We start from the raw sequence: 59,558 nt of genomic DNA, 5'->3' as shown, positions 1-59,558 counted from the left end.
CCTCTGGCATCAGAAATACATTGGGTTCTTAACCATGTACTGTACTTGGAGGCAAGGATAGATCTTGTTTCAGTGAGGGATCTTCGACATCACATGTACATCAATCCCCCACAAAGTACTTGAATATAGCCTATGATTGACTTTACTTCTAACAATCTTAAAATGATGATAATGAGCAAAACATGTCATTTAATCAGCTGTCCTCCTGGAGTAACAAGAATTTCTGCATTCTCAGTTGATGGATGGATGGAAGGAAGGAAGGAAGGAAGGAAGGAAGGAAGGAAGGAAGGAAGGAAGGAAGGAAGGAAGGAAGGAAGGAAGGAAGTTAGTTTAGACATCTGTCAAAACTCACTCTAGTTTTGTACAAGTGTTTTGTACAGGTACATTCAAAGCAAGCCCAACAATCAGCTAATATAATATGATAGTTGGTTTCCTTTGGATACAGCTTTAGCACTATTCCACAAAAACACTAAACTGTTCAAAAGGAACTTGCCTTTTAGTTTACAAATATAAGGAAGGCATCTTCCCCCCACCCCCACAAAAAAACCTTCACTGTGCACTTCCTCCACAGTACATATGGCGGGTGGGTGGGAGAACTCAGTTTGAAAGAATCAGACTCTCCTACTCCCAAAAGTAGAATGGGTCTGGAAGACTATGCCCAGGGACTGGAGGGGAGGAACTATGTGACAAAAAGCACAACAGATTGTATGCATACCAAAAAATAATGCTTCAATTCCAGTACAGCTAAGAACAACTTTGGTTTGGGGCAGGTGAGGAAAGGTTGATTGAAGCTTTTTAAAACTATTTTTATTAATAATATTATTTTGTTATTATTTTTTCCATAAGTAAAAAAAAAATCTAATAAAGAAAATAGAGAAGAAAGAGATCAATCACTAAATTCATAAATCATCATTTCACTTTTTTCTTCTTTAAGCAAAAAGTCCATAAAAGGTTTTCAGTTTTTTGAAAATGTGAGAGATGGATAAAATGTGTTATTATTGACAAAGAAATAGTAGCTTGAGCATGCTAAGAGTGCAGCTGTGTGAGAGAGAAGGAAGTAGTGTTAAGTGTTATGGTTATCAAATAGTGGCAGATGGAGAGGAAGTTGTCTCCTTGTGTGGGACAATGTAAATAAAAATTATTTAACCTGGGGCAGTCTTTATCAGTATAATGCAATTAGCTGAAACCTTGAGCAAATTACCATAGACTTGCAATGGATGAGGTGGGAGGGGCCAGGAAGAAATCATAGAGCGGCCGGAAAGACTGTACACCCTGAGTACCTTAGCCAATGGGGAAAAGGGGAGGGACTTGCGATCGGGAAGGTGTATAATTAGGCCGGAGTGTGTATGTGGGTGTGGCTTCTTATTTGCAGCGAAGCCCACCGGCCTTTGCAAACGCTTCCAATAAAACTTTACTTCTGACGAACCCAGAGAGAGATTTGTGGTGCTTGTTTTGCACAAAAATGCACTTACCGTTTTCTCCCTGACCAAACAGGCCAGTTTTGCCATTTCCGCCAGATCTGACGTTTTCACAATCCATTCCTCCATTGTGGGAATTTCAGTGCTCTGTAAAAATCTCTTGCTTTTTGTGCAGAGTTCAGCCTGTAACTCTGTTGATTAAGGGTCAGAATTATTCCTTCCAGTTTCTCCTGATGGTATTCTCTTTTGTTTCAGTTCGTCACAACCTTATATTCCTTTTTTTTTTGTAATATTCAGATTGGTATCTCTTTCAACAATATTACATCTATGTCGTTGATCTGTAATTTATTATTAAAATTTAATAATAGGTTAACTGAAGCTAGATAATGTTAAAAGTTATTAGCATGAATATCTAAAGACTTTGAGCAACAAGTGCTCTGAAGATATTTCCCAAGGCATATCATTACTCAATAGGCCAGAAGGGTGGGTGGCATAAAGGGGTTTTCATTTAGCATGTTGTGTGAACCAAGTCAGAGAAGGAAAGAGTTCAGAAGAGATCAGAAAATGAACTCAAGAAAGCAAGGTTGCCCTACAGAGGTTTAGAACTTTTCCAACAGGTAAAAACCTTGCTCTCTAGAGAACAAGAGACCTGTTGTACTCAGACGCCATTGAACAAACCTCCTTACTTAAGGGCTTGTGCACAAAGCTCCCGTGGAGTCTCAGACAGATGACACAAGGTGAAAGTCAGATCACCCAGGCCAGTTGTTGCCAGGACCTGCCCAAGTGTTCAGAAATGTTGTATTCTTCTCGAAAAGGAACTTCCAACTTGGGCAACACAAAGTCAACCTACAGAGTCCTCCAGAGAAAGGAGGGGAAATTTCCTCCTACATTTGCAGATGCTCTTCATGAGCTCCTTCCCCCAAATAAAAGCGCAAGGAGAGGATTTCTTTGTTGTCAATCTATTAAATTGCCTTTTGGAGAACTCCATTGACTCTCGAGACTAACCATCCTTCCTCCTGGTTTTTTTACATATATCAGCTGATCAACGGAAGCTAATGAGGCATTGAAGATGTTCCTTAACTTTCCTTAAATGTTCTTTGGAACTGACTTTTTTCAGGGGACCAGATTTGGTTCCCTAACAGCTGTAGAGAGCAAGATTCCAAAGAAGGAAAGACCAGTCCTAGGTGGCAATGCTTGTCTCCTGACACCAGCTGTGTTTGCACAACCCTGACCCAGCCCCTGTGGTTAGTTTAGGGTTCAGGGTTCAGGTAAATGCAGAAAACTGGGTTAACTGAATAAACTATGGTCCAGTTACCCACTGGTAAGTATTCCAGGTGAGGGCAGCTGTCACCTGTTCTCCTGCACTGAAGCAGGAGGGAGAAATGTCTCCCAGGGCTGTCTGAGGGACAAAGAAAGACAGAGGAGAACCTCTGTCTATCCCTACACACTTTTATTCCAAAGTAACAATATAGGCAATGGGGAGGAGCAATAAGCTCTGCTGACTGTTATTTAACTATCTTGGGATTGTGCAGACTCTAAATTTCTACAGACTAAGGGAAGGCAGAGAGGTATTTTGCTCATCTCTTTTTTGTGATGTTTGATCCAAATTGCCCTGCATGATAATCCCACAGGGAAGGCAACAGCAGCTGAGCTGGATTTCATCCTTACCGTAAATGTCTTGATATACCTTTAAGAGTTGCTTGGAAAAGAAAATTACGCCTCGTATTTTTTTGTCTTGTCACTGAAGCTTCAGAATGATGATACTGTGGAAGGAAAATGAATTGCAAGCTGAGGTGCTCTCTCACTGGCAAATTTCAAAGATCCACAGAGCAAGAGAGGATGGGGCTAAAACCAGAACCCAAAGTCCTATTAAATAATTAACCCAGAAAAAGGGCTGTTCCCATTAACACCTCTGCACATATTACAAGGGAGGTGACCTCTCATGGTTGGGATCATAACAACGCTTATGGGCTGTTTTAGGCTGATGTGGGTGTGTCCCCTCCTGTCCAGTCCCTGGTCAGCCTTTTTCTGTACCCAATCTGCAGAAAAGTTGCTACACAGTTGCTGTACTTGTGGTCTATGAGAACTGCCAATAGCACTAGATTATTCTGCTGGCAGTATTGTAAGGAATTGAATCCTTGTTTGATGGCCCAGTATTTATAGCCACACAACATCCAGTTCAGAATGCATGGACACTTGAGAATAAATTTCACTGAACATGTATTATGAATTCTCCCATTTATAGTTCTTTTATTCCTTGTAACACATAGTGAATTTGACTGGGTTTGTTTTATCCATGGTCTGCTGAACAAACCACAACTGCTGGGTTTGCAAATCACACTAAGCCAAAACCAAAGCATTTCTTAGTTCAGTGTATGAGTCCACTTACAATGTCTCGTAACAAAAATGTGTGTACTTCAGTCTATCTAGCATACTGACTTGTTGAATTCAGAGTAGCTGCTATTTTGGGTTAATAGAAACAGAACCTGTAACCTGCAATAAATCTTGGTGACAAATTCTGTTCCTGGCTGCAGAACGCCCTGATTTGGGGATTTGCACAACACGGCAGAACTGCTATTGACAAGGTATGTTATGTGGATTAAGAAATTATGGGGTGTGAACCCAGTCTGAGTATGTCGTATCCCACCTCTGAATTCTCTCCGAGGGGAGGAAGTGGCTACTTGGTTTAGGTAAGGAAATGGATTATACAGTTCCACTGGAAGGAGCCAGGGCAGCCGAGCATTGCATGCGCTATAAATGAGGCCAGCGGGAGGGCCCGGCACTTGGTTGCCACCTGAGAGAAGTCTTGAGTGGTTGCTGTGAACGATGGGGAATCATCTAAGAATATGGGCTTTGTTGCTTTTAATCACTGGTGTTGCTACTCAGAGTGCCTCAGGTAAATACAGAGAAATACAACTTGGAGAAATGGAAAGGGAAGGTGGAAGGATTAATTGGCAGCTCTTTAACTAGCTGTTTTGGTTGTTTGTTTTTGGTGTGCACAAAGCCCACAGAGTCACAGCCTTAAATGTTCTCGTGTTACAAGATGTTTCCTGTTGTTAAAGATCTATTTTGGAAATTATTATTTCTGTGACAACAGCCAATTAGACAAATTATTTTGATTAATAAATGCAAATGAAGGCAGGTGTGTGCAGAGCTCCTACAGGAGACATTAGCTCTGTTCACCCAACATACTTGATCAGATCAGTTGCAAATCTAATGACTGCATTTGTATAATGTACCATTGGGGAAAAACCTCATGAGCACCACAGCTCCCTCTCCCTTCTCAGCTGTTTTTACAGGGAGATTAATCCCGGTTTGTTTGCCTACTCAGTCAAGACCACAAATCCAATACTTGGTGTCCAAACAGTTTATTTGTAAGGGTATGGAGAGCCTGGTCAGTCACACAGGGGCACATTAGCAATGCCCCCAAAGCAAAAAAAACCCTCCCGCTGCAAAATACAGGCTATACCTGCTTTACGAGAACAGATTGCACAAAATCAGCTGCTTTTTTCAACCCTGCTTTGCTTCTTAGAAGCTAACTATGATGTGCAGCCTCACTCTGTTAATTTTTGCATCGATATATTGTGTGCATCTGGAAAACAGGGTAATTCAGTAATCAAACCAAATTAAAGGAGTTGTATGAATTCAGCCAATGTATCAGTTTGAGGGCACCTCTGGAGCAATGCACGCAAGGTAAATTTACAGAATTCCCTGGACCGCAAACTACTAATTGCCTTTTAGTTTTGCATATTGTGATTAGCTCAGGGTTGACAATTGGGTCATTGAATAAGTCATGGTTTAGGTAACCATGGGAAATCAGCATGACGTGTGAAGAGAGCCACTAAATGGCTCAATGGGACTGTAAAGTGCTCTAAAGAGCTTGGTGCCTTAGATGTAGCTAAGAGCTTGATCATAATTTTCTGCCTGTGCAGTTCCTTCATCTGAAGTGGCTGCTTCCATGCAGGTTCCTAAATGTAGGACAAGCTTTGAATATGTAATTGCTTCAGTTACTTGTTGGTTTTACTTACAGAAGGAATGGGGGATGATTCAGAAACTCTGACTTTTGAGCAGAGACTTAAAAAAATAAGGATGGTTTTAGAACAATGCTCTTCTGAAGGCAGTAGACTTGACATAGGGGCTTCAGGCCAGCCACACTGCTCTCTCCTCCCAGAGTCTGCCCTCACTCCCTAATCCCCCAACATCTACCATCTCAGCTGGCTAGTTGCTCTGCCAAATGTAAGGCCAGCTCTGAAGCCAGTTGTTGAGGACCAACCAGAAAAGAGGCCCTTATGTCTTGCTCCTGGCCTCTTGGAGGCATCTTGTACCATGTGGACAATGGTATCCTCAACTGATTGGAGCACTGATTTGACCCCCTGGATCCTCCATTTCTTCTCAGGAGCATAATGGTGCCATTCATGAAAACCCCTGCATATTCCCGGTTGTGGAGAAGTATGCTGATTTCAAAGGTTGCTCTAGCCTGACCCATTCTTATATTTTCTGCAGTTTCGGTGTCATGTGGAAGCTCGCATCTAGTGATCACTGTGCCTGTGGATCTCTTTGGGACTGGCGTGGTAGTTAATGCCAATGAACTGATTCTGGGATCTGGCTGTACAGTGACAGCTGTACATTCAGATATTCTCCTGCTGGAGTACCCTCTCTTTGCTTGTGGGGCCACCAGAGAAGTAAGGAAGCACTGCATTTGGAATTTTATGGATAGTTTTAATTAAATAGGCTTCTACAGCAACACTACTTGAGAAGGCAAGTGCCCTTCTGGATAATAGCAGTAGAACGTCAGAACCACTACATCTGTATTTTGTTAGTGAGCTAAACAGAATGAATTCAGTGCAAGGTACAATCAAGATGTTCCTCTGGAGGTCTAGCCTGAACATTCTTCCTTGTAGTTTTAACCTCCTCGTTATGGTCCTGCCATAAGTCCACTCCCTCTTCTATGCAACAATCTTAAGGTATTTGAAGACTACTCTCACATCCCCCCTCAGTCATTTCCTTTATAGGCGAGTCATACCCAGAGCCTTTAATTATACCTCATAGGGCTTGGTTTCCAGACCATCTCACCATCTTGGTCATACTTTTCTGAAGTTGCTTCAAGGTGTCATTTTTGAATGGAACCCAGAACACTGTATTCCAAGTGGAGTCTGTCCAGGGCATAGGAGAATGGAATGATGGCTTTCCCATGATCTGAATCCATGGGAAATTGTGTCCTGAAAGTTATTCAGCAACAATTGTTGGATCTGTTCTACAGGTTCAGATACCAGTATTGGGATGGTATCAGTAATAAACAGTGCTTATAAACTTACAAGCATACCACAATGTATACATTTCTCCAAAGAGTTTTCATTTAGTTTTATTTATGGCCAAAAACTCAGATAGCAAACTACAAATATAATCTAAAATTTGGCATTAGATAAAACAGTTTAAGATATAAAATAATTAAGAAATAGTACATAAAACATGTAAAACTCCAGCTTCTTGATGTGTTACTAAATACCTTGTTTTTATAGCGATAGTTTAGAAATTGGTTGTTGCTGCTACAATTTAAGGATTTTTATCTGTGTTTAAAATTTTAATATATTCAGAAATATATTTTCCTGGTCTTGATTTTGAAATTGGCTGTATAATATCCTGCCAAAAACTCTTGTAAAATTCACAATACAATAAAATATGATCCACCATTTCAAGGTCAATACCACTCAATTGACTGGTTGATTATGTGCCATGAAAACAGTGTCAACTCTTATCAACCAGATAGACAGATTTTCTCCATAATGATCTGTCCCTAATCTGGTCCTTCAGGTCTTCCAATGTTGCCCCCGTCACCACTATAACTGAGTCCATCCACATCGCTGTTGGTTGTGCTCTTCTCTTTCCTACTACCTTTCTCACTCAGCATTAGAGCCTTTTCAGCATCAGAGAGCTAGGTCTATGCATAATGCGTCTAAAGTAGGATAATTTGAGCCTGGTCATTTGTGTCTCCAATGAGAACTCTGAATTGATTTGTGCAATGATCCATGCTTGTTTTCTAGGCTATCCACAGTATTCTCAGGAGTCTTCTTCAATACCAATGTTCAAAAGTGCCAATACTCTTTCTATCCTGCTTCTTCAAAGTCCAGCTTTCTCTTCCATAGAGTGTCACAGGGAATACCATTCTGGTCTTTGTAGTATAGGCACATCAGGATATCTGAATATTTTTTCCAAGGCCTTCATGGCTGCTCTACCAAGTGCTAATCTGCAGCGTACTTCTTGACTGCTTGTTCCTTTACCATTATGGTGGATCCCAAAAGGCAGAAGCTATCTGCCACTTCAGGATCTTCATTATCAATTCTAAGGCTGGTGTTGTACCTGCTGCCATTAGTTTGGTCTTCTTTATATTTCATTTTAGTCCCATTTTTTCACTATGCTCCTTGACCTTGCAGATCCTTTGCTTTTTCGGCTATTAGAACAATGTCATCAGCATAGCGCAGCTTCTTGATGTGTCTTCCTCCACTTTTAAAACCATGCTCATCCTCTTCCAATCCAGCTTCTCTTAATATATATTCAACATATAGGTTGAATAAATAAGGGAAGAATATATGACCTCATCTCACTCCTTTGCCAACCTGGAGCCAGTCTGTTTCGCCATGTTCTGTCCCTACTGGGGCTTCCTGAGTATCGGCCATATCAGACTGACACATGTGAGCCCTCTTCTCCGAACTCTGTTCAGTCTTCTCTGCCACCTGCTGCTGCTGTCTCCTTAAGGAGCTGTGCTATGCTGGGAGCTCTGTCGGAATTGCACAATGGTGCTAGACTGCTCAGCTGGGAGGACAGGAAGAGCTTGAACTCTGTGGCCTGGTTGGTGCAAGGCTGGAATGGCAGAACAGTGGACTGATGTACCAGGCTGAAATGGCAGGAGCAACACTCCCACCCCCATATGCACACTGTCTCCCAAGCAGAGAGTGGAGGAATTCAGAAGTCAGAATTTGCTGGCTATATAAGGAAAGCAAAGGAGAGAAATCCTAAATATGGTAGCTCTCTCTATTTACGACTGTGATCACTTTTCATTCTTCCCAACTCAACAGAATGTTGGAACAAAATTATGCAAAATCTAAATAATAGTGTTTGTCCGTGAGTCAGAACAGAGGTGTTAGACATAGGGTAAGGGTCAGCTGGTAGAGGCAGCAATATCTTATTGAATTCACGTTTGTTTATTCAAGGATGGATGAATGGCACCTTAAGTCAGCAGTGGGGACAGGCCCTTAGTCATCTTAGAACGTTACGTTTTCTAAAAACCTGGAACAGACTTAACATTAGTTTCTGCATATTTCTTATCTGACCCCTAGCTTCTTCCGAGCAGCATCCATTATAGGAACATTCTCCACTATGTGCCGTCAGCTCCAGATGGGGTGATCCGGACCAATCCATTCTCCCATGCTATCAACTGTTTCTATCCTAGGTAAGTCATGGAGTAACATGCTGGTGAGAGAAGCTAAATAGTTTCAGCCGTAATTACTCCATGTCTCTATAGATCGAGTCGCAAATACTGAAATGTGGGACTCTAGCTTCCCTCGTTTGTTATCGACAGTATTGAAAGCAGACCAAGAAGCGACTTATGTAGAACATCTCTTACATGCTTGGCACTGGCATAATTGCCACCGGTCTCCTGAGCTCTGAGATTAATTTGAATTGGATTTGCACTTAACTGCATCTTCCCTTGTAGGAAGTTTTATAATGTCATTTATCCAACTTCTAGTGGATAAATTAGAAGAAGAAGCTGATCACAAATTTTAGAAGCACTGAATTCAAAGACTGGAGTCCTAGTAAAGTGTGAAAATTTAGTCTTTCTCCACTAACACATCTGGCCAAAAAAATATTTGTTTATTTACTGTATTTATTTACCTATCATATTTATATGGCCGCCCATCTCACAAAACGTGACTCTGGGTGATGTATAGAGGACAGCAAAGAGGATAAGGGCAATGCCTCCTTTCCCAAGCAGCAATTTCTCTTCCCTCCGTAAGGGTAAGGTTCTGCCAAAGACTGCTAGAGAGAGAAGCTCTCAGACCTCTTCATTCCTGGGATTTCAAACAGTAGTAGATGGTCCTGTCGATGTTCCTCTTTGCAACATCAAGCGTTTCATAGAATGATTATCTCGTGGAAAGCAAAAGAGGATGAGACTAGTTGAGACTTGGTTTCTATATCTAGGTTGTGGAACATCTCTTCCCTTGGTCTCCGACCGACTTGGATCCCTTTCAGTTCTACCGTGATGGACACACAGAGTCTGGCCTTTGCACTGGAAGTCTACGACAGTGAGTGTGCTAACCAAGTAGAATACCATTTTCACTGACTTAGAGAAAGTTGTAGTATTAAGTAAAGTTGCCTACCTGAGTTCAATGAGAGATCGGAGGGTGTTTTGAAAGAAGACTGTTTGCCTGTGCTGTGTAGATGGGATAGAGAGAGAGATAGGTAGCCCTTTTTAAATCCCCAATGGGCATTTGAAAGAATATTTAAAGCACTAAAACCATATCATTGAAATTTGCATTGGGGAAAGGAGGGGCTTGGGAAATTACCAAAAAAAAAAAAAAAAAGATTTTGGGGTTGCCCGCAGGCTGCAAGTTGTTTTATCTGTGATGATTTATCTGTGATGTTGATCTGTGATGCTCTATTAAAATATTGCTTTTTAGGTAGCTGGTCACAACTGATGCCTGACCCTACTTACTATCTTGGGGACCTCATCAACATCCAGGCATCAGTAAGAAAGGATAACCATGTACCACTGAGAATCTATGTGGATGAATGTGTCGCTCGCCCAAATGCAGAATCCTCTGTGAAATATGAGGTCATCACAAACCATGGGTAAGTCGCTGATAGTACGGGCACAGCAAAGTGAAATGCGGTCGTCATTATCTTTACAAATAGCCTCATGTTTCTTAGTAGAAATAAGCATCTATAGCTGGGTTCCTACTTATTGTTTGTTTGTTTTATTTATTTTAATTTCCAAGGACCTTGACGGTAAATTCTGTTCAGTTATTTGCTTGGAAGTGAATGGTGCTCAGTTCTCAGCCCCACAATTTACCAGGCGTTCTGAGCTCGGTTGGAAACTAAAATAGCTGAGGGCTCGGACCGTCTGGTAAATTCTGGGGCTGAGAACTTTCCTGCCAATAATTGTCACCACTGGAGGGGCACACATCTTTCAGCACATTTATACCATCTTCAAAAAACATATAGGTGCCCCAAAGTGGCTGCTGGAGGGCAGAACTATTCTGAGCTGAACTTGTGTCCAAAGATAGAGAAGGAGGTTCTCCTTGTTCTTCTCCCATGTGAGTTCTCAGACTCAACCCGAGAGAAAAGTAGTGACTGGGGAGCAGCATTCTGGGACCTGTAGAAATCCACAGCAACTGTTTATCACCCCTAAAATGAACCCCCACAACCAACCCATCCTTTGGCAAACTGAAGTATCTTTTTTTTAAATAAAAACTTTATTATATTATATAGAAAGTACAGTTAAAATACAAAACAGAGTACAGCAAAGAAAGAAGATAGAACTAAAAGAAAAAAGAGAAAAATTAAAATAGTGAGAATAGAAAAATGAAACAGAAAGTGACTTCCGACTCTCTCCAATACAGATATAGCTACAAATTGAAAGAAAATTAATCTCTTACCACTAATTAATCCAAATGCACATTATTTCTATCAACACAAAACATCTATTCATTAAAACCCACAATCAGACCCTCATTTTTTCCCCACACAAGCACATAATCTAAGAAGGGTTGCCATCAGGAGACAAATTTAGAAACAGTATTATCTCTTATTAACGCTGTTAACTTTGCCGTTTGAGCCAAATTAATTAATTTGATGATCCATTGTTCCACTGTAGGTATTTGTGGATCCTTCCATCTTTGTGCATATAACAGTCTTGCAGCTGTGATTAGAATAGAATAGAATAGAATAGAATAGAATAGAATAGAATAGAATAGAATAGAATAGAATAGAATAGAATAGAATAGAATAGAATAGAAATCTTTATTGTCATTGTACAACTTGTACAACAAAATTAATGCCACCCCAGTGCAGCTTTAAAAATATAAAAACCATAAAACACATAAAACACATAACACACATAAAACACATATAACACAACCTTCACATTCCATATTGCACAACCCCTGATGTTATATACATCATATATATATGATGATATACTATATATATATATAGTATACATCTATATAGTGATATATACAAAAGCAAAGTTCCATCTTGTTTCTCCAGTCCTTTCTCCATCAAACCCAATAAAAACAATTCTGGGTTGTTGTTTTTTTAATGCTCACTTTAAGAATTTTTTGAATAGCAATACATATCTGATCCCAAATTTTTTTAGCCTTTTCACAGGTCCACCAAAGATGATCAAAGGTTCCTTCACCCTGCAAACATTTCCAACAAACATTTGTTACACCAGCATACATTTTTGATAATTTATCAGGAGTTAAGTACCAACGATACATCATTTTATAAAATTTTTCTTTTAAATTATAATTCAGCATAAATTTCAAACCTTTATTCCACATATTTTCCCATTGTTCCAACATAATATTGTATCTGAAGTTTTTAGCCCATTTCATCATGCATTCCTTGACTTGTTCATCTTCTAGATTCATTGTAACAACATCTTATATATTTTACCAATAACATGTTCATCATTTGTGTGAAGTTGAATCTCAAAATAAGTTGTTTCATTAACAAATCTATAATTCTTTTTGTCCAGCTTGAAACGTTCAAACAATTGCATATGAGTAAACAAATGACATACAGTATAAAACCTTCTAACTCTAACTGTTCTCTTCTTTTAAAGCTTGGTTCACCCTCCTCAAAATCTAACAAGTCTTTATATTTTAACCACTTCATTTGTCCCACATTTTCTCTTCTAAAATGAACCCCCAGAACCAACCCATCCTTTGACAAACTGAAGTCTCAAAGCCATGCAGTGATATTATGGTTTAGCATGATGAAAGAAGCTGGCTACTATGTCATCATCATGTTAACCTGAACCTAGATTCAGAGGAAATTACTTCTGTTTCCAAAATGTATAGAAATGGTAATGATTTCCCAACTCTCAAAATGAAGGTCTGTGAGCTTCTTTCTAAAGTAAGGTGTTTATCTGGAAATCTACCACCTCTACTGCTACTAGCTTACAGGCAGGGGTCAAGAGTATCAAAATGGTGATATCCCACTTTATTTTGTACAACTTAATGTGGTGTACGTAATGCTCCCCCCTCCTATTTTCCAGTAGGGAGTAAGGAACATGACCTTAATGGAGATATGCAGGTGCTGTTTCCTAGGCAAAAGAGGCTAAAGTATTTTTAAACTCAACAACATCTAGATAACATTCAGGACCGGCTCAGACACCTCCTCTAATTCACTGAACTATAAGAAGGAAGAGAGGTACAGCACAATCAGACCTGCAAGATTCTGTTATTGTACCCAATCTCAATAAAAGTAGTTTTAGCCATCCTGTGGTGTTGATTTCATGGTCTGGTCTACCTAGTGGGGCTGACATTTCCCCACAACAACAAACCTGTCATGTGGGTTGGGCTTAGACAGAGTTTCTGGCTCAAAGCCACCTAGTTGGCAGTTGTGCCTGCAATTGTAATACTGTTGACACACACACACACACACACACACACACACACACAAAGTCATAATTAGAAGTATTGATAACATGAGACCATTCATGTTATCTCTGTCTATCCTGCAGGTGCTTTGTAGATGGGCAGCACAGCGGCTCCCATTTTCTTGCCATGCGAGAAGATGGGTTTCTCCGTTTCCAGCTGGATACATTTACCTTCACTGGAGCCTCCAACAATCAGGTTAAGAGAGGATGGGAAGAAATGGAAATTGAATTTCTAAATGTAGGGTTAATATTATACTTGATTTGTGGCTGGGTAAGAGTTGGGGTGGAATATCTAAGAGCATATACATAGATGTGATGTCTCATCACCTTCAACAGGTAAGAAAGCCACCCTCCTAATTTACTTTTGGAGCTGCCTGTATTGAGGGGAGGTATTGAACTGGGATGAATCCTCCTTATCCATCTCAACAGATGCTTGATGATATGCCAATAATAGCAGATGCTTCTGTATAGGCGACTACCTATATGTCCAACTATCTCAAGGTCTTCCCTTGCCTGAATATGAGATTCTAAGTTACTATCTAATATCTGTTCTGATTCTTTTAGATCTCCCTCATCTGCCACTTGAAGGCAGTACCTGTTGGCTCAGCAAACCATCTCAATAAGGCCTGCTCCTATGATCGTGCTACTGCAACCTGGAACTCTCATGAAGGGGTTGATTGCTCCTGCTGTGCATCTCACAGTGGCTGTGGCAGCAAAAGAAGAAAAAGGAGGCAGCAGCAGAGGAGAGGTAGCATGACCTCCCATTCCCCATTAGAATGGTCCATCTCAGGCATCTGATGGATCTGTAGGAAGCTTGTCCAGTGATCCCATTGATTGCCTGCTTGGCCTCTGGTGCCAGGAGGAGACTTGGGCTCTTGGCAAGATTGCTCCCTGGGTGCCAATCCCTGTTGGTCAGTCCCAGCATGTCCCTTGGTTTTCTGAGAAATGAAGTGCTAGAAGCAATGCCTGGAGCACCTGTGGAGAAAGATGAGAGCTCCTGGAATTGCTGGTTTTAATTAATAAAGCCCCTTATAGATTGGAGCCTAGGTACCCACAGGATATATCTGTCCTGAGGTGAAATGCTGGTGGTGCCCCATTTTCATGAGGTGAGAGGGGCTGAAGCTGCAAGACCTTATTTCTGGGTAATGGTACCTGTGTTCTGAAACAGCCACTGGAAGCAAGATTAGCCCCCTCTGTGGTAGCTTTCCAGAGGTTAGTGGAAACAGAGCTCTTTCAGAGGACATTTGGGGATTAACGCCATCTGAGTTCATTGGTTGCTGCTTTTTTTCTTGTTCTTTATACTTTGGGTCAAGGTTTTTTTTAACCATGGACACTTTAATCATTACTGGAGACTCCAAGATCTCCAAGAGTCCAGTATATAAGTTTTATAAATAATATCCATTTTGCAGGATAATGCTTGAGCTTCGTATTTGTTCAGCAAAGTGATGCTTTATTCACTGGCTTTGTTTGGCACCTGCCCAAATAGAGGTAGCCAGTTTGTTTCTCCATATTAGCAGACTTTGGGGTAATTTTGGATTTCTAATGTCCATAAAATCATGTATCCCAAGCAGAATCAAAAGAACAATGTGGAGAACCTGAACCATATTGTGGAAGACAGTGGGACAATAATGTGTGGAACTGCAGGGCAAGCAGGGCTGAAGTCCAAGTTTTTATCTGCCTTTTTCCAGGAACCCTTGGAGAAGTAGATCTCAGGCTTGGTCCCATTGAACTGAAAGTGGAGCAGGTGCACTCCTCCTTGCTGAATGGCTCCACTGTGGCCAGCCCTGCCCCTGCTGCGTCCAACAGACCTCATGCTGCTGGGCCACCTCTGAACCCGTTGGTGAACATTATCATGAGGAAAGAAGGAGTGAAAGAAGATGCCTCAGGTGAGAGCACCACATTTTTCCATGTTTAGATGGGTTGAGATTTGGGGTGGGGGGACAGGACTGAGGCCGTGGATATGGTGATGTTTTGCAGAGCAGTTGGCGAGATGGCAAACAACACGTTTCTTCCTTCACGCTGTGGTGGCTGCTGGTTCTGGCTTCAGTAGGGATAAGTGTATCAGGCGTTCTTTATGCTCCAATTATTTCTGTCCAAGTAAACGCGTGTCTGTAAGAAAGGGTTGTAAGCACGATTGGGAGGGAGAGTAAGTCTTTAATTATAAACTAACTCGTTTTGTTTATAATTAAAGCTGCCTGCAAGTACTATAGAATTTCACTTGGGATTCCTGAGAGTCGAGGAGCTGAATCAGTGTCTTTCTAAGGATGGATTTTCCTTCTGATCTGTAGGGAATAATACAGGGTCAAGGTTTCCTTTTTCCAGAGAAGTACCTTTTTTCTGTGAACTCTTTTAACCAATTTATTATGGTTAAAGATCTCATGGCTGAATTAAGCTTAGTTGGATACATGAGATCCTGTCATTAGAGTCCTTAGGGTTCTCTGAGCTTGGTTGTTTTCTTGCAGATGTTTCGTTACCTCACTAGGTAACATCTTCAGCATTGAAGATGTTACCTGGTCATGTATGCAATCAAACAACCAAGCTCAGAGAACACCAAGGACTCCACAGTTCAGTTCTGAGCTACATATATTATCTTGGTAACTGTCATTAGGCTAAATATTTGAAGCAGCCCTTTGCTACAAAATCTTGATAATCGGCAAATGGCTCAATTATGAAGGACTGGAGGGTCAAAATACAGATTCTGAGGCTTCCTGCACTAATCAGGTATTTCCAGTGCATGAAGAGCAGGTCCTTTATACGATCCGAGCTTGGCGTTCTCCAAATGTGATACATTTCAGCTCTCAGGGCTTTTCCCCATTGCCTGCCTCACTGATGAATGAAGGCAAAGCCATGGGGACGCAGCCAAAAAGAATGATTGCCAGGGCATGTTTGTACTATAGCTAGGTGCACGTGGGGAAAAGCACCCAGCACCAGGGTAGGAAAGGCTGTCCCAGGGGAGTATTTTTTTCAGTGGCCTTTAAAATCTAAAGATATAGGAGATATTCAAAGAGAAAGCCACAGCTGTGTTCATAACATACAGTTAGCAGGTGCCTCGTGGCATTTGCATTAGATCAGATGTTACCTATACAGCAAACATTCCCTCCGTGTAAAACCACCAAGACTTTCTTTGGAGCCCTGGTTTATTCCCAGAACCTGTATGTGAACCCAAAGATCGAAAGTGGTGCATAAAATAAGTGTGCACTGGCACCTTTGCAGCATACAGCGAGTAGCAGGAGGCACTACAATTGCCACCGGTCTCCTGAGCTCTGAGATTAATTTGAATGGGATTTGCACTTAACTGCATCTTCCCTTGTAGGAAGTTTTATAATGTCATTTATCCAACTTCCAGTGGATAAATTAGAACAAGAAGCTGATCACAAATTTTAGAAGCACTGAATTCAAAGATTGGAGTCCTAGTAAAGTCTGAAAATTTAGTCTTTCTCCACTAACACATCTGGCTGTCAAAATATTTGTTTATTTACTGTATTTATTTACCTATCATATTTATATGGCCGCCCATCTCACAAAACGTGACTCTGGGTGATGTATAGAGGACAGCAAAGAGGATAAGGGCAATGCCTCCTTTCCCAAGCAGCAATTTCTCTTCCCTCCGTAAGGGTAAGGTTCTGCCAAAGACTGCTAGAGAGAGAAGCTCTCAGACCTCTTCATTCCTGGGATTTCAAACAGTAGTAGATGGTCCTGTCGATGTTCCTCTTTGCAACATCAAGCGTTTCATAGAATGATTATCTCGTGGAAAGCAAAAGAGGATGAGACTAGTTGAGACTTGGTTTCTATATCTAGGTTGTGGAACATCTCTTCCCTTGGTCTCCGACCGACTTGGATCCCTTTCAGTTCTACCGTGATGGACACACAGAGTCTGGCCTTTGCACTGGAAGTCTACGACAGTGAGTGTGCTAACCAAGTAGAATACCATTTTCACTGACTTAGAGAAAGTTGTAGTATTAAGTAAAGTTGCCTACCTGAGTTCAGTGAGAGATTGGAGGGTGTTTTGAAAGAAGACTGTTTGCCTGTGCTGTGTAGATGGGATAGAGAGAGAGATAGGTAGCCCTTTCTAAATCCCCAATGGGCATTTGAAAGAATATTTAAAGCACTAAAACCATATCATTGAAATTTGCATTGGGGAAAGGAGGGGCTTGGGAAATTACCAAAAAAAAAAGATTTTGGGGTTGCCCGCAGGCTGCAAGTTGTTTTATCTGTGATGATTTATCTGTGATGCTCTATTAAAATATTAGTGGGGACGCAGTGGTGCAGTGGCTTAATGGCGCTGAAAGTTGCCGGCCAGAAATGGTCGACGCTTCAGCAGTTCAAGTCCAACCTTCACGTTAGCAGGGTGAGCTCCTGTTTCCTCCCCAGTTCCTGTCAACCCAACAGGTCGAAAACTCACGTGAATAGATAAATGGGTACTCTCACTCCAGTGGGAGGAAAAATGCTGGCGGCGCCTTGCAAAAAGGAGTTGGGAGCAGTTGTCGGTAAGCGCGAAAAACCGTGCACGCCCGAAAAGGGCGCGAAGCAACGGAAACCCCGCCTCCTGCGCTTGCCAGCTGGGCTCTGCTCTAGGAAGGAGGCACTAGCAAACCACTTCCGAAACACCTTGCCTTGAAAACTGCAAGGACTCGTCCAAGCAGTCACTGCAGAGTCGGTAACGACTGAGCGCAGATTCAAAAAAAAAAAAAAATTAAAATATTGCTTTTCAGGTAGCTGGTCACAACTGATGCCTGACCCTACTTACTATCTTGGGGACCTCATCAACATCCAGGCATCAGTAAGAAAGGATAACCATGTACCACTGAGAATCTATGTGGATGAATGTGTCGCTCGCCCAAATGCAGAATCCTCTGTGAAATATGAGGTCATCACAAATCATGGGTAAGTCGCTGACAGTACGGGCACAGCAAAGTGAAATGCAGTTGTCATGATCTTTACAACTAGCCTCATGTTTCTTAGTAGAAGTAAGCATCTATAGCTGAGTTCCTACTTATTACTTATTTATTTATTTTGTTTGTTTTATTTATTTTAATTTCTAAGGACCTTGACAGTAAATTCTGTTCAGTTATTTGCTTGGAAGTGAATGGTGCTCAGTTCTCAGCCACAGAATTTACCAGGCGTTCTGAGCTCGGTTGGAAACTAAAATAGCTGAGGGCTCGGACTGTCTGGTAAATTCTGAGGCTGAGAACTTTCCTGCCAATAATTGTCACCACTGGAGGGGCATGCACTTTTCAACACATTTATACCATCTTCGAAAAACATATAGGTGCCCCAAAGTGGCTGCTGGAGGGCAGATCTATTCTGAGCTGAACTTGCGTCCAAAGATAGAGAAGTAGGTTCTCCTTGTTCTTCTCCCATGTGAGTTCTCAGATTCAACCCGAGAGAAAAGTAGTGATTGGGGAGCAGCACTTTGGAACCTGTAGAAACCCATGGTGACTGTACCACCCCTAAAATGAACCCCCAGAACCAACCCATCCTTTGGCAAACTGAAGTATCAAAGCCATGCAGTGATATTATGGTTTAGCATGATGAAAGAAGCTGGCGACTATGTCATCACCATGTCAACCTGAACCTAGATTTGGAAGAAATTACTTCTGTTTCCAAAACGTATAGAAATGGTAATGATTTCCCAACTTTCAAAATAAAAGTCTATGAGCTTCTTTCTAAAGTAAGGTGTTTATCTGGAAATCTACCACCTCTACTGCTACTAGCTTACAGGCAGGGGTCAAGAGTATCAAAACGGTGATATCCCACTTTATTTTGTACAACTTAATGTATTGTACGTAATGCACCCCTCGCCTATTTTCCAGTAGAGAGTAAGGAACGTGACCTTAATGGAGATACGCAGTGCTGTTTCCTAGGCATAAGGGGCTAAAGTATTTTTAAACTCAACAATGTCTAGATAACATTCAGGACCGGCTCAGACACCTCCTCTAATTCACTGAACTATAAGAAGGAGGAGAGGTACAGCACAATCAGACCTGCAAGATTCTGTTATTGTAGCCAATCTCAATAAAAGTAGTTTTAGCCATCCTGTGGTGTTGATTTCATGGTCTGATCTACCTAGTGGGGCTGACATTTCCCCACAACAACAACAACAAACCCATTGTGTGGGTTGGGCTTAGAGTTTCTGGCTCACAGTCACCTAGCTGGCAGTTGTGCCTGCCATTGTAATACTGTTGACACACACACAAGTAAAGTGATAATTAGAAGTATTGATAACATGAGACCATTCATGTTATCTCTGTCTATCCTGCAGATGCTTTGTAGATGGGCAGCACAGCGGCTCCCATTTTCTTGCCATGCGAGAAGATGGGTTTCTCCGTTTCCAGCTGGATACATTTACCTTCACTGGAGCCTCCAACAATCAGGTTAAGAGAGAGGATGGGAAGAAATGGAAGTTGAATTTCTAAATGTAGAGTTAATATTATATTTGATTTGTGGCTGGGTAAGAGTTGGGGTGGAAAATCTAAGAGCATATACGTAGATGTGATGTCTCATCACCTTCAAAAGGTGGGTAAGAAAGCCATCCTCCTAATTTACTTTTGGAGCTGCCTGTATTGAGGGGAGGTATTGAACTGGGGTGAATCCTCCTTATCCATCTCAACAGAAGCTTGATGATATGCCAATAATAGCAGATGCTTCAGTATAGGGGATTACCTATAGTCCTAGGTACCCGCACGATATATCTGTCCTGAGGTGAAATGCTGGTGGTGTCCCATTTTCATGAGATGAGAGGGGCTGAAGCTATAAGACATTATTTCTGGGTAATGGTACCCGTGTTCTAAAACAGCCACTGGAAGCAAGATTAGCCCCCTCTGTGGTAGCTTTCCAGAGATTAGTGAAAACAGAGCTCTTTCAGAGGACATTTGGGGATTAACGCCATCTGAGTTCATTGGTTGCTGCTTTTCTTCTTCTTCATTTTGGGTCAAGTTTTTTTAACCATGGACACTTTAATCATTACTGGAGACTCCAAGATCTCCAAGAGTCCAGTATATAAGTTTTATAAATAATATCCGTTTTGCAGGATAATGCTTGAACTTCGTATTTGTTCAGCAAAGTGATGCTTTATTCACTGGCTTTGTTTAGCACCTACCCAAATAGAGGAAGCCAGTTTGTTTCTCCATATTAGCAGATTTTGGGGTAATTTTGGATTTCTAATGTCCATAAAATCATGTATCCCAAGCAGAATCAAAAGAACAATGTGGAGAACCTGAACCATATTGTGGAAGACAGTGGGACAATAATGTGTGGAACTGCAGGGCAAGCAGGGCTGAAGTCCGAGCCTTTATCTGCCTTTTCCAGGAACCCTTGGAGAAGTAGATCTTAAGCTTGGTCCCATTGAACTGAAAGTGAGCAGACGCACTCCTCCTTGCTGAATGGCTCCACTGTGGCCATCCCTGCCCCCGCTGCGTCCAACAGACCTTGGTTGTTTTCTTGCAGACGTTTCGTTACCTGCCTGGTACTGTCTGCAATGAAACAATCAAGCTCAGAGAACACCAAGGACTCCACAGTTCAATTCTGAGCTACGTATATTCTCTTCTCTTCGTAACTGTCATTATGCTAAATATTTGAAGCAAGCCTTTGCTATAAAACCTTGATAATCAGCAAATGGCTCAACTATGAAGGACTGGTGGGTCAAAATACAGATTCTGATGCTTTCTGCACTAATCATGTATTTCCAGTGCATGAAGAGCAGGTCCTTTATACGATCCCAGCTTGGCGTTCACCAAATGTGATACATTTCAGCTCTCAGGGCTTTTCCCCACTGCCAAATTAAACTACTCTTGAATCATCCTTGAGTCAGCAGAAAACTACCAGAGAGAAATGTGTTGTCCCTGCTGCCAATCCTTTTCCTGCCCCTCTCGCCTCTGTTCCCAGCCCGTGTCCATCAGCTGACTTCTCTCTCATGGTTCCTTCACCTGAAGGCTGCCTTGGGCTGTGTCAAAATAAGCAGCAAGCAGTATTTAAACTCTGATACAGCCAAGGGCCACATCAGCCTGCCTCGCTGATGAATGAAGGCAAAGCCATGGGGACGCAGCCAAAAAGAACGATTGCCAGGGCATGTTTGTACTATAGCTAGGTGCACGTGGGGAAAAGCACCTAGCACCAGGGTAGGAAAGGCTGTCCCAGGGGAGTATTTTTTTCAATGGCCTTTAAAATCTAAAGATATAGGAGATATTCAGAGAGAAAGCCAGAGCTGTGTTCATAACGTACAGTTAGCAGGTGCCTCGTGGCATCTGCATTAGATCAGATGTTACCTACCTGATTTGTATCAAATCAAATCTTTTTGACGGTCATAGACCAGCATCATTGTAACATGCATGCTCAACCCAGGTCTAAGCCAAGAGAAACATTCCCTCCGTGTAAAACCACCAAGACTTTCTTTGGAGCCCTCGTTTATTCCCAGAACCTGTATGTGAACCCAAAGATCGAAAGCAGTGCAAAAAATAAGCATGCACTGGCACCTTTGCAGCATACAGTGAGTAGCAGGAGGCACTACAATTTGGGGTTGAAATGAAGAGCGCTCCGGCTCTGAGATGATTTCCAGACAGCCTTCTAAAATGCTTGGGAGAATGAACAGGTCTAGGAGGCACTCAGGGTTCTAGCTGCCCACTGACTCAGTTTGCCATCATCTCCGTGAATTGCCAGTCTGACTTTCCATCCTGTCTTTGTCCCATCTTCTCCTCCCTGCAGGGCTTTGCCTCCCCTTTTCCACTGCCACTGTGGTCATATTAGTCGCCTGTTCCTTCGTGGTACTGGTGTCCGTCCTGGGCTGTTACTGCTCTAACAAACACTCACACAGAGGATACCACATGGGGACAGTCCAGGCGGTTTTGAGGGAAACTAGTGCTGTGGCCGTGGCACCTGCATCGTTTGGAACGTCTGGCACTGGAACCTCTGGACAGTCCAGCATCACTGCGAAGAAACCTGATGGTGTAGTTGCTACATGTTAGAAGGACAACCTACTTCTCTGTGGGTAGCAATTATTTAAGAAATAAATACTGCCGGTGCAAAACAGAACGTGTAGTCGTGTGATTTGTATCAAATCAAATCGTTTTGACGATCATAGACCAGCATCATTGTAACATGCATGTTCAACCCAGGTCTAAGCCAAGAGAAATTTCAGAGGTTCCGGTATTAACCCAAGTTTAGGGCTCACGGTATAAACAGCTGGTGACATTTCTAAGGAAATCCAGAGTATCTCCAACAGCAAAACTAGCTTGTTGGGTTTTCACTCTGCAAATACATCTCATCTGCTATCATTGGACATACATTTCTTATCACAAAAACACCACTGGCTATTAATTGCTTTGTTGATCAGCTGAAACACAACTGCGGATATCACCTGCCCTTGTCACATTTTAAGAAGCTTATCTTCAGCCATCCACATGAAGGGCTATATTTAGAAATCTTTAATGCTCAAGAATTAGAGAGTACGGCACTGAAATGTCCTCCTCAGTTCATGTGAACCCTTCCTCCAAACCTCCCTTAAACTGTGTGGTAGGCTAAATTGGCATTAGGCATTTGGCCACAGTTGTCTCATCCAAGCAAAATTACTTAGTTAAAATAAATCCTATAAAAATAAGTCCAGTAAAAATTTAAAAACTATTATTAAAATTAGTAAAATTTACTGGCAGGCACTCCAAAACATATCAGAGGAGCTCAGTTAGCTTAAAAAAGAAAACAAAATTATCATAGGGAGCTCAGGAAAGAAGCTGCTGCTCCCTCGCCTCCCCAGGTCCGGCCTCCTCCAAACCTCATTATAACACATCTCACACACCTGATCTTCAGATGGGTGGGAAACTATTCTAGTATTCGGTTGCTCAAGAGGTTCTGGACACAGCTTGCGTACGTAGACTGGGCATAAGGGAAGATTCACAGCAACAATACGTCAACAAATCATCTTGTTCTGAAATGTCCCAAGGTTGAGAAACACTGCTTTAAAGGGACAGCTATGAAAACTTTGAGAAGGCTATTTTTTTCCTTAAGCCATTTTAGTAGAAAATTGCAGGATAACTGCTGCAAATGTAATATTGTAATGTAACTTAAAAAGGCACCGAGGGGGAATTGCTTGAAAATATATAGAGCTCCATCACCACCACACCTTTTGCCCTTCCTGTCTCAGCCAATGCAGGCTTCTGGTTTGTGTTGCTCCATTTTGGCTTGCTTTTTCTTTCAGCCTGATCTTGCAAAAGAGAGCTTTGCTTTTCCTTTAACTTAATTTTTAATGTTGGAGACCACACCCTTGTTGGCCGCTTTCTACGTATGTCCAACACTGACCAATGAACACCTTAGCAGTTCTCTGTCTGTGAGGAAGCGGCCTCTGTTGTTTGTCTTAGTCATATTACTCGAGGCTTTCCCCTTTATTGCCCCTGACAAAGAAAATGTTACAGTCTGCTGCTTGGCTTTATGATTTTTGAAAGTGGAAACTGAAAAGAACAGAGGTGAAATTAAGCCATATTCTTATCACCTTTGTCAAATGAGCTTCCAGAATTCCCTGCTTTTCCCAGCTATAAAATCTGTAGGGTTACAAAATGACTGTTTCTGGCCAATATAAGTCTACTCCATCCTTTAAGATTTACGGGCTGTCCCTTGAATTAGTTTTATTAATTTTATTTATTTATTTATTTAGGCTCCCCACCCCCCGCAATTCTGAATCCATACGGACTAGGTTCTTGTTTTAAAGAAAATAAAAATGAACTTCTAGTTAAGATCATGCTAAGTTCCATGTGTTGCATTTGATTCTGCACATATATATCCTTCCAAGAATTTCCTAGAGCATGATTTCTACTGCGGCATCACAGAATACCTTGCATTTAACTCTATGGGTCTCTTTTTCAGGCTGTGCTGGTGGTACTCGGCCCGCTTCAGGCGGCTTCTGGTGTCCTCTTTCCACTGTTCTGATACAGATAACTTTGGCTTTTGCATCTTCTCAGGTTCCCTGGTAAGTGAATTAATTTGGACATGCTGGAAATTCTGAAACAGAAGAGGCAGGTACAAAAGAAAGCGTTGATCCTGCATCTTTTGTAAGAGTGTACAAGGCAGAAAATCAGCAGAAGGAATGACAAGCTAGAGCTGCTGAAGTTCTGCTTTTCTCTCTCTCATCAAAACTACTACAGTCTCATCCTCTCCTTTATCTTACTGTCTGAAGAGATCCACTTTCAGAGTGCCTGCTAAATGCTTCATCCTCATGAGATGAACTATTTAATGAGGTTTTAAATAAATCTAACACAAATTTGTATTGACAAATAAGGCTCCAGTATTTGTCCTGCTTGTAAGGTTTGCCCCGTTCGACAGAGAAACTCCCGTGACACGTGTGGTTCACAAAAGAGGTTTACTCATGCGTAACGTAGCAGTCACAAGCAAAGCCAGGACTGGCTTGGTACAACTGCATCACTTGTTATATTCCCCCCTTCCCGCACTTTTTTCGCCCCGCGATCGCATTACCGCTGTGGATTATCGGCCCCCCTCAGTAATCCCTCTTAATTGTCCATGATGGCAGGTTCGGTCAGGGTCCATTGTCCTTGATTGACAGTCCCCCCCCGGCTTGGGTTGGTCCCCCCCCCCCGTTACGTGCAAGCCCGAGGGTTCTGTGCTACGCGGCGATCTTGTTTCGCTGCCTGCGGCCCCGTTCATTGTTGGCTCACGCGGTTATCAGTGTATAGTTAAAGCTTCCGCTGCAGTTTTCCTGTTTGGCTGGGCGCAGGTGGCCCATTAATTAGTGGCGCTTTCAGTTCCTCTTTCCCTCGCTAGCTGCCGCCGGTGGAGTTCGCGTGGTCTGGCTGCGAGCTTCCCCGAAGCCCCGTGCTGACCGAACCTGACACTGCTCACATCAGCTTTGCAGGAAAAGCTCGAAGAGGGACAAATTCTCCAAAGGGGAAAGGGATTACGTGCAGGTAGATTGATCTGTTCCTCCAGTGGTGAGAGCAAGCAAGTCCCCTCCTTCTCCAACCTCAGTCTGCTAATACTGCTTGTTCTGTGTGGGAGCACATTCAGGACTAGATGGGAGATTAGCTGAAGGATCAGGTTAGGGACAGATCATCATGGAGAAAATCTCTCCCTGTGGTCGCTAAGAGTCAACACTGACCTGATGGCATGTGATCATGATCATGTAAAGCTAGTATATTATGTAAAATTATTAATATTTTATAGGGATCTTCCTATATAAATCCTTCACATATGCCAATCTCAGTTGGCCTGAAAGTTAAATCCACATAATTACATACCCGTGCCCTTCATATTATTTTCTTCAGGGCTAAGCAATGTTGTGCAGAGCACAGAAATGGAGTAAGAAGTAATGACCAAAGAAATTAAAGGCATGCAATAAGAAAAAGAAAACATAACTAAAACTTGTTAGCAGTAGCACCATTCAGCTATTCCTCTCCATAACTCGTGGATCATCCTTGCTTTTACCACATCCATATTGCCTTTCCTTCTTTAAACTTCTCACCTCTCTTTTTTGAGGGTGTCTTCAATTCCACCCTACTAAAATATTTTGTTTTCTTTCTCTCAACAAGTCACTTTCCTTTTGGGATTCAGTCCTCATTCATTCTTCAGTATGATCAAACTATCTCAACATAGATTTTTTGTACTGGTAACTCACTTTTGTATTTAATCAACATACGTTCATCCTCCTTTCATCCTTGATTATATCTCTAGCTTTACAATGTAAACTCCTTAAGTAACCCATTCCCACTACACTTATTTTTATATCCAACTTTCACTTCCATATAACCAAAATCATACTTTTATATGTGGCTCGTTTTTGCTACTTTTGACAAACATCCATCCGTTGCAACAAACTATATTCTTTTCACTACATTTCTACCAGGATTTTCCTATATTAGAATTTTTCCATTTATTTTTGCCATCTTTAATAAACATCCTAGCAAAGTACACAATTTTTTCTACTTATTCTAAGGTGGGTTTTTTGCTATTTATGTGAAAAGATTTCCTTCACTCTATTGTCCCAGTCAGACATGGCTAACTTGGTCTTTAATGTATTAATTTTCAGATTCATGCTCCTCCTTGCATCATATAATCTAGCATTTCCTGCAAATCATAGAGATTCGTACCACAAAACATGGCATCCCATGCATTCTAACGTACACATCCATTCATGTTCCTGACCAACACACATCTTAATATCATCAAAAGTATTTACCCATAAAGACATTAAATAAGCCAGGTGACAGCACACATTCTTGACTGTCTCCTTGCTCAGTGCTGAGTCATTTGCTAAGCACTCTATTTATTCTTGGGTGTGCTTTATTTTCATCATACACTTCTCTTATTACATTCATTCACCAATCTTCCAATCTCTATTCACACAAAATGCTCTATCATTCAAACCAATCACACACTTTTTCTAAACTAGCAAATGTACAATAAACGTTCTTCTTCACGTTCAAGTTAATATTTTATCTAATTATCTTTTTTATTATTTTCATTTTATACACGTTGGATGTGCTTCAATGGAACGGCAAATTACAATAGAATGAGTCTGTGTGTGTGTGTATCTCAATAGTGTGGTTAAGAAATATATTTTCCCCTGACTGGCTCTGAGAACAGAAAAGTGCAAAAGTGAATATTATTATTGTGTGGTAATTATTACAATGTGCATGAACATGTTCATTCATATTATAATAATTGACATTCTGGTTTTCTCCCTCTCTTCTCCCTGGGATACAGCTGGGAAAAATACAACAGATGAAGAGCCAGAGGAAATGCTAGAGAGTGGGAATCCATCAATATTCACATCTGGGGTGAGTGTGTATGTGCAATAGGCTGATGGGTTTCATAAGGATGAACTTAAGGATCCAGAATGCCAGGAAATGCTTATGGTTTGCACAAAGGATGGTTTGGGTTTTTTCCCCCCCTAATGGCATTAAGTGGTATTGATTGTAGCAATAGAAGGGTAAATGAGTTGGGCAGGAAGTGAAAATGAAAAGATATGTCCAAAGGGAGAAGCTGAGCTGGGGCAAAAGGAAGTATATGAAAACTGCTATGCAGAATATTGCCTAATATCATTGCAGAAAAGGCGTTTCCATGCAACGGTCTTTGGGTCTTCTCTAGATCATGGATTCCCAGATCTCAAAGCAAGCGCTGAGTGAGATTGAGGGACAGCATAAGGATATTCTGCGACTTGAGAATATCATCAAGGAGCTTCATGACATGTTTGTGGACACTGCCATGCTGGTAAAAAATCAGGTACTGTAATTGAACTGTGGTGGAAGGATGCCGGATATATAGCCAAGGAGATTAAATAAACATCTCTTTGAGAAAGAATCATCTTGGGGGACTGAAATGATAGATCCTTGCAAGGAGCAGGAAAGGGGGATGACAATGAGTAAATCTCCCACCAGTCTACTTCAGGGTCTTGTCATATTGCCAGCGCTCCAGCTCTGTTGTTTTCTTTGCTGCTTGGAAAATAAAGTGTCCATCTGACATATCATTTCCAGATGAAGCAAGATATGAACACAAAAGGAGCAATGCGTGTTCCCCAAATAAGACTAAGGGTTTTTTATAATACTCCAGGAGCTTGGGAAGGAAGAGGCACTCAACAGCACTGTCAACAAAATATAAGGGAGGGCTTAAGCATAGGATAGTGAAACCCAGAACAGACTGTTCGGAAACTAAGGAATTAAGGAGGTCTGCATAGTAAAGTGGGTAAGATGTTGGCCTAAGACCTGGGAGGCCTGCTTCAGTTCCTCACTCAGCCACAGAAACTCATTAGGTAATTTGGGGCTAGTCATGATTTCTCAGCCCAACCCAGTGTTTCTCAACCTTGGCAACTTTGAGATGTGTGGACTTCAACTCCTAGAACTCTCCAGCCAGCATGCTGGCTGGCAAATTCTGGGAATTGAAGTCCACACATCTCAAAGTTCCTAAGGTTGAGAAATACTGATCTAATCCATTACATATGGGGAGGGGGGGAGATAAAATTTGAGAAGGAGGTACAGAGTACTTCTCCTCAAAGTCCCGGAGGAAAAGCGGGATATAAATCAACTGAAAAAAGAAATATCTTGAAATTGAGTGAATGGATCGAATAATTCTATGTACAGTTGGGATGCAGAAAGGACACTAGAAAAGGCAAATTTAAAACATCAATAAGGACTTTCCATTTTTATTGTACCACAGCAGACCCACTTGAGTTTATCTAAGCATACAGTGGGGCAAAAAAGTATTTAGTCAGCCACCAATTGTGCAAGTTCTCCCACTTAAAAAGATGAGAGAGGCCTGTAATTTTCATCATAGCTATACCTCAACTATGAGAGACAAAATGGGGGAAAAAATCCAGAAAATCCCATTGTCTGATTTTTAAAGAATTTATTTGCAAATCATGGTGGAAAATAAGTATTTGGTCAATATCAAAAGTTCATCTCAATACTTTGTTATATATCCTTTGTTGGCAATGACAGAGGTCAAACGTTTTCTGTAAGTCTTCACAAGGTTTTCACACACACTTGCTGGTATTTTGGCCCATTCCTCCATGCAAATCTCCTCTAGAGCAGTGATGTTTTGGGGCTGTCACTGGGCAACACAGACTTTCAACTCCCTCCAAAGGTTTTCCATGGGGTTGAGATCTGGAGACTGGCTAGGCCACTCCAGGACCTTGAAATGCTTCTTACAAAGCCACTCCTTCGTTGCCTGGGCAGTGTGTTTGGGATCATTGTCATGCTGAAAGACCCAGCCACGTTTCATCTTCAATGCCCTTGCTGATGGAAGGAGGTGTTCACTCAAAATCTCACGATACATGGCCCCATTGATTCTTTCCTTTACACGGATCAGTCATCCTGGTCTCTTTGCAGAAAAACAGCCCCAAAGCATGATGTTTCCACCCCCATGCTTCATAGTAGGTATGGTGTTCTTTGGATGCAACTCAGCATTCTCTCTCCTCCAAACACAAGTTGAGTTGAGACCAAAACGTTCTACTTTGGTTTCATCTGACCATATGACATTCTCCCAATCCTCTTCTGGATCATCCAAATGCTCTCTAGCAAACTTCAGACAGGCCCAGACATGTACTGGCTTAAGCAGGGGACATGTCTGGCACTGCAGGATTTGAGTCCCTGGCGGCGTAGTGTGTTACTGATGGTAGCCTTTGTTACTTTGGTCCCAGCTCTCTGCAGGTCATTCACTAGGTCCCCCCATGTGGTTCTGGGATTTTTTCTCACCGTTCTTGTGATCATTTTGACCCCACGGGGTGAGATCTTGCGTGGAGCCCCAGATCGAGGGAGATTATCAGTGGTCTTGTATGTCTTCCATTTTCTAATTATTGGTCCCACAGTTGATTTCTTCACACCAAGCTGCTTGCCTATTGCAGATTCAGTCTTCCCAGCCTGTGCAGGTCTACAATTTTGTTTCTGGTGTCCTTCGACAGCTCTTTGGTCTTGGCCATAGTGGACTTTGGAGTGTGACTGTTTGAGGTTGTGGACAGGTGTCTTTTATACTGATAACAAGGTCAAACAGGTGCCATTACTACAGGTAACGAGTGGAGGAAAGAGGAGCCTCTTAAAGAAGTAGTTACAGGTCTGTGAGAGCCAGACATCTTGCTTGTTTGTAGGTGACCAAATACTTATTTTCCACCATGATTTGCAAATAAATTCTTTAAAAATCAGACAATGTGATTTTCTGGATTTTTTTTCTCATTTTGTCTCTCATTGTTGAGGTATACCTATGATGAAAATTACAGGCCTCTCTCATCTTTTTAAGTGGGAGAATTTGCACAATTGGTGGCTGACTAAATACTTTTTTACCCCCCTGTAGCTCTGAATTTTATAGCCCATTTTCATAGAATGGCTAGTTGGTTTGAATGATAGTTTGGTTGGCTGAGTCTATATATAATGGCAGGCTAGGACCAAAGCCACGATAATTTGAATATAAGAGGTAAGATTTACCTACATTTGCTGCTTGCTGCATTGCACTGTTTCAGTGAGTTATAATTCAAAAGTTTTCAAAAGTGCCCTTTCATACTTCAAACGATAATGATTATTAATATAATTCTTGTTAAGATCAGTTATGGGTGAGAAGCAGTCTGTTTAATAGTATTTAGGCTTTGATGCCTGTTCCCTGTCATCCTGATCTTTCTTAACGCAGCCTAATAATTTAAAATAAAATCAGTCTTGTACACCAAGGATTATCTAGCTGGTTGGCTCTGATAACCCAATCAGAATAGTTGGATGGAGGCTTTTATAGCCAATGGCACTAGTGGTTCATCTTCACATTCACACTCATCCCAACATAACTTAACCTTTGAACATTTACTTACATGATTACTTGCTTCTGTTGAATAAGACTGAGTTTATAATACATCTGGCAATACATTCTGTGGTGATTAGATCTTTTGTTGATTATGCATATAGATTAAGAATTCCATTAAATCATAGAAATGCAAGCATCACTCCTGTAACGGTATGTGGGAATGACCTTGGGATATAGGAGGCAGAGCTACAGCCAGGGGAACGGTCGGATAAAAGGCAGCTGAGCCCACAGAAGGAATGTGGGCATGGCAAATGTCTCAGAAGGGACCCTCCCTAGTTTCTTAGGCTGTAAAAGTGATGGGGGAAGAAATGTACTTTCAGATGTGCAAGATTCTGTTAATGGAATCTTACAGTAAAGTATCATTACTGCATCTGGGTGTGCTTCCTATCTGGACTACCTTGCAAGGCTAACAAATCAAGACTTAAACAGTATAAAACTAAGTGCTTTAACTTAACCAAAAGTTACCCTCCAAATTGCTCAAAACTTTCCTCCCATTTGTTGGTACGCCATGGTTAAATCTTCCTCTTCTTCCTCTTCTAGAAAACAATAATTATCATTGTGATAGTAGTAATCTTACTGAGAATTGTAGCTCTCATTATCGGACTTGCAGTCGGACTGAAGTAAAAGTAACCAGCTGGGTTTCTGGCCCTGAACCGTAAGTAGTCTGGGGAGCTGAACTATTCTTTCAGTTCTCTACTGCTTTTTCAGGATTACTTTAATCTCTCATTGTCAGGGAAGTGTTTGAATGTTTTCCTTTCTGTTAGGAAAGGAATCACACAAATCAACCCCCTTCTGTTAGGGTTAGGGGTGATTGGTTTGTCTGATCACAGCATCCAGATTTGTCCTTTGGTTCATAAAAAGAACTCCATATAATCCAATATGGTTCCTCCTACAATCTGTGGGACAAGGGTCTGGTGTCCAATTTGCACTTTCACATATGCTTCTGAATTTCTGTTTCCCAGCACTGGGAAAGTGGTAGAAAAGAATGACCAGGTTCATGAATCAAACTAAGCCACAATGTGGTTTGTTTGGTTTCAGCTTAGTACCACATGTCCACCCTGCCATTGTTTTTGTTTTTTGTTTACAAACAATGGCTTAAGGTGTATCATTACACATGAACTAGGTCACCATGGCTTAGTCAACAAACTATTCTTAAAATAAACATTGCCAATGTTTGATAGTCTGGAGACGTCTGAGGTTTTCCACAATTATGATGTATGTCTTCTGAAGGGACATTTACTGTGTGTTCCTTCACAGAAATAAACTGTATTTGCAGAATGGTATTAACAGTACTACTTGGTCCTCTGATGGTATGACAAGGCCATCTGTAGAAATTAGCTGATTTTTATGCTTGGTTGATCTGTGAATTTTCCCATGATAATATAGCTCTCTAATAACAGATCAACCGTTTCTTTCATGTTAGTCCCATCACTTCCCCTCACCATCGAGCTCTGAGCACCTCACTCAGGGTGTAACTTTTTGTTGTTCCTCAAAACTCTACTATCTCCCATTGCCTTTTTGTAGACTACAGCTTAAGGACTAATAAGGAAGGCCATCATGGGGAAAAAAATAGAATCTTAACTCACTAAGGGCGCTGAGAGCTAGGTGAGGGGATGATTCCTTTCATGGTCTACCACTCTATAGGAGTTCGCTGTATCCCTATGACTAGAATAAAGTGGGCTGCTCTTTCCTTTTTGAGACCTAACTTTTCCTACTTTGTTCCTATTCACCTTCCAGACATTCCCAAGCTCCTCCTAAGTCGGTAGCAAGATCTCCCTTCTTGAACTTCACTGCCGTGGTTTGATCTTTCCTTCCCTACCCTCCTTGGATGAAGTATTAATGGTGCTCTGCAGGATGAGTGCACTCACACCAGTGCTTCCTGTGAGAGCCAAGTTGATCCAGTTCTGTGGCCTGAAGACCCTCCTATACCTTCCTGCAACCAGAAAATCCAGAAGCCTCACGGCATTCCAGAGAGAACTTCCTATCCGATCTACTCCTTATCCATTTCTCCTTTCTTTCCCGATTTACCTGCTGCCTTCAATTCAAGCGTTTCTTCTCGAAGGATCAGCAACACAGTGGAAATGAACCTGAGAAGAATTTCGGAAGCCTTATTGCCTACCTCACTGCTTTAATTTAACCTTTTTCAAAAACACCGTACAGGTGATTGGAGATGCCAGACAATATTACTTTCAAAAAGTCCGTGTTAGCAGCTAAGACTTAAACCTGTGGTTGTCACCTAACTCCTAATCTTTACCCATTTTACACTCCACAAGCTGGAGCAGGTTTTGTATTTTCTATGGAAGAGATGAAATGATAGCCCAGAGGGAGCCCCCAATCCCCATCAAGTGAGGAGACGAACACTTAAGGGTAGCTATGAGCAGTGACAAGGAGTCTGCAGTCAGTTAAGCCGCTCTAGGAAGATACAGCAGAGTTAGGCAGACAAGCACAACTTCAGGCACTCCAGACCTGAAAAGACCACGTGTTCAGTCCTTGTTTTAAATCAAGCCAAAGCTGTTTTTGTATTGGAGATGAACTAGTACCTCTCGTGCCTTTGAAATCTGAGTTATGTATGTTTTATTAACTACTCAGCTTGAATGTTTTGGTATATCTGTGGACATTTCACACTTTGGGAACTTAGAACAGGTCTGAGTAAGAAGGAAGACCTGTCTTCAAATACCCACTAACAAAGATACTCCTTGGGGATATGTGCTACTTACATATTGGATAGCCCCTTTCACTCATGGAATGCAGTTCTACTTCAGAGGTGCTGTAAGTAGTGGTGTGTGCAAAGTATTCTGAAGCTGAAATACTCCAGTTTGAATGGCTCCTCTGAGAGTACTGAAATGGTTTGATCCTGGAACCAAGGATGAGTGTATCATCTTGAGGTAGGACTATTTCCAGTACACTTGAAACAGCCCATTTTAACCCAACACGTTTTGTACACCTCTATTTGCAAAATTTAACTTCCTTCAAATCAAATGAATACTTGAGTACTGAAGGCTTGATTGTATCTCATCTCTTTTCTGATATATAACTGTGTTTATGGAATATCTGTTTGAGGACATGAAGATTAGGGAAATTGGGGGCTGGGGGGGTGTTCTTTCTGTTTTAATTTTTTAAATTTTGTACTGATGGTTTCTGATTGATAAATGTTGCACCTATCACTAAAATTGCTGTTTGTAATTTGGCCAAAGTTTGTAGGGCAGGAAAATTGGTCTGGAGAAAAACGTTGGGTTTAGTTGATAGGGCATGGTAGCCAAGGCCCAGGCCTTCTAACGCCTAATCCCCTTACCAAAAACACTTTATTGCCAGATAAAATACTTCTGTTTTGTTAAAGATGAAAGAGAACAAAGCTTTCTCTTATGAATACAGTTATAGCAGTGATGTTTTTCTGATAGAAATTCCCCTCAATTATTGTCTCAACTTTTGTTTTTGTATATGAGAAAGTTCTGCTGTGATTAACTACTTGTATGCCCTTTGGCCCCCTCAATCACACCTGTGCCATTCCTGCAGTGGTGTCACTCATGGAAATGGGAAGATTTGCGTATTTGTGAAATGCTTAAAAATGTGTGAATTTCTCTAGTTGGGGGGGGTGTTACTTTTTTGCTTGTTTAGAGAGGCTAGTCACATCATGAGAGGGAATGCCAGGCCTTTCCCTGGGGGAAAAAGTTAACACAACTGTTCTTGCCTTCAGTATCAGTATATTTGCTTCACGGAAATGTACCTCAGAGACTGAATCGACCAGATTCTCTGCTTACACCTGCTCTTCGACACGGGGCTGTGGAGGAATCATTTCCATGACAGATTTTAGGACTCTGGCAGTAACGTTTTATTTAGATTCAGAGATCAGCTGCACACTGAAATTCTACAGATATTATTTACTTTCTAATTATATGAGACATAATAGTCCTTTGATTGGAACTGTGTCTGGGAAGAGATAGCTACCTACTAACTCCTAGCAAAATCTATCAGCTTCTCCACCAGTTCCACCATTTAGATCCACCCAGCTTCTAGTTTGTCTAGCCGTGGTGGGTAGATAAAACATTTCTATAACATTCTTCTGGGGGTGCACAGACAGAGCTAAGAAAGCGTGGTGGTCTCTCTTGGCTTTGATGTCTGTAACTTGTAAAGGGGGGTGGCAGTGAAAGGAGCATTTATGAGAGCTATCTGTAAAGACGGAAGACTGAACTTCAACATACAAAGCTGCCTATGGACAGTAAAGATTCTAGGAATTTGCTTTTGATGAACCTTTTTAAATAAATGGTAAAGTTTAAAAATAAATGAAGTTATTTGAACATCAGTATGTAACCTTATGTCTGTTCACTGAACTCCTAAACTAGTGGGTGTAACCATACAATTACATTAATTTTGAGGAACAACACATTCTTCTTCTGGCCTCCTGTACAGCCTACATCATGTCTGCCATGAGGTTTGCAGTATCTGGAGGAGGGTGTGGCAGGAATGGCTGTACGAACATAGAAAGAAGTACTAAGGAGCTGCCTCTATGTACTTTTAGGACACCAACTGTAGCTGAACGTTTTCTTCTCACTGCCAGTTATTATGCAGAGATGTCCTGGTAAACGGTGCCCTTGGAATGCACAACTACAAGTAGACTTCTGGATGGTACCCTTTCCGTCTAAAACAACTCTGAATTGTACAAGTCCCAACATGGATGGGGCACAACAGTATTATATAAAAGAGCTTGGGGGAAAATAACCCAATGAAGAAAATTTTGTAGTACAATCTGGATCCTATCTAGATCTGTGAAAGAACAGTTTGTAATATCTTCTTCAGCTGCTCTGTGGTGTCTCCCAACTTTCCTATCTTATAGTCTAAAATCAACTCTGTGACTCATAAAATGGGCCCTGTTCTTTCTCCAATTCCATCAACTCCTATTATACCTATTAATATATCTGGGTATTTTTCCTCTTGCTGAGCAGAAGATGATAATGATTATGTTATGCTGCATCATCCTCATCATTATCCTGGCTTCTACTATTGGGAGCTTCTTTATCTGACCGCTCATTCCTTGTTCTTTGCCACTTGACTCAGATATTTTGTTGTTGTTGTTGTTTAGTCGTTAAGTCGTGTCCGATTCTTCGTGACCCCATGAACCATATTGTGCCAGGCCTTCCTGTCCTTCACTGCCTCCCTGAGTTTGCTCAGTTTCATGCTCATTGCTTCAGTGATGCTATCTAACCATCTCATCCTCTGCCGTCCTCTTCTCCTTTTGCCTTCAATCTTTCCCAGCATCAGGGTCTTCTCCAAAGAGATCTCTCTTCGCATTAGGTGACCAAAGTATCTGAGCTTGAGCTTCATTATCGATCCTTCCAATGAGCAATCAGGGTTGATTTCCTTTAAGATTGACTGGTTTGACCTCCTAGCAGTCCAGGGGACTCTCAAGAGTCTTCTCCAGCACCACAGTTCAAAGGCATCAATTCTTTGGCACTCAGCCTTCTTTATGGTCCAGCTCTCACAGCCATACATTACTACTGGAAAAACCATAGCTTTGACTATGCGGATCTTTGTCGGCAAGGTGACGTTTCTGCTTTTAATATGCTATCTAGGCTTGCCATAGCTTTCCTTTCAAGGAGCAAGCGTCTTTTAATTTCATGGCTGCAGTCTCCGTCTGCGGTGATCTTGGAGCCCAAATAAATGAAGTCTGTTACTGCTTCCATTTCTACCCCTTCTATTTGCCAGGAATTGATGGGTCCAGATGCCATGATCTTAGTTTTTTTAATGTTGAGTTTCAAGCCAGCTTTTGCACTCTCCTCTTTCACCCTCATCAAGAGGCTCTTTAGTTCTTCTTCACTTTCTGTCATTAGGGTGGTATCGTCTGCATATCTGAGGTTGTTGATGATTCTCCCTGCAATCTTTATTCCGGCTTGTGATTCTTCCAGCCTGGCATTTCTCATGATGTACTCTGCATATAGGTTAAATAAGCAGGGTGACAGTATACAGCCTTGTCGTACACCTTTCCCTATTTTGAACCAATCGGTTGTTCCATGACCGGTTCTAACTGTTGCTTCTTCGCCTGCATACAGATTTCTCAGGAGACAGGTAAGGTGGTCTGGTACTCCCATCTCTTTAAGAATTTGCCACAGTTTGTTGTGATCCACACAATCAAAGGCTTTTGCATAGTCAATGAAGCAGAAGTAGATATTTTTCTGGAACTCTCGTGCTTTCTCCATGATCCAGCGAAAGTTGGCGATTTGATCTCTAGTTCCTCTGCCTCTTCGAAACCCAGCTTGTACATCCGGTAGTTCTCGGTTCATGTATTGCTGAAGCCTAGCTTGTAGGATTTTGAGCATAACCTTGCTAGCATGTGAAATGAGTGCAATTGTGCAATAGTTTGAGCATTCTTTGGCATTGCCCTTCTTTGGAATTGGAACATACACTGACCTTTTCCAATCCCGTGGCCACTGTTGCGTTTTCCAAACTTGCTGGCATATTGAGTGCAGCACTTTAACATCATTGTCTTTTAATATTTTAAATAACTCAGCTGGAATACTGTCATCTCCACTAGTTTTGTTGTTAGCAATGCTTCCTAAGGCCCACTTGACTTCACTCTCTAGGATGTCTGGCTCAAGGTCAGTGATCACACCAGCGTAGACATCAGGGACATTAAGATCTTTCTTGTATAGTTCTTCTGTGTATTCTTGCCACCTCTTCTTAATCTCTTCTGCTTCTGTTAAGTCCCTGCCTTTTTTTGTCTTTTATCATGCCCATCTTTGCACTAAACATTCCTTTCATATCTCCAATTTTCTTGTAGAGATCTCTAGTCTTCCCCATTCTATTGTTTTCCTCAATTTCTTTGCATTGTTCATTTAAGAAGGCCTTCTTATCTCTCCTTGCTATTCTCTGGAAATCTGCATTCAGTTGCTTATATCTTTCCCTTTCACCCTTGCTTTTCGCATTCCTTCTTTCCACAGCTATTTGTAAAGCCTCATCAGACAGCCATTTTGCTTTCTTGCATCTCTTTTTCTTTGGGATGGTTTTAGTTGCTGCCTCCTGTACAATGTTACGGACCTCCGTCCATAGTTCTTCAGGCACTCTGTCTACCAAATCTAATCCTCTAAATCTGTTCATCACCTTCACTGTGTACTCACAAGGAATATGATCTATGTCATACCTGAGTGGTCTAGTGGTTTTCCCTACATTCTTCAATTTAAGCCTAAATTTTGCAGTAAGAAGCTCATGATCTGAGCCACAGTCAGCTCCTGGTCTTGTTTTTGCTGTCTGTATAGAGCTTCTCCATCTTTGGCTGCAAAGTATATAATCAATTTGGTTTCGGTATTGATCATCTGGTGATGTCCATGTGTAGAGTCGTCTCTTGTGTTGTTGGAAAAGAGTGTTTGCTATGACTAGCTTGTTCTCTTGACAGAACTCTATTAGCCTTTGTCCTGTTTCATTTTGTACTCCAAGGCCAAACTTGCCTGTTATTCTGATTACTCCTTGACTTCCTACTTTAGCATTCCAATCCCCTATGATGAAAAGGACATCTTTTTTTGGTGCTAGTTCTAGAAGGTGTTGTAGGTCTTCATAGAAGCGGTCAACTTCAGCTTCTTCAGCATCAGTGGTTGGGGCATAGACTTGGATGACTGTGATATTGAATGGTTTGCCTTGGATACGCACTGAGATCATTCTGTCGTTATTGAGGTTGTACCCCATTACTGCCTTTCCCACTCTCTTATTGACTATGAGTGCAACTCCATTTCTTCTAAGGGTTTCTTGCCCACAGTAGTAGATATAATGGTCACCCGAATTAAGTTCACCCATTCCCGTCCATTTCAGTTCGCTGATTCCCAAGATGTCGATGTTCAATCTTGTCATCTCATGTTTGACCACATGCAGCTTGGCTTGATTCATAGATCTTAGATTCCAGGTACCTATACAATATTGTTCTTTACAGCATCGGACCTTCTTTTCACTTCCAGATGCATCCACAGCTGAACGTCCTTTCGGCTTTGGCCCAGCCGCTTCACTCTTTCTGGAGCTACTTGGAATTGCCCTCCGCTCTTCCCCAGTAGCATATTGGACACCTTCCGACCTGAGGGGCTCATCTTCCGGCGTCGTATCTTTTAGCCTTTTAACATTGTCCATGGGGTTTTCTTGGCAAGGATACTGGAGTGGGATGCCATTTCCTTCTCCAGTGGACCACATTTTGTCAGAACTCTCTGTCATGATCTGTCTGTCTTGGGTGGCCTTGCACGGTATAGCTCATGGCTTCACTGAGTTACACAAGCCCCTTCGCCACAACAAGGCAGTGATCCATGAAGGGGTGACTCAGGTAAGTCGTATGCAAATACAGAAGCTTACTGGTATCATCTTAACCGGGGCAATTGGGGTCCTCCAAATTGCTGCATTTCTATTTTCCATCTGGACTAGTACAGGTCTAGTGGTGGTGAGAATGTTTCACCAGGTAATGCTTCACTGGGGTAACGGTTTATAGAAAAATAACCATCAACTTAAAGAAGCCTATGCAATCCAGGTAAGTGAGGATAAAAGACAGATCAGATTCCTAAATTGATTGTTAAAATCAAGTGAAAAGGTAAAAGGTATCTTATTCTAATTCGTAGGAGGAGAAACTATCTGCATATTAGGGTCGATACCTCCATGGTCTTTTTTGGTGAATGTGCTAAAATACCACTTGCTATCTCTGCATCTTTCCGTTTTCTTTCCCTTTCCTTTCAGGATGGATCTGTAAGATGACTTTGGCCTTTCAGGCTTCTCCAGTCCTTTCTCTCCCGTGCTTCCATTTTTGGAGATGTCACAGCCAACGATTAACCTGTCAAAATGTTTTAGTTGGACTCCAGGGTATGAAAAGGGGAAGAAGGAGCCAGAATAGAGCCAATGCTTAGGAACTTCAGCTTGGGATGGGGGAGTGAACATTAGAACACAGCGGTCTTTTTCAGAACAACTTCCTAACATCAACCAAACTAAATCCTGATTGATCAATCAACACTAATACTTAGATTTAATGGGGCTTCGTTACCAGTTATGCTGGCTCCTTCTATCCAGTGTAAAGTTTTTGGAACTGAAACCAAATCTGTGGGAGACATTTGAAATGATTCTTATGGAAGATAACAATAAGCTATAGATCCCCCTGCCTTATCTTTGCTCTAAAGATACGATTCAAAATGTATATGTACCTCCTTGCTTTGAAATGTGAGGTGTTTCCCCGACTGTACTTTCTGCTTATGCTATGTCAAAAGAAACATGATGCCTTCCAAGAATCTCATGTCCTAGCTACAATGGTATGAGATTAGACATCTGGATAACAATCTGTCCCAGATTTTCTCACCTTCTGAATAATATCCAGTACTATCTTTGTAATCCTTGTCATTCCAGTCACAGATATGTATATATTTCTAGCTCGTTTAATTCTGTGACTGCAAATTCTGGCCCAAGCTGCAGACATCTGTAATGGAGGCAGGGCTCTCATGTTCATAAAGTTTTGTTTGGACACAAACTCTATCAACGTATCATTTTTATATACTGACTTAATACATTTCTTACATACTAAGAGAAAGTTTGTCTTTTATTTGAACAATGAAAACTTACTTATTCAAACATGTAACATTTATTGCTTTTGATCATGGCCCCAGTTGGGGTGAGAGAGAGTGATTGGCAGATTATTCATTTGACCCTTTTAGCTTCCATTTGAAGTGAACTCATCATTAGATACGGAAAGGGAGATCTTTGTATAATGAACTATTCTTCCTTATTTGTGCTGCAAAAGTTATTCCAGAGTTATTCTGCTACTGTTCCAAAAGCATAGGTGTTAACAAAGGAATCTCCTGAATAAAAAGTTTATTTCATCTAGAGTCATGTGTGATGGACTAAGTCAACAAAGAATTGCTCAGATACAGTAGTATGTGGGAAAAAAACTAGTTCAGGTCTTAGAATCTCCTAGGATCTTCCCAGTTCAGCTCCAAATACTGGAATAAGCTTCTTTTCCATCTAAATTTACAGCAGGTAAATACACAGATACACATTTTTTTTAAATTTTCATTAAAGGCTGTCTGTACCATCTGACTAGTATTCATTACAGTCTTTTAATTAACACATAAAAGAGGGCAAGCAGCAACTGGCAGCTTCTAGTTTCGTTTTTACTTCTAAATTGATCCCTGAGACATTCTTAGTAAATAAAAATGGTGGGATGGTATGTGGGGATGTCTGGGAGACAGGAGGAAGACCCTTGCCTAGGCTGCAGGTCTTCCTCCTCCCTCCCAAGGTCATTCCCACATAACACTGCATGTGGTAGACAGTGCTTTGCTTGGAGGTGCACACTTGCCCAAAGACAAGGGTATACTAGAAGGCTGGGCGGTGATTTCACTGGTTTGCTTTCTGAAAAATATTATTTTGGGAAAGAGCAGCCATTTTGTGAATAGGAAATAATTCCCATAAAATGTTCCAAAATGCCCAGTGTGCCCCCTGACCAGTGGCCTATATCTGGCTTACAGGAAAAATGCCTCCAGCCTTAAAAGGAATCATGGAAGATAATTTCTTTACCAAAGTCATTAGGCATTCAAATATTTAAACCAGACTTTGGGAATTCTGTCTCAGCTGTTCTTCCCAATTCAAAGATGCATTGGAATTTGTCAGATTAATCCAAGGCCAGGTGATCTTGGTCTAAATGTCAAACACTGTAGCAAGCTTCCATGCTGAGTTTGTGTATCCCAAGTTCTACATCATTATCACCACTCCATCACTCTCCATATTTATCAGACTTCCACATATAAAGCCACTCACTTGTTGCTTCACCCACAAATATCTTCTGTTGAGAAAGACAAGGTTTCCAAAGAATTGCTGGAGCAAATCAGGTTCCACAAGTCTTCGCTCATACCCTGTCGGGCAGGTAGAACCTGCCCCAGTAGCGACCCTTGTATTGTAAGTCATAGGGGCTCAGATATTTCCGTATTCCCAGCATATTGGCGGTAACAATGCGCTCAAACGTCCATGGATTCTGGTTATTACGCTGCCTCTCCTCTTCTCTGTCCCGCATCTCTTGAAGGGTTTGCTTGCTGACTGCTTGGGCTTGGAAAGGCAACTTCTTGGCCACTTGAGTTAGGAAGTGTTTCACTTCAGCAAACTCACAGTGCCCACCAATTTCCACTATGAGTCGACCTGTTTTCACTGCGGAAACATAGTGGTCAATTGCACCTTTCCCACCACCCATGCGGTGTCCTAGTCCTTTCCGGGTAATGGGCTTGTACGGAGCAGGGACTCTCCACACAGCAAACATTGTCTTGGAATTCATGTGCCGGTTAATACTCAGGCGCATCATTTCAAAGTGAGTCCAGCGGAGATAGCCACCACTCATAGCCTGCAGGCGCGGGGGGGGGGGGGGAGATGTTTATAATTCAGGTAAGAAAGACCATGATTAGATAAACTGTCTGAAAATTGCAAGAGGGGATCTCCTCTTTCATATCCAATTGCTATCTTCTCATACTTTTGTTTTATTCGACTATGAAACCGCACCAAGACGACTCTTACTCACCAAAATACCATATTGTCCTTCAGTAAATTCTGTGGCTTCTGTAGAAGGACCTCGGATGTCACGCAAATTCTTAAACTCTCGCCTAACCTTAGGCAAATTTGGCGCTCTCTCAACAATTCTCAGTCTGGGTTTCTCAGGAATGACTATTCCTAGAAGAATGGAATTATAGACTCAGTTCTTCTCACAACTGCCTTCTAGCTGGACTACCCAGCAGATTTACTCAGATTCCAGAATTTCAGCTCATGGACTATGCTTGTGCCTCCCAATTGCCTACTTACTGCAACCGTACAGGAGCACTATCACTATCTTTTAAAACAAAACAAAATTATTTAGAAATTAGTAAGTCAAGAGACCAAAGCATCTTACTTATGAGCGTCCAGTTAAAGTTTCGTTTTCCCCAATATCAGATAAAGGAAACTCATAGGTTGATACAAACCCTGTCAAGTTTTCTGTATGTAAGGACCAACTTGGAAGAAAGGCAGGGAAAAAGCAAGTGCCAGCAAGTTAACCTAAAGGCAGAGAGAGATACCATCTACGGACAGGAGGCAAGCGCATGGTTTTGACCACAAGAGGGAGGACTCGAAGCGCATGCAAAAACTGTGTGCCTATTTCACCTTTGCAACTACAGTAGTGTAAACTGGTCCGAAGCTGGAAGTAGATTTCAGTGACGCTACTTGTGGGCATTGATAAGTATCAAAGTTGTTTTTACGTCCCTCAGTTAAATGTAAGCTGTGACCAAGGAAAGGGCCTATCGTGTTGCTAATGCTAAAGACAGAAGCAGCAGCAGACAGGATGGCTTTGTTTGCTGCTCCACTGCCTTTGTTGAGATTGCACATTTATTTAAGTCCTTTGCCAAATACAGCCAAATCTACATTTGAAATAATCAATATAAGAGGCCGTGTGGTATGATGGTGAAAGGGATGACCTAGGAGCCGCTTCTAATCCAGCCTTAGCCAAAGAAGCTCAACTATCAGCAGCATGACTAGCACAGCGCAATTGGTTTGATTTCAGTTTGAAGGCAAAGGACTTCTAATAGATGGCACAGAATTGCTTTGCTAAATATTACAACGCGTATATATAGGAGACCATATACATTAATTGCATGACAGCTCAAGGGCATAAATTGGGAATATTTTAGGAACAGAAAAGAATAACAACATAAGAAAGGTGTTCCGATTAAGTATCCGTCTATCATGCTGGAAAGTTCTCCCTCCTGAAATTCACGAGGCACTCGCTATATTATACTTTTAGAGCCTTGTTGAAGACCTATTTCTTCATTCACACTTTCCTTATATGAATGGGTTTGGGCTTCATTTTTATTCTCCCTTCTTTCCCTCAGTTTTAAACTAGGTTATTTTTTAATTTATTATGTATTTTTTATATTTTAATTGACTGGATACTGTTTCACGTTTTGCTAAAATGAGAAGTTATGTACAATAAATACATTAAACAAATAGCATTCATAGGAAACTATTCTATCTTTATTCAGTGATTTCTGCCAAATTTCAGCAACAAGAGTTTGGAGCGTTCAAAGAGCTGAAAAGCAGATGGGGAGCCCTAGCACCAATCCAAAAGAAAGGTGTATTTCTCACTCCGTGTAATACTACACATGCCTATTTGTAAGTCAGTCCCAGTGACTTCAATTGAACATACTCCCAGATCCATGCGTCTAGTCTGAGGCTTCACACAACGGGCGACGACTGAATAATGATGTAGGAATGCAAGCTATACTGTACATTTCACCTTGCCACCATTTAAAAACAACAATAAAAGCAACACCATTTTAGTAGCATTCTCCCCTATCCCTCAGCATACCTGTATAATCTGGAAGCGGCCCATATTTCCTATAGCCAGCAGTGAGAATCTTGAGTCCACCAAAACCTAAACAACAAAAAACAAATAAACAACAAAAAAAGAAATGCACAAAAAGCTATTGCCGAGAAGGAACTGGCCCATGCACAAAATCTTATCAAGGCATCTTCCCTCTAACAAACCAGTAGCAGGTCCTGGAAATATCTCTCTTCTATATTATGTAGGAAGTTACAGTTATATTTCCTCCAAAGACACCACGTTGTTTTGCCTGTTAGGCATACTGACGGGGTATGGTGGAAATTATAGTCCGAACACTTCTGCAAGTCACAGCAGCTCATCTGAGTCCAGCAAGAATTTATCCCAGCAGCCCTGGCTATACTAGAGGGCAAAAACCAGTTACAGTATCACATGAAAAGAAAACAACAAGGAAGCAGACATAAAAAGCTGGATGAACGAGAAACAGAGAATAAACTGCTGTGTCTGAAGACCATCACCGACCCATCTCGCCCAAGCTCGCAACTGAGGACAGAAGGGCCGCTGCCTGAAAGAGAGGCACCAGACAACAAGGGCCCGGCCTCCAAACTTGATCACGAGCTCATCTTTATTATAAATAAGACCTGTAGCGGGTAATGACAATTTATACTGCAGAGAGTTTCTCTGCTTTCGCAACTGTGATAGACAGGAAATATTTGCCTCTGGGATCTGGTTATCATCCGCAGCAACCTCGCTCCAATCACAAGCCCCACTACTGCGGGGCAGAGAGGCCGGCGTGGAAGAGGAGTCCAACCATTCCACTCCCGTCCCTAAAGAGGGGGTGGGCTTTGCAACGGGACCGGTCACGCGAAAGACTTCACCGCTGCGCTGCAAAAGGCACAGGGCCAGAGCACGGCGCTGCGAGAAGGGGCGCGTCCTCCCTCAGTGTACAGTACACTGTGTACTTTACCCGTAAAGCAGCAGGACGGCACGGCGACCCTCTGACCTGTCGGCGCCGGCGCCCCCGGGAGGGCGCTTAAGGGGCGCCCGACCAGCCTCCACATTCCCTGAAAGCCGAAGACGAGCCGCTCTCGCAGAAACACCAGGCGGGATCCCCCGTGGCGACCCGACAAAGCAACGGAGAGAGCTACAGCAGCCCCCCACCCCCGTCTTGCGAGGAGCGCGGATCTAATCCATCCGGGCAGCAGCACTTCCGGCAGGAAGCACTCAAGGCAAGTCCCCAGGAAACAAGCGCCGCGACATCTTGGTTCCGCGGAAGCGACGAGCGTTAGCCGCCGCTCCGGTGCCGTGGCGGGGAAGGCTGGGGTGCTGGGAAGGGGAAGCTTGATTCGTCCAGTGTTTCCTGCATGTATATTTTACATACCGAGGCAATTTACCGTCTGTGTCATATCACGGCTGATAAGAGGGGCAGTAAAGTTACCGTGCTGGGCGGGGCCAGCCTAAGCTGTGGCAGCAACTCATCTCGCATCTTAAATATCAACAGATTGCACAGCGGAGAGTACAGCACTGGTGTCTGTTGATATTACGGATATTTTCTTAAAAAAATAAAATTCCCCTGGCAGACGGTGGGTTCTTATTTTATTTATTTGTTAAAGAATGGGCAGTCATAGACTACAGGGAAAAAATAAAGCTAAAATACAAGATGAGAGGCATAAAGGCCTTTTCAGAGCAGGAACTGAGTATGCCTGATTGTGTTCAGCTCCAGCAATTTCTGACCAGCATTGCTATGATACAACATTTGGCCACTTTTCTAGAAACGTTGTGGTCCCGTCATGTAATAGGAAGCGCACATCTGGATAGTTTGCGATTAGGAGAGAGTTTAACTCCAGCCTCCAAGGGTAATAAACAGGGCATTTCAGAAAAACGTGCAACCGCCTCATTGTTGGTGGGTGAATATGAATATGTACACACTTTAGATAGAGGATATCCATGGCAGTGGAGCATCTCAGTATGATAGTGTGAGAGCCCTTATGTATGATCACAAGTACGTGATCAAAATATTTGAAGGTGGTGAAAGGTGAGTGTGAGTTTGTTGTAACAGAGGTCTGGGGTGTTCAGTCCGTCTTTCTGTACTGTGCATCATGATTGAGATTCTCCACTTGACCTTGCTCCAGGCTTCATCTAAAGTAGGGATTTCTCTAGCCAGAAAAGTGCTTTTGCAAAAGCGCAAGGGATGGTGGGTTTTTAGTGCATCTGTTCTTTCAATCTTTTGATTGAAGTTTTGAGAAGCTTCCCGATGAGGCTTTTGAGCAATCGTCTTCTCTGGTCCGTTAGCTTTTAGGCCAGAATGCCATCGGGGTGCAAGTGGTGGGAGCCATCCTTGTGGAAGCACCCTAAGGTAAGAATTAAGCTGGAAAAGTGATGGCCAAACAGGAGAGTATCAATGTATGCCTTTGTGTTATTATTATCTTGCTTGGAGAATTGCACTACTGTCTACTGTCTACCCAGCATAATCCCATTCAATGTTTTATCACTCGCACTGATAAAAGGGGTGTAGTCAGTCTACATGTTTTATGTGCCCATCTCAATTTCTCTGTTTACCTCACCTCAGATGAAAGATGTTCAGGTGAAACAGTCATTATAAACATGCAGACAGTGTTTTGAATTTTAGAAGTATAGAATCTCATAATATTGATACTCCAATGTTTGTACAATGAAAGAAGCTTCTATCTGCAATGAAATGTTGCCAACAGGGAAAATGGGGCTAGAAAATTGCAATGTGAAGAAAAACGTTTGAACGTGTGCTACAGTGTTGTGAGTTTTTCTGTTTTGTTTCCTCTGCTCAAATGCAGTTTTGTCAGGAGTAATTTGTAATATGTAATAAAGATGTTCATTTACAAATAAGTCACCACCCTTTGAATATAAACAGGAAAATCTTTCTGTTCTCTAAAAACAAAAGGCAAAAGACAATCAAAGTCAAGATGGGGGCTCATTTCTACAAAGCATTTGATATTTCAGAATAGCACTTAAATAATAAAAAGGTGCGCATGAGGTATGCAAAATACCTGTGTGGGTATTTGTGGTTATTTGGATGTTCGGGGGAGGCTCTAAGGAGTATTACTGCTAATACTGAAGCCCCTATCCACAAAACCTCTGAGAGTGAATTCTAATGTCTTTGAAGATGTATGGTTTGACATATTTTCTGCCTTAAAATGTCATCCAGACGAATTGTGAAACTGCTGTACCTTAAAAGGTTCATTTGAAAGTAGTGTTGTCATCTGGAGAGGAATACAGATAGCCGCCAGTTTAAGAACAAGTTTCGTTCCCAAGGTCTGTCCTTAAATTTGTGCATAAGCCAGAACAATCATATTCTGTATACAGTACACAATACTGTATAAGTAGTATTGTGTAATGAATTTGAACCATTGTATATTTAACTGAAAATTTGCTACAATAGGTTCCGTTCTTAACTATGGGCTGTCTGTAACCTGGGCGTTCTTAACTCGGGGACTACCTGTAAAGCAGGGAAATCATGCCCCCCCTCCATCCCCACCAAGCCTCATTTACAAAGTAATTAGAAGTTTCGACCTCTTTTTTCTGGTCTTATTAATTCTTATCCTGTTGCTGGATACAGGAAGTCCACTGGTTAGGAAGGCAATTGGGACTGGAATTTTCTTCCCTAAGCAATGTGGTTATTAAGTGGGATGTCACATGACTGTGTTGCTTAGTGATGGCAATCCTGGCAGTTCTGGTTGCTGTTGTAACCCCAGGACCACACAGGTCGTTAAGCGGGAAGAGGCGGGAGTCTCAGGCAAGGAGTGCAGGGGGATGGGGGAGCACTGCTGGCAGGCGCTACAGAAAATGAGGGATAAGTTATTTTTTCTGTTGGTTTTTAGTTGGTTTTATTTTTGGTATATTGTAAAGTGCTTTGAGTCCGTTGACATAAGGCAGCATCAAACTGGCTGATTAATTAAATGTCCAAGGTGCCTTGTCTCTCTCTTTAGAGGGCAACCTTCTGTTTCAATAACTGTTACAAAAGACAGGGTGCATTTGAAAACCAGAGTTAAAAAGAGAAAGCAGATGTCTATCAGCAGATAGTTCACCAGAGAAAAAAGTCATCTGAACATAGTGTTTCCCATTTCAGTAAGTTGTATTTATTTCTCTTTCAGTTATATCATGCATGTCTAAATTTGTATTAATCTATGTAAGTTAGCATACACAAGTGTTATTCAAGTGTCTGCCTATTTATTTTGATTATGTTTCAGCTTGCAGCTAGCCTTTTCCTTCCGAATCCTGAATATATTCTTGCAATATGTGATAAAAAATTGTCAATCCTTTTCAAAGTAGAGGGTTTATCGATGCTATACTATTTTGTAAAAATTTACTTTTGTGAATGTGAAAGAGATCGGTGCTTTACTGATCTCAGCATTCAGTTATTAAACTATTTGAAACATACACTACATAGCACACATGTATAAGTGAGCATATGAAAGTGTTACTCAAGCCTCCGCCCTTTTATTTTGATTATGTTTCAGCTAGCCTCTGAGTTTTATTTATTTAACTACATTTTGTACGTCCATCTTTTCTTTCCCTATGCTCAATATACCCCTGGCAACATGTGATAAATAATTGGCAGTCTTTTTCAAAGTAGAAGGTTTTACCAGTGTTATACTATCTTTTAATCTACTGTTGTCTAGCAAAAATGATTTACTTTGTGAATGGGAAAGAGATTGGTGCTTTACTGATGTCGGCATCCAGTTATTAAACCATTTCAAACATACACTACATAGCACACATCAAATCAGCATTTTTATTGTCATCTTGCCATATCTTTTTGTCTGGAAGGGGGATCTTCTGATACAAAGCAGGCTTGAATCTTAGTCCTAGGTCATATTTTAAGTGATAGCTCAGTATCTAGTGAAATTGGCCACAATTTGCTCATTATCTTTTGGTTTGTAGCTGCCAACACCTGCAAACATAAAAAAGTGATGTTGAAAGGTGGATAGTGCTCCCGAGATTAGATATTTTATAAACCTTAATATGTGCAGATGTTTGAAAACTGGTTTTACATTAGATATATGCAGATACTCAGCTGCTCTCCATAGATGGCCATAGACAGTCATGATAATGAAAAATGATGATATGCATACAGTAAAATCACAGCACAAGCCCCACCCTTTCATACTTGCACCCTGATGCTAGAAGCAAATGCATAAGCTGTACGATTTGGGTCATGATGTCATGAGCACAGTTGGTCACTTGCCCCGTGCCCCCGAAAGGATGCCTATGCTGCAGCTGCCACGTGAGCCCAGCCAAAGACACAGCTTCTTTAAGGAGTAGAAAAGTACTACAGTCATGCTTTGAGGTGCACTGAAGCACCTTTTTAGAATCAAATCCAAAGCATTGCATAGTCCTACGCTCTATAACGTAGCATGTCTCAGCTTTATCCATATGTATAAATGAACCTCACTGGATAGTGGTTAGGCAACCATTCATTATCCCAGTTAGTCGTCTCAGTCTTCAGGGTTCCCTCTGTCACCTTTGAATTTTCACTTCACCTTGCTATTGTACCCCTCAACCTCTTCTTTGACTTCCTATTTCATCTTGATGCTTTGCTCAGTCTTTTTCTGGGACAACACTTCAGCCCTAACTTCAGCATTTGATTGATGCCCTTGCTAATGCAACTGTCTTCCTCGACTGTGGGCTGAATTGATTAACAAGACAATAACCTTGATTTTCTTGACTTGCATATCAGTCACTACTGTCAGTAAGTAAAATCTGTATACAATATTATGTTTCCTCTGTGCCCCTTGCCTTTTGGGAATTGTGCATTTGAACAGGCTCTCAACTGGCTGCAGCACTTGGCAAATCTTGTCTGGCCTCAAAAGCTAAGCAGTGTCAAGGCTGACTCGTCTCTGGATAGGATACTTCTAGGAGGTGCCAGGGCTAAAGGCCAGACTGGGAAGTTGAAAATATATTCTGGAAGAAGGCAATGACATATCACTTCTGTGTTGCAGCTGAGAAAACTACATGGATATATCCATGAAGTCATGAGGAGTTGACCTCGACTTGAAGATTTTACCATCTGAACAGGCATCCACCTAGTTTTTTTGGTCTTGTTCATTATTATTATTGTACAGCTGCATATTCCTTAACAGGTTAATCATAATTAATATAGGAGAAAAATGTTGCAGTTATCCTTCTTCCCAAGATAATATATATACCTTGTTCAAGGGGTGCTTTGCCACTGAGGAACTGCCAGTAGGTCTTTTCATTGGTGCTGGCTTGGAGGGCATTGATAGAGGTGACCATGGGGCTGCAATGTGTCAGCCCTGTTTGAAACCTGCAAGATGCCAAATTCATTACAAAAGCAGCAAAAAAGGAGGACGGATTAAGAAAATAGTGAATTATATTATAGTAACTTAAGGGAAATATCACACCAAAGAAAAAGGGAAAAAGAAAAGATCAAGAAGGTTGTAGGTGAAAATAATTCATAAACACCAAATATTCAACTTTATCCAGTCTCCGACCCCAAAGCCGGGAAGTAGAGTTTAAGATACATTGGTAAAATTTTGAAGTTGCACTTTGTCTTGAATTGGTAATTTAGAAAGATCTGGTAGTTCACATCCTGGGTTGAATGACCTCCCCAAAATCTCAGAGTCAGCATCTATAATGATTCTACCAGGAGTCTGTTTACCTGAATTCACTTGGATTAGCTTGTTGAGCTGCTTCCAAGGCAGTCAGCAGCACAGAACCCTTTGGCACTTTCACAGTTATGGAAAAGTTGAAATGAGGTTCTTTTATCACATTGATTACGTTATAATGCACTGTTACTGCAAAGGAAGAGAGGGGAAGGCAGGTGAAATTACTCATTACACTCTTGATGTCTACTGGCAGTCCTGGACCTGCACAGCTGAGATGGGGAGAGCCAGTGACGTGAGCTGAGACTTGGCAGCAAAAATTGGCATGCATTTAAAGATTTTCTAACTCTATGTTACTATAGGTAGGAGTTGCAGTTGTTTTTCATCATTATGGAGGAACCATTAAGTAGAAGCTGCAGATCCAGAACACTCAGTTAAATGGATCATTCCAGGGTGGGCAATCCACGGCCCCCCTCCCTTTTTTGTGGATCCTAGAGACTTTCAAATTAAATGAAAAACTGCCAAGCTTTCGTGGCATAATTTTGTGGAGGATCGTGTGATTGTTCCTAATATCATAGGCCGCTAAATGGCATTCCTGTGTTCTGATCCTGCTTCCTGCTACCTTTGGGCTCATCAAATATAGGTTTTAAAGTATTGCTAAAAAAATACTTATCCTTGTTTAGCATATTGCATTGCGTCCGTTTTCAGGGAAGTGTTCCAAATGCAATCAGATGGAACAAACATTACCTGGGAATAGCACTGTCCCTCCACCTCCAGCCTCCATCATTCCCTTTCTTCCAGAATAGCTGTTGTGTGTCTACAAACTCCAGATAAGCCATAACTGCAAAGCTGTGGCTTTTCCCAGTGTGGAAAGGTGGTGATGGGGGAAGGGGGATCTACAATGTGGAAAGGTGGTGATGGGGGAAGGGGGATCTACAATGCAGGCTCATTTAGGCCTTGTCTCTATCTCACTAGCCAAAGTTGCTGCTTTTCTCTCCTTCAGAGAGCAGAGGGGGTGCCAGAGGAGTTTCTTCCCACTGAAGAAGCTGCCTTACCATTTTCAGAGGTACAAGTGAGACCCCTCACATCCAAGTATGTTTTGCCCACAAGAGAAGGCAGGATCTGAGAAGCATCTGCTGGAGGGCTAAAGGCTCCCTTGGTGACCTGATCCAGGACTACTTCGAGGGTCTTTTCACAGTTCCATGCGGTAGGACCGTAGAACTCCGAAGTGACATTGAGAGCCTGGAAATCAGCAAGAGAGAGATGCTCAGCAAGACTCCAAAAGATGAAGACCAGATTCCTGGATTCTCTTCCCTTCAGATGTACCTGCATTGCGAGGCCAGTGCTATAGATGTTTCCAAGGGTACCATTCTTCTGCTGTTCATCAAGGATTTGCTTTGTGATCCGGGCCAAGGCTTTTTTTATAGTTCCTGTTAGTTCGCTTTGCTGAGATGAGATACCCTTATCCACGCAGAACAGGGCCAGACTTGCCACGGCACCAATATCTAAATCACATAGGACAAGGGATCGCCCAGTGAAAAGAAAGTCAGGAGTGTTTTCCGGTCCAGGAAGAGTGAATGACCTCTTTGGTATAAGTGCTAGACAAGCCGATATCAGAGAGAAGCAGCCCAAACAGAAACAGGCTGTTTATTACAAATTGTCATTGTGGGTGGACTAATGGATTACAGGGATTTCTAGCTTATCAATCACTTGCTCACCAAGAAGCTCACTGGTGCTCCAGTAATCATTTCTCAGTCCAACCTACTTCCCAGGATCATTACCATGTAATATTAGCAGGGCTATCCTGATGTCCTTGGAAGCTCAGAGTAAAAAGGTAATTTAAAATCATATACAAAAATCTTATGTGTGTGTGTCTGTGTTGTGTCTGTATGGAGGATGGAATGGTCTTACCTACAGAGAAACGACCCTGGAATTGGAAACGATTATCCAGGGCTGCGTCGGCAAGGGCTGAGGCAGCTGTTTTAAGTTCTGAACTTTTCTCCACACACAGAGCCAAAGTATCTAGAGCCAATTGGTAGTAGTCTGTCTTGGGGGTCCTAGTAGTATCTGAAAGGTAAATACGTTTATGAGTTACTCTCTGTCTGGTCACAGAAGACGTCTACCCTTAGCCCATTACTATTTGGAGGTTGAGTTCAAAACATAGCAGAAATAGAAAAGTACTATTAAAGTATGATTGGAGAAGGGGAGATCTGAAATCAGACACCTGATGTACATCTGTAGGACTCCAGTGCAATTTATAACCCTGATGGTGCAGGATTCTAAATCACATGAAATTACCTTTTCTCAGCTAGCACTTTCCAGATCAATTCCAGTTCCAGAATTCCCCAGCTGGCAACTGAAATGATTCAGTTGCCATTTGTAAGGTGAAATAGGGAAGAAACTAGATTCAACTTTTCTGAGGAAAAGTTATCCTATCTCGTTTTAAGGATGTTTGTAGGCAACTAAAGTTGCACTAGTCTTTCAAATATAGAAGATAAAATGTTCCTCGTAACAGGGACAAAGAATAGATATTGCCAAGCTGGCTAAGAGAATATCTACAGCATAGACTGAGAGATGGGCATTTCAATTCAGTTGAGTACCATCCTTGCAACACAGAGGTGGGGGAACAGCACAGAGAACTGGATTCGTGCATTAATCATCCATATTCTTGTTATCTTGTCACCTGAGTGATAGGCAGGAATCTAATGCCCATTCGCCTTATTACCGAAATGCTTAATCTCTTCCTTTGTTTTCTTCTCAAGGACCTGGACCAGGTTGACATGCTTTTCTGGTGTGCTGACATCAGTAGGATTCTGACAGGCGGACCGAAGAGCTAGGACATAAAGGGCCACTTTGCCAGAGGACATCTCTGCAAGAAATAATGAGAGAGGACGGAGACCACAAAGATTGAGCAAGCAGTCCTTTGGGAGCAAAACAGTACCCTTTCCCATCCTCACTGGAAGTCTAGAAACTGCAAGCAATACATCTGGGAAAGCGGTCTTAAAATTGGAGATATACCTGGAAGCCCCATCTGATTCTTCTTCCTTGTAGACATTACAGAATCTTCTTTTTTTAGATAAACCAATGATAGCTTCTATGGGCTAGAGTTCCTGGTGTCAAATGCATCAGACTCTAGTCCATCAAAGCCTAGACCCATATATGGCTTCATTAAAAGAAACTCACAGTGGTTATTGTAATTTCAGCTCCAGGAAAAAAATGCTTCTAAGCCTTTTAATGAAAACTGTTTTGCGAGGGCGGAGCTGGCGTCGCGGCGATACGGTGGGCGATCCTGGGCTCCCAGGATGGCAGCCGATATCTCCTCCCCGGGACGGTCCCGATGGACCTAAACCGTCCCGTAGAGATGGCGATTGCAAAGGGCACGTCCCGCGGATCTCAGGGACGCCGCAAGTCCCAGATTGATCCCGGGAGAAGCTCTTGAAGCCGGCGGAGGAGAGCCAGCTAAAATGGCTGTGAAAGCCGGGACAGCTCCAAAGGAAGAAGGAAGAGAAGGGTGTCAACTGGGTGAGATGGACTTTTACTATTCAACTATTCTTAGAGAACACCTTAAGTAACTTAAAGAGATTTTTAAAAGTGAAGAAAAGTGGATTAAGCGGCGAGATCGAGCCTTATAAAAAAAGGGGGGAAATTTTTTTTTTCTTTTCAACTTTCCCTTTTTAGTGGAATTGGCAAGATGTTTTTCTCTTAAAAAAATATATATATTTTTAACTGGATTGGCTTTTTCTTTTTAATACTCAATAACTCTTTATCTTAAGCCTTTTTTTTGACTAAGATTTCTTTATTGTTGTAAGAAATTTATACTTTTTGATTTTGAAACGGGGAAAGTGGAGTTAAGAGAAAGTAAATGAAAGAAAGTTACACTGCCATCTAGAGGCTCGACATAGTGCTCTTTTTCTTCTATTGTGACGCATGCTCAAGGACCCTGGGCTTTCTAAAAAGATAGTGGGATGTGCATGTTTATACAGGTGCCATCCGTAACTATAAACAAGAAAGTGGAGTTGAAAGCGATTTTGAAAATATCAAGATGGAAAGTTTGAGCTAGTCACAAGAGCCCTGATTAGTGGCAGTAGCTCTTCTTTCTGCTAGAAGCTCTGCTTTGCTCTCCATTCCCCCCTCAGTTGGATTTTTTTAAAGAGACTTAGTCTTTCCCTTCCTCTCCTTTTTTTTTTTTTTCTTATTTTTGGCAAGAACAAAGATAAAGAATCCTTTGACTCAATGAAGGTTTATCAATATAATAAACTATACGAGAAACACAATGCAGAAAAAGATCTTTAAACTATTGAGGATGACTATAAAAAACTGGAAGAAGAGCTGCAGAAATTTCTGCAAAAAAAAAAAGAAAAAAGATATTGAAGCTAAAATGGACTTAATTAAACATAAAACGGGATCAATGGAAAAGGAAGAAATAGTACAAGAAATCAGAAACATTAAACAGAATTATTGTGAGGCTTATAAACTGAGAATTAAAAGGGTTAATCAACTGATAAATGAAGAGGGACAGACTTGTTCTTGGCACTGAGGGTGAGAAAAAGATTATACAAGATTATAATGGAAAATCGTACTAAGAGAATGCACAAAAAGAAGAAGTAAAACAATATTGAAAGAAACTACTTCAGATGTTTAAAGAAAAAACGAGGGGAATACAACAATGATGGAACTGACAGAAGCTTCAAAAGCAGAATGTTTGAAAAGACATTTATTATTGCTTTCTCTTATCCAATAATATAGAAAAAGGAATAAACAGCTAGATATTTTGGGATATTGAATGAAAAGGGTGAACTCAAAATTATGCAAGCGCTGGAATAAAGTATAAATTTGAGATATATAGTTAAAAATTGTATTTGATTCTAAATGTTTTAAGAGATTAGACATTTATACATGGTTGAATATAGTAACATATAGATTTTAAACTAGAGATATTTTTGTTGAAACATGTAGTGAAGAATCTGGTTAGAACTGTAACCCGGTTAGAACTGTAACTGATATTGTAACTGATACTGGTTAGAACTGTAACTTTTAAGAATTGGAAAAATTAAAAATTACTTATGCAGGAGGAAGTTATTGAAAATTATGAAATGTGCAGAGATGAGTTAAATTGAGATTTGAAATTAGAGTAAGAAGATAAGTAACTTGTTTTTATTAATGATTGGATGAGAAAATATAGTAATGTAATGGATTAGGAAACTTTATAATAGAAATTTGATATTAATTATTATATATATACACATATAATCGATAAATGAAAATGTATTACTAATCCTATTGAAAGTTAAAATTTCTTGTAATAAATGATTCTATAGATTAGCTATGAATGATTAATAATTGTTAATTGATAAGTATACAAGTATATTTTGAATAGATGATATGAGAATTTAAGATTATGAAAGGGGCACCAACGAGTTGGTAACTGGTTGACACACGCTATAAAATGGAAGATGCTTTTTTTTAATGCCTTTTTATGGTTGTGTTTGTTCATGTATGTTTTGTGTTTGTTGTAAAAATAAAAAAATATTAAAAAAACAAAGAAAACTGTTTTGCTTTTGCCATGAAGTTCTTAATTGCTGTTTTTGATCAATAGTTGGAACCTACTTTTTTTAGTCTGTTGGGAGATTTTTTTAACTGCAATTTAACACACACTTACATGAGAGCAGGATTCCTTAGACTTAATGTGATTTTTCTCTGAGAGGACAGATTGTAAATGTTTATGTCATTCAACAGACAGTATGCTGTCTGGAAATTTATTTTAAATATGAGATACAAATTCTGAGGATACTATTCAGTGAACATTGATCATTAATTTTGTTCCATGTGATTGGGGAATGATGACCCCAGAGCGGATTTAGGGGACAAAGGTGGGTTGCTTATATATAGTATGGGACTTTGCTCCTATTATGTCCTATACTGAAACATCTATCTTAATAGTTGTTTAACAGGCAAGCATTTAGCAGATGAACAAGTGTGGAAATACAGTGATGATGAAAATGTCACCATTCAGAGTTCTACCTATTATACTGCCAAGAAAAAACCTTAGCGGTAATTCTGGAACTAAGTGTTATTTGATTTTGGGAAGTATACAGTATCTTAGTCAAAACTGGGATGTACTAATAAAAACAAAACAAAAAATCACAAACCTTCATAATATTCCTCACAAACAGATAAGCTTACCAAGTTAGCCACACTTATCAAAAGTGACAGCTGAAATACTATTTCGATGTTTCCCTTTTTACAAAATGGAACAAATTAAAGATCTGAACTGGTTTATGTAGAAACCAATCAACTGGGTTATGTAGAAGCTTCTCAATTCAGGCATCATACCTGTTCCAGCTGTTTCTTTTATCTGCCGCACCAACTGCGTTATCACACTGAGATTGTAGTCCTCAGCCAGGTTCAAAGCAATCAGGACACTGGGATCAGGTTGACTGTCTAGCCCGGCCCAATTTTCCAGTTGTGTCTGGATGCCTCTAACCAACCACCGATGATCACTGGGGACAGCTAGAACCAAGACAGCCAGAGGTTTATCAAGAACAGCACTTGTTCCTAGAGAACTCTGATTTACAGTGGGGCAAAAAAGTATTTAGTCAGCCACCAATTGTGCAGGTTTTCCCACTTAAAAAGATGAGAGAGGCCTGTAATTTTCATCATAGGTATACCTCAACTATGAGAGACAAAATGGGGGGAAAATTCCAGAAAATCACATTGTCTGATTTTTAAAGAATTTATTTGCAAATCATGGTGGAAAATAAGTATTTGGTCACCTACAAACAAGCAAGATGTCTGGCTCTCACAGACCTGTAACTACTTCTTTAAGAGGCTCCTCTGTCCTCCACTCGTTACCTGTAGTAATGGCACCTGTTTGACCTTGTTGTCAGTATAAAAGACCCCTGTCCACAACCTCAAACAGTCACACTCCAAACTCCATTATGGTTAAGACCAAAGAGCTGTCAAAGGACACCAGAAACAAAATTGTAGACCTGCACCAGACAAGGAAGACTGAATCTGCAATAGGCAAGCAGCTTGGTGTGAAGAAATCAACTGTGGGAGCAATAATTAGAAAATGGAAGACATACAAGACCACTGATAATCTCCCTCGATCTGGGGCTCCACGCAAGATCTCACCCCGTGGGGTCAAAATGATCACAAGAACGGTGAGAAAAAATCCCAGAACCACATGGGGGGACCTAGCGAATGACCTGCAGAGAGCTGGGACCAAAGTAACAAAGGCTACCATCAGTAACACACTACGCCGCCAGGGACTCAAATCCTGCAGTGCCAGGGGTGTCCCCTGCTTAAGCCAGTACATGTCCGGGCCCGTCTGAAGTTTGCTAGAGAGCATTTGGATGATCCAGAAGAGGATTGGGAGAATGTCATATGGTCAGATGAAACCAAAGTAGAACGTTTTGGTCTAAACTCAACTCGTTGTGTTTGGAGGAGAGAGAATGCTGAGTTGCATCCAAAGAACACCATACCTACTGTGAAGCATGGGGGTGGAAACATCATGTTTTGGGGCTGTTTGTCTGCAAAGAGACCAGGACGACTGATCCGTGTAAAGGAAAGAATCAATGGGGCCATGTATCGTGAGATTTTGAGTGAACACCTCCTTCCATCAGCAAGGGCATTGAAGATGAAACGTGGCTGGGTCTTTCAGCATGACAATGATCCCAAACACACCGCCCGGGCAACGAAGGAGTGGCTTCGTAAGAAGCATTTCAAGGTCCTGGAGTGGCCTAGCCAGTCTCCAGATCTCAACCCCATGGAAAACCTTTGGAGGGAGTTGAAAGTCCATGTTGCCCAGCCACAGCCCCAAAACATCACTGCTCTAGAGGAGATCTGCATGGAGGAATGGGCCAAAATACCAGCAACAGTGTGTGAAAACCTTGTGAAGACTTACAGAAAACGTTTGACCTCTGTCATTGCCAACAAAGGATATATAACAAAGTATTGAGATGAACTTTTGATATTGACCAAATACTTATTTTCCACCATGATTTGCAAATAAATTCTTTAAAAATCAGACAATGGGATTTTCTGGATTTTTCCCCCCATTTTGTCTCTCATAGTTGAGGTATAGCTATAATGAAAATTACAGGCCTCTCTCATCTTTTTAAGTGGGAGAACTTGCACAATTGGTGGCTGACTAAATACTTTTTTGCCCCACTGTAGCTTGTCAGTGGAATTGCAGTTCAAGCTCAGAAATTGTCTCTATTATATGTTTCCTCTGCATTTGGTTGCGTTTGGGGATCTTGCTCCTTTTTTGCCCACCAAAGTCCTTGTTGTGATTACAGAACTAGTGAATTCTGTAATCACAAGGATTACTTCAAATTCACTGTATACGATATATCTGTGCAATGTCCATACAGTACAATTGAGTTAATATTCATGTAACAAACCTGTTCTTAATAAACGTTTGCAGAACCTGCCTGAGTGAAGCTTTTTTTTTGATTTATGGAAAATTGGAATTGGCAGTCATAGACTTGGCATGATGTGACATTTTAATTAATTCCATGAAAGAAATTGGTGCAACCTAAACACCTTATGTACTGATATTTCATAGAATGCACAAACATTAGACATTTTTACACATATTCTAGGGCTGTGCAAAGAGATGTTTTGCACAGTACATTACTGCAAATGAAGCACTTCCTTTCAAACAGCCACATGAACATTGTGAAGGACATAGCTGCTTTAACAGTTTAAAGAGGTACTTTACAAAGCATCTTTTTTGAATACTTTGTAGAGACCTAATAGCACTTAACTATAGGGTTAACCACAACCCCACATGACTACCATGACCACCCAATTTGGTGATGTCCAAATGTGTTGGACTACAACTCCCATCGTCCCTCATCCAGGTTAGTCATCAAGTTAGGGAGAGGCATAAGGTTAAGGAAGGCTGATCGAAGAGGAAGATTTATTTGAAATACTCACAACAAATTCCCGAAGAAATGGAAGCCATATTAGTGACACAAAACGCACACAGGATAATAGTGAAGAGGAACATTTTGGGCTACGATGTAGGTATGTCCTTTCTTTTAGGCAAAGACTTCCTTGATGTGATAGAATATTGGAAGTCAAGGTGAAAACCTGTTTAGTCTTCCTATATATAGACTGCTGGGACAGCTCTGGTTCCTCCCTCCCAACCTTTCTCCTCAGAATAGCCACTTGATTTCTAGCACTCTTGACTCTCCTTAACTTATCTCATTTTCCTCAATATTGTGTCTGAACTGGTTTGACAAGGGGATGCCAAAGAACAAATCCGTTAAGAGAAATTGGTGGGGCAGGTGTACATATTAGCAGAA

At 41.3% G+C, this 59,558-nt stretch overlaps 4 protein-coding genes across 6 annotated transcripts; 2 read left to right on the top strand and 2 right to left on the bottom strand.

The window, feature by feature from the left end:
• The first annotated feature begins 839 nt into the window (after positions 1–839).
• On the top strand, positions 840–22,280 carry LOC148215016 (zona pellucida sperm-binding protein 3-like). Its single transcript, XM_088146246.1, is given in 10 exon segments — positions 840–4,314; positions 5,922–6,100; positions 8,753–8,865; positions 9,615–9,718; positions 10,094–10,265; positions 13,168–13,279; positions 13,648–13,831; positions 14,772–14,969; positions 21,784–22,040; positions 22,043–22,280. Coding segments are annotated over 10 exon segments (1,428 nt in total). The 5' UTR covers positions 840–4,244; the 3' UTR covers positions 22,082–22,280.
• A 1,651-nt stretch (positions 22,281–23,931) lies between these two features.
• On the top strand, positions 23,932–34,301 carry LOC112543219 (syntaxin-3-like). The gene is made up of 5 exons (XM_088146245.1): positions 23,932–24,034; positions 26,782–26,855; positions 27,166–27,300; positions 30,895–31,009; positions 32,092–34,301. Exons 2-4 carry the CDS (start codon positions 26,817–26,819, stop codon positions 30,976–30,978), a joined length of 258 nt encoding a protein of 85 aa, XP_088002371.1. The 5' UTR covers positions 23,932–24,034; positions 26,782–26,816; the 3' UTR covers positions 30,979–31,009; positions 32,092–34,301.
• A 5,613-nt stretch (positions 34,302–39,914) lies between these two features.
• MRPL16 (mitochondrial ribosomal protein L16) lies at positions 39,915–44,780 on the bottom strand. 3 transcript variants are annotated; one of them, XM_088146241.1, is made up of 4 exons: positions 44,649–44,780; positions 43,673–43,738; positions 41,858–42,006; positions 39,915–41,683 (listed from the first exon to the last, which is right to left on the bottom strand). In XM_088146241.1, exons 1-4 carry the CDS (start codon positions 44,704–44,706, stop codon positions 41,198–41,200), a joined length of 759 nt encoding a protein of 252 aa, XP_088002367.1. In that variant the 5' UTR covers positions 44,707–44,780; the 3' UTR covers positions 39,915–41,197. The 3 variants fall into 3 exon arrangements, with proteins under 3 accessions (XP_088002367.1, XP_088002366.1, XP_088002368.1); XM_088146240.1 differs by having other exon boundaries at positions 44,613–44,740; XM_088146242.1 differs by lacking the exon at positions 43,673–43,738 and having other exon boundaries at positions 44,613–44,744.
• A 3,619-nt stretch (positions 44,781–48,399) lies between these two features.
• On the bottom strand, positions 48,400–59,275 carry LOC103060851 (cobalamin binding intrinsic factor-like). Its single transcript, XM_088146247.1, has 9 exons — positions 59,188–59,275; positions 56,578–56,754; positions 52,970–53,113; positions 52,156–52,311; positions 51,571–51,749; positions 51,300–51,486; positions 50,301–50,436; positions 49,828–49,946; positions 48,400–48,572 (listed from the first exon to the last, which is right to left on the bottom strand). The coding sequence occupies exons 1-9, from the start codon at positions 59,258–59,260 to the stop codon at positions 48,511–48,513; spliced, it is 1,233 nt and encodes a 410-aa protein (XP_088002373.1). The 5' UTR covers positions 59,261–59,275; the 3' UTR covers positions 48,400–48,510.
• Positions 59,276–59,558: the final 283 nt, after the last annotated feature.

Source organism: Python bivittatus, unplaced genomic scaffold (genome assembly GCF_059951505.1).
Source record: "Python bivittatus isolate LINGU-HERP-01145 unplaced genomic scaffold, Pbiv_v1 ctg000480_np1212, whole genome shotgun sequence".
In the NCBI taxonomy this organism is placed as follows: Eukaryota; Metazoa; Chordata; class Lepidosauria; order Squamata; family Pythonidae; genus Python; species Python bivittatus.
The sequence above is the reverse complement of the archived record's forward strand: the minus strand, read 5'-3'. Positions and strand labels throughout refer to the sequence as shown.

Excerpts from the sequence above, each read along its gene's own strand:
- LOC103060851 (XM_088146247.1), bottom strand. The coding sequence starts at position 59,260 with ATGTTCCTCTTCACTATTATCCTGTGTGCGTTTTGTGTCACTAATATG. Across the intron at positions 53,114-56,577 it reads AAAAGAAACAGCTGGAACAG|AGATGTCCTCTGGCAAAGTG; the intron begins GTATGATGCCTG and ends TATTTCTTGCAG. Across the intron at positions 50,437-51,299 it reads CACTTGTACCTCTGAAAATG|TAACAGTGCATTATAACGTA; the intron begins GTAAGGCAGCTT and ends CTTCCTTTGCAG.
- LOC112543219 (XM_088146245.1), top strand. The coding sequence starts at position 26,817 with ATGCTAGAGAGTGGGAATCCATCAATATTCACATCTGGG. Across the intron at positions 26,856-27,165 it reads CATCAATATTCACATCTGGG|ATCATGGATTCCCAGATCTC; the intron begins GTGAGTGTGTAT and ends GGTCTTCTCTAG. Across the intron at positions 27,301-30,894 it reads CCATGCTGGTAAAAAATCAG|AAAACAATAATTATCATTGT; the intron begins GTACTGTAATTG and ends TTCCTCTTCTAG.
- MRPL16 (XM_088146240.1), bottom strand. The coding sequence starts at position 44,706 with ATGTGGAGGCTGGTCGGGCGCCCCTTAAGCGCCCTCCCGGGGGCGCCG. Across the intron at positions 43,739-44,612 it reads GCCGTCCTGCTGCTTTACGG|GTTTTGGTGGACTCAAGATT; the intron begins GTAAAGTACACA and ends TTTGTTGTTTAG. Across the intron at positions 41,684-41,857 it reads AAGGACAATATGGTATTTTG|GCTATGAGTGGTGGCTATCT; the intron begins GTGAGTAAGAGT and ends CCGCGCCTGCAG.